At 34.7% G+C, this 72,089-nt stretch overlaps 4 protein-coding genes across 4 annotated transcripts in view; 2 read left to right on the top strand and 2 right to left on the bottom strand.

Annotated features, from left to right (window-relative positions):
* The window catches only part of LOC126779997 (cytoplasmic polyadenylation element-binding protein 2), a 79,941-nt gene extending 54,395 nt beyond the window's left edge, over nucleotides 1-25,546 (top strand). Inside the window, exons 3-10 of the mRNA XM_050504234.1 lie at nucleotides 10,717-10,836; nucleotides 11,500-11,628; nucleotides 13,891-14,003; nucleotides 14,667-14,877; nucleotides 15,631-15,716; nucleotides 16,714-16,815; nucleotides 17,612-17,716; nucleotides 18,379-25,546. Of these exons, the coding sequence (XP_050360191.1) occupies nucleotides 10,717-10,836; nucleotides 11,500-11,628; nucleotides 13,891-14,003; nucleotides 14,667-14,877; nucleotides 15,631-15,716; nucleotides 16,714-16,815; nucleotides 17,612-17,716; nucleotides 18,379-18,495 (983 nt within the window). The 3' untranslated portion in view covers nucleotides 18,496-25,546. The remainder of the gene's footprint in view (nucleotides 1-10,716; nucleotides 10,837-11,499; nucleotides 11,629-13,890; nucleotides 14,004-14,666; nucleotides 14,878-15,630; nucleotides 15,717-16,713; nucleotides 16,816-17,611; nucleotides 17,717-18,378) is intronic.
* A 9,780-nt stretch (nucleotides 25,547-35,326) lies between these two features.
* Nucleotides 35,327-37,797, bottom strand: LOC126780131 (PR domain zinc finger protein 5-like). Its single transcript, XM_050504400.1, has one exon. It carries the CDS (start codon nucleotides 37,597-37,599, stop codon nucleotides 37,057-37,059), a length of 543 nt encoding a protein of 180 aa, XP_050360357.1. The 5' UTR covers nucleotides 37,600-37,797; the 3' UTR covers nucleotides 35,327-37,056.
* Nucleotides 37,798-38,515: 718 nt separating this feature from the next.
* On the top strand, nucleotides 38,516-41,591 carry LOC126779835 (juvenile hormone esterase-like). The gene is made up of 3 exons (XM_050503956.1): nucleotides 38,516-38,695; nucleotides 39,422-40,713; nucleotides 41,429-41,591. The coding sequence occupies exons 1-3, from the start codon at nucleotides 38,522-38,524 to the stop codon at nucleotides 41,589-41,591; spliced, it is 1,629 nt and encodes a 542-aa protein (XP_050359913.1). The 5' UTR covers nucleotides 38,516-38,521.
* A 2,223-nt stretch (nucleotides 41,592-43,814) lies between these two features.
* LOC126779834 (transmembrane protein 26) lies at nucleotides 43,815-71,453 on the bottom strand. The gene is made up of 10 exons (XM_050503955.1): nucleotides 71,251-71,453; nucleotides 58,897-59,011; nucleotides 58,095-58,254; nucleotides 57,180-57,339; nucleotides 54,652-54,681; nucleotides 54,303-54,453; nucleotides 53,448-53,581; nucleotides 53,183-53,290; nucleotides 46,535-46,627; nucleotides 43,815-45,136 (listed from the first exon to the last, which is right to left on the bottom strand). The coding sequence occupies exons 1-10, from the start codon at nucleotides 71,451-71,453 to the stop codon at nucleotides 45,055-45,057; spliced, it is 1,236 nt and encodes a 411-aa protein (XP_050359912.1). The 3' UTR covers nucleotides 43,815-45,054.
* Between the last annotated feature and the right edge of the window lie 636 nt (nucleotides 71,454-72,089).

The raw sequence follows: 72,089 nt of genomic DNA, 5'->3' as shown, positions 1-72,089 counted from the left end.
TATCGATAAGCTTACTAATTGTATAATTATATTATTATTTATTAATATTATTATTATTATTATTATTCTATAATACACAAGCTTAGCACACAAGCGTTCCTTTACATTATTTTAAAATTAAGCCACAGAGGTATTTTGAACGCTTTCTGGGATCCCGTTGTAGAACCGTAAACATTGCCCCACAAAAGAGTTGCTGGCTGTATGGAGTCGAGTAACAGGAGTAATTAGTTTGTGTTTGTTCCCTCTTAGTATAATCCCCATTTCGAGTTATGTATAACCATGGCGGTCTAGATAAAATGTTTATACATATACTAACTATACTGGTGGTAAAGCGTTTGCAAGCTCGTCTGGGTAGGTACCACCCACTCATCAGATATTCTACCGCAAAACAACAGTACTTGATATTGTTGTGTTCCGGTTTGAAGGGTGAGTGAGCCAGTGTAATTACAGGCACAAGGGACATAAAATCTTAGTTCCCAAGGTTGGTGGCACATTGGCTATGTAAGCGATGGTTGACATTTCTTACAATGCCAATGTCTAAGGGCGTTGCTGACCACTTACCATCAGGTGGCCCAGATTCTCGTCCAGCTTTCTATTCCATAAAAAATGCTGTAAGCGCCGAGGTACTCACGAGAATTGTGTAAATATGTGAGCTCGTTTAACGTGGTTTCCGAGGCACGGGAGCGTAAATACCAACTTCCAGACTCTGGCTGCTGAGAATCTTCGATAGAAAAACTCAATAACTTGATATTGGCCCGACTTGGGATTCAAAACCAGGACCTCGGGATGGGCATAGTATCTTACCTCTACCCCAACGAGGCAGTCAAAAAAAATCAAATTCACGATAAACTTACGTGCTTCAACACTCTTTGATATAAATACATGATTTCGCTAAGATTCGTAGGTCGTGAAGACGTCTATATTGCTTTTGCGTTACGATATTAGGGTTTAGCCTTGAAAAAAAAAATATAAAATAGAATAGAAGCTGCTAAAGATATTTGAAATGGGATTAATTCGCAAATTTCTTGAATCTCTTGCGTTATTTCAACCGAGATTGCCTAGTGGTTAGAACGCGTAAATCTTAAACGATGATCGTGCGTTCAAACCCGGGCAAGCACCACTGAATTTCCATGAGCTTAATTTGTGTTTATAATGCATCTCGTTCTTGACGGTGAAGGAAAAAATTGTGATTAAGCCTGCATGTATCTAATTTCCACTACCAATACTAAAAAAACTGAACTGTTGTCTTTGCTCATATAGAGTATCTAAACTCATGAGTGTTTATCTCAATGCCTAGATACTGCACTATGGTTAACGCAAGCGGGTCTATAGAGGAAGTGCCTCGTTATAGTTGACCTACCGTCAGCTACGTTGTAAAGACTATATAGTAACAGTAGAATTGAAGTATATTCAACATGGAAAATACTATCGGCATTACTCCATCTTGACTTGAATTAAATTCTTAATTTATTTTTTTACACTCGGACTATGGTAGGCGGACACAATGCCAGCCGATTGTTATTTATATTTTCATATATAATATAATTAAAAATATATATAAAATATATATTACATACTTTTACATAACAAACCCAGACTTAGGGACTCGAAAGCAACCCCTAAGCGAAGAAGTCACTGCCAAATGCTAATAAATAAGGACGAAGAATTTTTTTTTAAATCCCTGAAAAAAACTATTTAACGTATATACATAAAATATATAATAAATTATGCAGCAAGCTTCGAAGAAGGGTTTAGTATATAATATAATTACATCAGCAGATGCGCTTCGCAGTTACATCCGCTTTAAATTAGGACTATTGACGTCACAAGCGTGTATTTCATGTTCTTGTTATTTATATATATATCAAAATTGTTTCAGTATTCTAGCCGTAAAAGCGTGTATATATTAAGTAAAATTTTTCACTTTTTTGATACAAATAGTTGAATTATTGTTTGTTGAGTACCACAGATTATATCAATGAAATTGACGTCAACGTGTCCTAATGATAATGATTTCCGAACTGAACATTATATTTTTTAAAATATTGTCGTTTGATTTTTTATCTACATATCAATAAATATTGCCGTGTTACTTTTTTAATGTTTTATAGTTATGGAACTGAATTATAATTATAATTAATATTAAAAAATTATAATAAAACCAAAATTGATTATATTTTGAAAGTACATTATTCAATCTCACTATTTCGTATATTAGATTATTTGACAGCGTACATTTTAAATAAATTAGAAGACAGCAGATAAATTAAAAAATAAATATTCTTATTTTTACACATACTTATTAATATTTAAAAATGTACCAAATTCTTTTTTACTTTTTTAATCAATACAAGTATAAAATATACTATCACGTTTCACAGTTTTATGCCTAAAAAGTAAGCTTAGTAAAACTTACTATAATTTACACGAAACAATTATTTAAAAAAAAGAGATTATAATCTGTATCGTTATTTAGAACGATTAAAATCCCATCACGCGTTGATGACTACCCCGTCGTTGAAAGACAGAACTAACAAATGTAAAAAAAAAAACTTTAAAAGTCATAAATAAATCTTTCCGTGTGTTTTTAAATAGATGACAATCGTTATTTTCGTAAACTGCTGTTTTGCTTTCTGCTAGTTTCAGACGCGTTCCGTTGACAATATTAAAATGTTTCAAATCCTTCATTTTTAATTTAAAAAAATATAATTGTATAATAATAAAAGGAATTATATTTATCTAATACAGAAAAAGCAATTCTATTTTATTTTTAAAATATTTCGTTATTAAAAATAACGTTAAATAATATTAAAAATAATGAAACATTTTCATCGTTAAGGGCTGGTTGTGTTTAATTTTCGAAAAAAATAAAAATAAATTATAAATCGAATGCGCTAGTCATTTTTTTCACTCGCGGTGTCCGTGAAGCGTAGAGCGCTCGCGTGTGACGATAAAATAGAATTACTTTAAAGTTACGAAAATTTGTGTATTGTTTTACTAAAATGTCTGTGCACACGATACCCTTGATAACACCCTTCATCAGAGGCCCGAAGTATCCGTACAGAAAGAGTGAGTATGCACATTACTATTTTAAAAACCATTTAAAAAAGTCATTAAAAATAAATTTTAATTTTCATTGTTCGCTTCAATTGCAAAATAAAAATGAATATTTTTTTCTATAAATGTCAAGAATGATACACGGTTACTAGGAGGACATGACTTTAAAGGAACGCATTAGTTAAAAAGGATTGACTGTTATATATATGTTATTTAGTAGTATAGTGACTTTTCAATTTTTATTTCTGGGACGCAAATTGAAGAACGATCTATAGATCTGTTATGTAGTGTAGAGGTGATGTGTGGTAATGCGTAAAATTTTCTACCGGAATGTATGACAAAATCGGTTTGATAAATTGCCGGTCTAGCGCTATAACTGCAAGAGAAATTATGATTTGTGTTTATTTATTAGGATTTTTGAAGGCGAATGTCTTTTTCTCTCTCGTTTACGTGGTGGTAGGGCTTTGTGCAAGCCCGTCTGGGTAGGTACCACCCACTCATCAGTCACTCATCTATTTTACCTCTAAAGGCTTGAAGGGTGAGTAAGCCAGTGTAACTACAGGAACAAGGGACGTATCATCTTCCTTTCCAAGGTTGGTGGCGCATTGGCGATGTAAGCGATGGTTAGCATTTCTTACAGTGCCAATGTCTATCGTTGGTGACTATTTACCATTCCGTATCAAATCTGAATTCCGCGGTGCTTGCCCGCGATCGAACCCGCAATCATCGCTTAATATTCACGCGTTCTAGCCACCGGGCCGGCACAGCTTTAAAACTATATTAGTAAATTGTAATTAAAAACTTTTACTTCTCGATTTTTGACCTAATTATATGATTAAATCTCGCATTTAGTGAGGTATGCCTTTTGAAACATTTTTAACTGAAATTTAACTAACTGAACGAGCAATACTCAAATCTTTACAGTATTTAAGTTTTAATATTGAACGTACATTTTACGATTTTGAAATATAAATATTTTTTTTGCAAGCGTTTCGTTACTTGGAAAGTTATGGCGTACGAAAATGTTTGTAACATTTTTAATAAAGTGAATATGATATTATACTAATATAAGAAATATTTTCTTTGAAGACATAAATACGCAAATCGAAATGGTAACTGGTGGCATGTAGAGTGGTGACTAGAATGCTAGCAGAATTAGGCGATAATCGGCAGTGCTTGTAGTAAGAACTCGAACATCACTCACTCGTGAAACGTTGATATCCGACTTTTGGTGATATACACATTCTGACAGTTACACGATCTCTGTTATATTTGAGAAAAGTTTTTATTAAAGTAATTTTATAGAAGTCGTTTTGTCTATTTTGAATTTGCATTTTTGACGGTTAAAGACATTTATTTTCTCAAAAGATTTACTAATAGATCACTTGCAGAGAAAATCACAGAACAATAAGAATAAAAAAAAAACAAAATTAAAATCGAATAGGCGTACACAGTAAAACAATGAATGTGAATGAATCCAAGCAAGTACGAGTAGTTTTTATATTTTTCAATCACTTAAAACATGATTTCTTATCCCTTGAGTGAGCCAGTGGGATTACAAGCATAATTACAGTTTAGTTTCCAAGTTCGATAGCGTATTGACGATGTAAGGAATGTTTGATCTAATCTAAGATTAAAAAAAAAAACATTTAAAAAATTTCAATTCAATATAAATGGTAAGCTTTATTTGAGAAAGTATATAAGTATAAGTTTTAAATTTATGCATATATTTAAAGTATGTTATGTAGAGAATGTTTTTTATTTTTTTATTTTAAAGTTTTACATTTAACAATCAAAGGACGAGGGTCGTTGAACCACGTCGAGTTGGTCGTGACGAGTGTGCCCTGTCAATGAAAATAAACGAAAAAATGTTGTCTTTATTATTTGAATTGAAATGAAGTATTCAAATGGCCAAGTGGTTAATATTAACTGATGATCACGGGTTCAAACCCGGGCAAGCACCGCTGAATTTTCATGTATTGTATATGAGTAATTTAATCATGAAAACATCGCGAGGAAAGCCGCATGTGTTTAATTAGGTCCTTAGTCCAGCAGTGGGACAATTTAAAGGCTTTTACCATTTCAACACATGTATGTTTGTAATGAATCATGTTCTTGTTTAATTTGAATTGACTCGCTTGCTTATGAGGTCTAGATTCCGAGGTCCTGGGTTCAATTTAAGGGGTCAATAAAATGTAGGACTTAGAAGCCGGCAATGCACTTGCAAGGCCTCGGGTGTTAACGTTTAAAAAGAATGTTAACTTTTTTTTCCAAATTTAGTTTACATTCACGTGCTCTCCGAGGCCGAGCCTTCCAGCGTGCGTCCGGGCTCTTTCCGTACGATAAATTGTTGCCGTTCTGTTTGATTTGAGAGACGAGATATATAGAGAGTTTATATTATATACTTGCGCTCTATATGAAGTTGTCAAGTCTCTCTTTAAAGTGGGTGCCGTGACCAATCAGTTAACGAGTTATTGGCTAAACTTTGAACTTTGAGTGTTTTTGAGAGAGTACTTGGTACTGCTGTCTTGCGGTAGAATATCTGACGAGTGGGTGGTACCTACCCAGACGAGCTTGCACAAAGCTCTACCACCAGTATATAAATATATAGGTTAAATTTACTAAAGAAACTTAATTGGTACATATATGTGCAAATCTAAATATATATATATATATATATAATGGTTACAGTAATTATTTAGTTACATAATGATATTTACGTTGTCGTCATGTATAGTTTTATTACTGGTGCGTTTTCATTTTATCGAAGGATTTAATCGTTGAAGTATCGCCTGCCTGAAGAAATATTTAACGACATTTTTGTTTTGTATTATGAGGGCATCTGCTCTGTTGCACTTGAAACTGTAGTGTGATTACAAAAATGATTTATTTCCTTATTAAGGTATTTTTCTTGCTTGTGTCTTAGCTCTCGGTACTCGGTAGGGGGCTAACGGAGAGTTCGAGCGTCAGGTGACGTAAGCGTAACATTTCGAGCGTCAGGTGACGTCAGCGTAAGATTATTGTGAGTGCGTTAATGTGTGCGCGAGATCGGTACGCGAGCTCACGTGTTTACACGACAATCTCGTGAGTACCACGGCACTCGTTTTTTTTTTCTTTACACATATTATATGAAGCCTCCTTTTAAGTACATGAAGCCTGTATTAGTCTTCCATTAGGGAGATTATCGTCATTGTTCAATTCGTACTAATTGTATTCGATTTAGTTTTAGACATTTTAAAGATTTTTTTATTAAGAATTATCTGTAGACTGAGTTTATTATTGTCTGGGTTAACATTTTATTTAAACCGTGCCTCGGAAAGCACGTCAAGCCGTCTGGTCACTATCCGGTCGGATTTCTCGTCATATCGAATTATGAAAGTGCATCTGTGTTTACGCGCACATTTGTGCACTATAAGGCACAATATATATATATTAATAAAGCTTACGTAACAACGCCAGACAGCGTCAGCGGTCAATATATATCTCGGCAGAAGCGATGCGTTCACAACAATAGTCGATAAGCAAGGCTCGCGTTTATTGTGTTTTTATTTATTTTTATTGTGTCCACATTTATTCGTGGTAGGCGCAAGCGATCCCGTGGCGCTCCTCGTTAAGACGGAAAGGGTACCGCTGGTTTTTTAGTGGGTATTTCGATGTTCGGGGCGCACTCGACACCTCGAACACGGGCGAGCCCCACATACCACCCCCCCCCCCACTGTTCCCGTGGGGAAAACGCGTAATGCGTTTTTCCAGCGTAAAAAAAAGACACGACAGTTACGCTGCGGTGGTTAGAAATAACTAGAGATTTGTTCGGAAGTGTTTGAATGCCTAAGACGTTAATAAACCAACGTCAGCGTTTTAAGAGACCGCAACAGTATATTTCTGTATAGCATTCGTGACGCGGCGTACGTGATGTGATGCTGTAAGCAGATTGCGTTAGATACCATAGGCTTTAGGATCTTGGCCGCGATTCTGTTTTCATTCGAAGATTGCTGAGGCTAGTGGGCCTCTTGATGAAAGGACTTTGCCAAGTTTTTGCATTCGCTGTTTACAGTTACGGTTTTGAACGTGTTGCGTAAAGCCGTGACCAGAATCTGTCGGGGAAGGATGATTCTCGTAACAGCCTGTAATTGTCTCACTGCTGGGCTACGGCCTCTCCTCTCTTTTTGAGGGGAAGCTGTTGTAAGTTGAATTATCTCATTTAAGCGTCTACTCACTGGGCCATATATCTTTTTTGTATAAATGAAAGCTTAATTTTAATATATTTAAATAAACATTTTTTCAATCGAGTTGGTCTCGAACTAAACAAATATTCGTCACGATCGGGCATCGAACCCCGTGCACGGTAACCGCATCGCGAATTCATTGCTGAAATAATAAAGCTAGCGTTTTAAAATAAATACACGTTTCATGTATAATAATTTTGTGTTTCTCCCGTGAACTCGTCTAACCTCTGACTTGGGGGTTCGTTAGACTCAAAACAAGATCTGAATCGAGATTATACAACTTGGAACTTAGATGGTAGTTTTTATTTAAGAATCGACCAATATAGTTATATGTATTACATAAATAAACGTTTTATCAATAGTGTTTATAATTAGTGTTTCCCAACTTTTTTGGTCATGCCCCACCTTAACATTTCTTAAATTTTTATGCCCTCCATACATAAAATTGTTTTATTCCCTTAAGAAATATAAATGATAAGTTTTAGAAAGAAATCACTATGAAATTGTTAGCTAAACATCGTAAGTTTCAAAACATATAATGGAAAAATGAAATTCAAATTTTTCTAAATTCATTTAGTGCGATCCTTGCGCTTGATGCATGCTGCACAGAGATATTATATTAGGTTCCAATTTGCTTAGCTTTAATCTCAAGTCTCCACGTTGTGTTATATCAAGTCGATTTCTTCTCTTTATCAGTATAAGGGTTAAGTCGTGTCGAGTCCATTTTTAAATTGCCCCCTTAAATAAAAAAAATGCTCCCCTGTGAGGCGTGGGCCCCACGTTGGGAAACATTGATCTAGATTAATATTCTAACCGTGCGAATCCGGGCCGGGTAGCTAGTTATGTATATACATATATGGATTTATAAATATTATAAGAATTATCTAATTCGGTATGAGCGTATGCGTTTGTGGGAGCGTCTCATTTGGGATATCTTTGTTGGTTGGCTCACTTCCAAGGCGCGGATGTCGTTGACTTTTGGCTTCCACGATAATTGTTACAAACACGACCTCTTAACACGAATTTTGGTAATAATTCGTGAAAATTGTACGTAATCGTTTCATGTACCATCGACGAAGTAACGGCCAAAAAATCGAAATGTTATCTATTCGAGTCGGCTCATAAAAGCTCTTTTAAATTGTCATGTTTGATTTTACAGTATTGAATTTTTTTAAATATAGAATAGGAAGGCGGAGCATATGGGCCACCTGATGGTAAGTGGTCAGCAACGCCCTTAGACATTGGCATTGTAAGAAATGTCAACCATCGCTTACATAGCCAATGTGCCACCAACCTTGGGAACTAAGATTTTATGTCCCTTGTGCCTGTAATTACACTGGCTCACTCACCCTTCAAACCGGAACACAACAATACCAAGTACTGCTGTTTTGCGGTAGAATATCTGATGAGTGGGTGGTTCCTACCCAGGCGAGCTTGCACAAACCTCTATCACCAGTATGAATTAATTGTAAAACTATCACCGTTCAGAATGTAGATTCTGAACGGTGATTAGATTGAGCCGGTTGGCGTGGTTGGTAGAACACTTGCCTTTCACGCCGAAGGTTGTGGGTTCGATTCCCACCCAGGACAGACATTTGTGTGCATGAACATGTCTGTTTGTCCTGAGTCTGGGTGTAATTATCTATATAAAGTATGTATTTACAAAAAGAAAAGTAGTATATGTAGTATATCAGTTGTCTGGTTTCCATAGCACAAGCTTTATACAAGCTTAATTTGGAATCAGATGGCCGTGTGTGAAAAATGTCCCAGGATATTATTATTATTATTATTATTAATGTAGATTCTATTACGAAGTACCGGCAAGATACTTAATGGTTACTGTTTTACAATTTACATAGTATTTTAAGTAAATACAATTAAATTTATTATTTATCTTTAATTATTATTTTTTAATGGTGGTCGGTAGGGCTTTGTAACTATAACTTGTCTATAGAGATGCATCTTAGGGTTGGTAGCGCATTGGTGATGTATGGAATGTTTAATATTTTTAACAGCGCTAATGTCTATGGGCGGTGGTGACCATTTCCCACCTCGCTCACTCACACACACACATACTCGCCAGCCTATAATTTATATATTAGTGATTTACTGAGTAATAAGCATTAATCGTTAATGTTTTCTAATAAATATTTCAATTCATTAATAAGCGAAGTGGAAAATTATAGATATTTTTGAATTAAAAAAAACATATATAAAACATTAATATTCTAATTGTACAGCACAAGGATAATAAATTTTACAATTTCAACGACATAAAAATATCTAATAAGAGGCACAATATGGCGGCGGTATCGTCTCTTCCAGACAACCAGTATTGGCTTGAAACGGAGTCAATGAAAAATCAAATATGGTGCACTATATACCAATTTGATAACATTTTACATAAAGTAAAGTAACAGCCTGTGAATGTCCCACTGCTGGGCTAAAGCATATTTGTCTTTTTTGGTGGAATACACATGTAGCAGAATTTCAGTGAAATAAGAAACATGCAGGTGTCCTTAAGATGTTTTCCTACACCGTCAAACACAAGGAATTATAAACACAAACTAAGCACATGAAAGTTTCAATTCTTAACCGATGATAGTGGGTTCAAACCCGGGTTTCACGCGTTCTAACCACTAGGCCATCTCGGCTCATTTACATATTATATAATTAATACAAAGAACATGAAATTCACTCTTGTCACGTCAATAGTCTAAATATAAAGCGGGATGTAACTGCGAAGTGTAGCGACTTATATACTAATATTATATATAAAAACCTTCTCCAGAAGACGCTGCGTCTTTTGATATAACTATTATGTATATCGTTTTAGTAAGTTTTTTCAGTTTGGTGTTAAAAAAATAATTCAACAATACTATAATTATACTAAGATAGTATTTCGATTTGGAAGTTATTTTAATTAAGTTTTAAAAAAGTTTAAGTGATTTTATTAATATACACATGTGGACTTAGTGTCTGTCTATATATATATATATATATATATATATATATATATATATATATATATATATATATACATTGTAATTTGTTAATGGCTTTAACTATTCAACAATGCGATGTCTTATTCTCTCGTATGTCAAATCAATGATGACAGAAAGAGAGAATCAGTGTCCAACTTTGAAAGTTCTCACGAGAATGGGCTTGAATCAAATATTTTGTAATTTAATACATTTTGTTTAATATCAGCTGTTAGTATATTTGGGTTATATCCATTTAATTTAAAGCCTTCCTTTACCAAATGAGTTCCTTACAACCAAATGAGCTGATTGAGATTTTTTGCAAACACTTTTGGTGTGGTGACAATACTCTGAAATTTTATAAACTAAAACTTTATCCGTTTTAGTAAATGCATAAAATAAAAGCTCTGTGTTTTTTAAATGATTATTTATATTGGTTTCTGTCTTTTCAGTCAAGTCTCCTTTCTTCCCCGGAGTGGAAGAAGGTGGTGTTGCGAGCGGGGCTGGCGCTGGATCGCCCTCGGGACCCGCAGACCAGACTCAGGACGTGGTGTCGAGGCTTAGTGCTGCAGGTTAGGTTTACATTTAATGTCGTCCTTAGGGACCTTCAAAACTAGCTTCTAGTTTAATGCATCATGTGTGTTCTCCAGATGGATTTCAGAGACTGCCTACAGAACTAGATATACATAAGGCCCTCCAGACATCTATCTCAAGAGAGATTAGACAACTGCGCAGAAGATATTATAGTGCACAAGTGTGTGCGTAAAGACAGGCACTCTCTATTCCCTAACTCTCATAATCCTATAAGACGGCAATCCGACACGACCGGAAAGAATTCAGGCGCAGGACTTACAGGCTTTCCGAGGCACGGGAGTTTACACACCTCCAACTTCCAGACTCCCGGCTGCTCTTGATTAAGATTTTTCGACAGAAAAACCCAATAACTTTATATTGGTCCGACCTGGGATTGAACTCGGGACAGTCATAGATATATTATAGTGCATAAATATGTGCGGCAAACACACATTCACATTTTATCACTGTCGTAATCCGTTGGGATGGCAATCCGACAAAATGAAATTTAAAGTAAATACTGAAAAGTCGAAAATAACTTAATTTACTTCCATTTTAAAATGTTGGCTCTTGATAGCGTTTCTGTTCAGCGTGTCTCAACGTCTACGACGTCGTGAATATATTTGTATATTGTAAAGTAAATGGTAAACGATTAATTTCAGGATTATCAATGTGCGTCAGCGCGCTCGGTTCGCCGGCGCGTTCGTCGCCGGTGTCTGCTGGATCTGAGCACGGGGAGAGGTTTAGCCGGAAGGTGTTCGTCGGTGGACTGCCGCCTGACATTGACGAGGGTGAGACTGAGAGCTATAATTCGACTAAATTTTGCATTCACGTTTATGAGCCGTGGTGGTTAGGAGTGGTTAGGAGGCGTGAAACTTGTGTCTATAATTCATCTCGTGCTCGATGAAGGAAAACGTCGTGAAGAAACCTGCCCGTGTTTTATTGACAGTTTGTCATATGTGTATCCATCGAGCCGCTTTGCAGTAACGTGGTTAAGAACCTTCTCGTCAAAAGGACAGGAGTCGTTAGCCCAGCTGTGAGACAAAATGAGTGGTAGCGCTTGGCGATTCAAAAGTAATTGTAAAAGTAAATTTGAATAAAAAATATTTTGATTTTATGATTTTGATTCACAGGCTTTGTTGGTTTTTAACCAACTAACCTAACTAGTCGTTTATAAAGTTAAACAATGAGTACGAGATATTATATTCCATTAAGTTTAAATGAAGCGTTTTATTCACGAACCTCTGGCCAGCCTTTGGATACGATTCTAGGTCGAATAACAATACCTAATCTAGACTCGCAGATATATTACCGCGCACAATGAGGCGCGCCCCAGTTACGCTCCGAGCGAGCTTTGATTGTCTCTAGGAATTGTTTTAACCGACTCTGTGTTATAATATCGTTTTATATTATCTGTGGACGTTATATAATATAATATGTATTATATAATGTGCTCGTTGCTAAGGATGTTTGTGCGTAAGAATCTTTATAATTAGATTGATATTTTGCTGCACTTCGTCGAAAGAATTGTTACTTAAATCTTATCATTTGGTGGTATACAGATATTCTACCGCCAAACAGGCAATACTTGCTATTGTTGTGTTCCGGTTTAAAGGGTGAGTGAGCCAGTGTAATTGCAGGCACAAGTGACATTTTAGTTCCCAAGGTTGGTGGCGCATTGGCGATGTAAGGCGTGGTTATGTGAGGTGCCAACCTGTTTTTATAAAAATACATCAGGAGGCTTCGATTAACGAATAGTAGGGTAATTTTATGAAGACGAAATATACTAGCGTTTCAATAATAAAATTGGTTACGTGATACGTTATTGGACGTGAACGATCCGTAAACAAAACGAATAGTTACCGGGATTATGTTTGTCATAATAAAAATACTTGTCATAATAAAAGTACAAAGCTTGTGCTATGGAAACCAGACAACTGATATACTGCATATACTACTTTTCTTTTGTAAATACACACTTATATAGATAATTACACCCAGACTCAGGACAAACAGACATGTTCATGCACATAAATGTCTGTCCTGGGTGGGAATCGAACCCATAACCTTCGACGTGAAAAGGCAAGGATCTACCAACCACGCCAACCGGCTCATCAAAAAAAATATGTGAATGGCTACCAAATTTACTTTGGCTTCTATGTATACCTACATGCATAGTTATATCTGTTTGTTGAGAATTTTTAACACTTTCCATCCATGTAATGTTATTTTTGTAAGGAAAATGTCTCGTTAGGTAAACTTCTAAGGAACGCCCTTAACGCCTTAAGCGTGTAACTCTTGATATCATGACGAAGCAAAGTGATATGCGAAATTGACTATAATAATTATAGCTTTCAAAGGATACACGTGTCAAAATAGCGTATCACCGTGATGTGGTTTTTTGAATATATGACTTGAATAGACTTGCTCTTTAGTGCAAGCCAGACAATTATGGAGATGTCTTCCAGACCGATTGCCAACTGTGCAGGACATATAGTGCACAAGTGTGTGCGCAAACACAGGTGTACTCTTATAATCCGATTGGACGGCAACCCGACCGTCAAGAGTCCAGGAACAGGATCAACGGCTTTACGTGCTTTCCGAGGCATAAGATACAGAGTTCCGACATCCAGGTTCCGGGCTGCTACTGAGTATTATTGGACGGAAAAACTCTTGCCTAACCTGGTGTATTTGAACCCAAGAACTCGGGATCTGCGTTCTCATAGCCAGACCGACGAGGCAATAGTTTTTATAACACAGTACTAAATATACTCTAAAAATAAAATTGCATAAATCGTGACGTTGAAATGTTAAGTGTATTTGAATAAATTGAATGTAAACTAATACTTTGTGACGCCTCATTAACAGAGAAACAGCGCGTCGCACCGCCGGTCTCGGTGCGCTGCACCAGATAGCAGTAAATATCATACATACATATACTCGTATTGTAGAAGATCGCTGAGGCTGTGTTTCTCTGCCGTTGCGTCAGATAAACGTCCCCCTGAGCCGTTTCGATTTTATTGTCGTTTTCACTGTGGTTGTGTTCTTTCCAGATGAAATCACGTCATCGTTTCGACGATTCGGGCCGCTGGTCGTGGACTGGCCCCATAAAGCCGAGAGCAAGAGCTATTTTCCGCCCAAGGGATACGCGTTTCTGCTGTTCCAAGTAAGTAGCGATTGTTTTACTGTCTCGCCAGAATGAACTTTAAAGGCCTATTTGAATTACACGTAAAATATTTTAATTATTAGGTAGCAGCGGTTGGTTGTATAAAATAGAAATAGTATTGATAAGTCCAAAGTAGTAAATATCAAAGATTCGACGGATTTTGATGAAATAAAGACTAGAAATTAGTAAGAGAAGACTTTTTTTTCTCGTCGTCTTTGTCGGCTTTTTAATATTTTTGTTTGCGTATCTTTCCCATATTACGTGTCATTGGCGATATTATCTGTGCCCTGTTAGTGCTATTCTGTAAAAACTAAACTCACTTCATTACTCGCCCGTGAAATGTTGACAACCGACTTATGGTGATATACATTCATGCGTGTTCTAGAAATGTTATGATTATTACGATTAATGTCGCATATCACTCTGACGTTTCACGACCGTTTGCGGGTGTGTTTCGAGTTTACAGGATTAATATTTTTGGAATTATTATATTGATAATTGTTTTGTATTGAATATATTTTATTTGCGTCAATACTTTTTGGGGAGTACGGTTTAGTTACTTGGTAGAGAATGTGTTATTTCAGGTACAATAGTTCGTAATTAGTCTGCGTTTACTATAATAATAGCAGCCGCGACTTAAGAAATTCCCTATTTAAATTTCAGGATGAGAGTTCGGTAGCGGCTCTCATGGAGGCCTGCATCACTGATGACGATAAACTGTACCTCTGCGTGTCGTCGCCGACGATCAGGGATAAGCCGGTACAGATCAGGCCCTGGAGGCTGGCCGACGCGGATTTCGTACTGGACGCGAGCATGCCATTGGATCCGAGGAAGACGGTGTTCGTTGGTGGTGTTCCTCGTCCGTTGAAGGCCGGTGAGTTTGTTCTTTGATCTTATCGTTTTCCCTTTATCTTATAACTTACTAGCTAGTGGCTACCTGCCCCGGTACGGGTAGAATAAGGTTCTAAATAAAACGCTAATATCGTAATACTATACTGGTTACCGAGGTAAGTTGTGAGCTTTTGAATGCCTCGTTGGTCTAGTGGCTTGATATATGGCCGCAGACTCGGAGGTCCTGGGTTCAACCGTTGAAAATCAGTTCGATAGTTTTTGAGTTTCCAAACAGACGGACAGACGCGGCGTAACACTGTTTTAAAATAAACGGTGCTATAAATTGAATTTTATAATTATGCACAAAAGGGTACTAAGTTTATTTTATTCAAGAGAGCTTATTATATATCTATTGTAATGATTTTCATAATTCCTTTGAATATTTTTAAGAAATCATGATATAGACACGGAATGGCTGCGACTTTTGTTATTTCGTAAGCGCCATAAATAATTTGACAGGCTGGTTGGCGTGGTTGGTGGATACTTGCCTTTCACGCCGAAGGTTGAGGATTCGATTTCCCAGGACACACATTTTTGTGCCCGAATATGTCTGTTTGTCCTGAGTCTGGGTGTAATTATCTATACAAGTATGTATTCACAAAAGAAAAGTAGTATATGTAGTATATCAGTTGTCTGGTTTCCATAGCACAAGCTCTGCTTAGTTTGGGATCAGATTGCCGTGTGTGAAAAATGTCCCAGGATATTATTATTATTATTTTAATTTTTTCTCTTTCAGTGGAGCTCGCTATGATAATGGACCGGCTGTACGGGGGCGTCTGCTACGCTGGCATCGATACTGACCCCGAGCTGAAGTATCCAAAGGTGACATTGAAACATATATTTTTTGGGCTGTATGTGTAATTAAGGATGGCAATAATTTTCTTTAACGTTATAAATGATTTAAATAACAATAAATACTGTATGAATACCTCAGTAAAACAATCCTTCGCATTTACTTTTACAATTCTATTACATTTTTATTTGCAATTCTTCCAATCACCCCGGCAACCATCGAACGCGACGATTTTCCCGTCATTTGTTTCTTTTTTTATATATATCGCGTAGTTTTTTTTCGCTCAATAATTTCCAACCAGTGTTAATTTAGCTAAAAATATTACCATTATATACTAAAAATCTCAAAATAATTATTAAAAATCAGTAGAACCTTACAGTATCTATATACATTCATCGAATACACGAGTAATTAGTCTTGTCTTGCTGAGAGTTCGTAGTCTCAATATTAATAATTTATTGTGACAAAACGTTGCCTTACGAATAAAATTTTTAATGGTGGAAGGCCTTTGTGCAAGCACGTCTGGGTAAGTACCACCCACTCATCAGATATTCTAGCGCAAAACAGCAGTATTTGTTATAGTTGTGTTCCGGTTTGAGGGGTGAGTGAGCCAGTGTAATTACAGGCAAAACGGACGTAACATCTTACAACTATGCCAATGTCTATGGGCGTTGGTGACCACTTACCATCAGGTGGCCCATACGCTCGTCCGCCTTGCTATAAAATAAAAAAAATACAATTTTTATATTACTAAGTAAAAAAAAAACTGCTTAGATAGCTTTGCGCTAGGCTAATTATAAATGAATGCACAAAAAAAAACTTTTATTTGACTTCCATACTAGGTGATAAAACTGTATCTTGGAAGTCCAAAATATTATATTGTTTTAGCAAAGTGGAGATAACTAAATATTATTTATATAATATACAGCTCACTGATATCCAGATCGAGGACCAGGCCTCGTCCGAATCGCTGGACATTTTGTCGTAAAAACGCCATCGATAACGGATGTTTGCCATCGTTTCCAGGGCGCCGGTCGAGTCGCGTTCTCCAATCAGCAGTCGTACATCGCGGCGATCTCTGCTCGCTTCGTCCAGCTGCAGCACGGAGACATTGACAAGCGAGTCGAGGTGAGGATTCTGATGTCACTCGTTGGATATATCACAGTGATCATGTGTGTGTGTGTGTGTGTGCAAACACAGGTGCACAGTAAGTACAGTACAGTAACAGCCTATGAATGTCCCACTGCTGGGCTAAGGCCTCCTCTCCCTTTTTGAGGAGAAGGTATGGAGCTTATTCCACCACGCTGCTCCAATGCGGGTTGGTGGAATACACATGTGATGAAAATTCATTAGTGCTTGCCCGGGTTTGAACACACGCTCATCGTTTAAGATTCACGCGTTCTTACCACTGGGCCATTTCGGCTATACGGGGTGCACAGTGCAACTAAAGTCTCTCTCATCATAATCCGAAGTTTTACAGCGTGTTTGTCGAGACACGGACGTGTAAAATTGCTAACTTTTATAATTTTTTTAATAGAAAGCTGGTGGTAGAGCTTTGTGCAAGCTCGTCTGTTTAGGTACCACCTACTCAGATATTCCACCGCAAAACAGCAGTACTTGGTATCATTGTGTTACGGTTTGAAGGGTGAGTGAGCCAGTGTAACTGCAGGCACAAGGGACATACATACGTCTTCGTTCCTACATGGAATCTTTAATATTTCTTACATAGCCAATGTCTATGAGCGACGATGACCGCTTAACATTAAGTGGTTTTTTTTATTCTGTCCTATATAAAAAATATATATCAGCTTGAAATGTTGAATTTGAAGAAACGACGTCATTCAATGCGTATGTATGTATGTGTGTATGATAGTAGAGATTGTATTCGTAACGCTAAGCTGTACTCCCCCCCCCTCCCCCGCAGGTGAAGCCGTACGTGCTGGACGACCAGATGTGCGACGAGTGCGCGGGCGCGCGCTGCGGGTCGAAGTTCGCGCCCTTCTTCTGCGCCAACGTCACCTGTCTGCAGGTAACGAGGGCGCTCCAGCCGCCGGCGGCAAGCGGGCTCTGTGCCAGTGGCTCTGGATATATGAAAAAGATTGTAAAGAGAGCGAAAGCTACTATCTACTAATGGTAGAAGAGATTCAGCGAGGCCGCGGTCGAGACAACTTGAAATCACTGTTTTTTTTTTCTGTTAATTAGCAGAATTTGTCGGATAAGGCTCGTACCAAACGGCCCAAGATTGCTACTAAATAAATATATTTATTGATTGATTTCTATAAAGTGGTGTGTTTGTTAGAAATATCATAAATGAGATCGATCAGTAACGCCATCTATTACCAACTGTCCGTAACTTTTTTTTTTTAATCGTTGCACGCTAAATTAAATGAAACAAGGCTCAAAAACTAAGACTAATTCAGTTTGAGAGAATCACTATCAAATTAATATGTTTTAACTGCCGAAAAACTCGAAGATTTACTAACTCGCTAAGCTGTAACTTTCTAATGAGTCATTACTTTACTAGAATCGGTTAGTACGTCATTGACAAATGAATTATAAATTATATTAAAACTATTATGTGGAGCCTAGTCTTTTTGCTTTGCTGTTATAAATTAAAAAAAAAAGTATAATTATCTTAAAAAAAATTATTATTATATTTTTTTATTAATGTACACATTGTTTGCATTCCAGTATTACTGCGAGCACTGCTGGGCCACCATACACTCCAGGCCGGGTCGTGAGTTTCACAAGCCGCTGGTCAAGGAGGGAGCCGACCGCCCGCGGGCCGTGCCCTTCCGCTGGTGTTAGCTCGCGAGATAGAGGGGAGACGGTCGGGGAGATGATGGGTAGTGCCAGGGGAGTATGGGGAAAAGATTTGGGGGAGAGCAAGAAAGGGTTGGAAGAATGGAGTGTCTCCATGTTTATCGTTATTGATGATGTTACGAATTAAGCAATATTGGGAATTAAATAGGGAACTAGTTTCAATTGAATAGAAAATAGTGGGTAGCAATTGTTGGTGAGTAGGAAATTATACATCACAGCTTATGTTTAGGAGGGGAAGCGGCGAGCACTTAGTGGAATGGATTGGTTGGGAGAGAGATTGGATTGGATAACCCCTGGCACAAAATATGTAACTTAATAGAAAAAATACACCGTCTCCCCCTAAGAGTTGAATTGAATTTTTGAGGAAAATTTGATTCGAAACTAGCAACACTGGCTTTGGATGCGAGAATTGGAGAAAAAATGTTAGCGTTTCTCCTCGAAACGTAGAATACAATACTTGGTGCGTTTATATTCACGGTACGACGTTTTGTGACATTTTTTTTTTAAATCGGTATTTTGACAGTTCACTTTCTAGAATAATAAAAAACCACGGCTTTTAGTACCTGCGTGAAAATGTTACGAAATGCCTGTACCGCTGTATCGCCTCCGGATATGACGTAATGATATCGATTGTTGTAAAATTAAAAAAAATAATAAAAATAATAATAATAATAACAGGCAACATTATCCAATTAATGTTAAGCGAAATATATAGAATTCAAGTACAATTCGCTTGTTGGATTTCTTGTTGGACACGTTGAAATTTGTAACTGTGTTGCCATTTTTTGTAAAACTACCAAAATGGTATGTTTCGTGTGATGAGAAATTTAATAAGGACTTCGATTTAAGTAAAATGTGTATTCAAAAAAAAAAAAAACTTAGCTAGTTGTCAGTTTGTCGTTTGTGGATAAGCTCTGTAACGTCTTGGTGGCGCATCTCGACAAAATTGTCGGACCTCTGTCGCGGGGTTTTGTCGCGGGTGTGTACGCTCATTTATCGTAAGATATTAACGTAAGACATAAGTGGATTCACATTTTTTTCGAAAAAAAAAAAAGATAATTGTACCTGTGTAGCTAGAGTGAATTTCCCGTTTTTCCCGTTATTTTTGTTTTATTATATTTAACTTGGATATTGTTGCGGTATTTGATTGATTTATCAAATCGTTTATTGAATATTGATTTAGAGTCATGGATCGTTCGATTATTGATTTTGTTTTCGAACGATTATAATATAAAGATCGAAAGATTATGGAATCGTTCGAATCGTGTTTGCGAGTTTGAAGAGGATTTTGTTATAGCTTTGTTGCTGATTAATTTGAAAATGGTTTTGTTCCTGAACTAGACGACTTACTACCCGGGAGGCGGTATAGACTGGGTTTTTAGTACAAAGTTTAAAACGAAAAAAAAAACAAAACAAAACGTTACCGTTCTTGGCTGTAGGCTCCATGCGAGTTGACTCTTTATATTTTTTTAGTATTAAAATATATAATATATATATAAATATATATATATATATATATATATTTTGGATCCGCCGGGGTAGTGCAATAGTTGTTAGAATAGTAGTTACCTATTAAGATTATATAATAACCAAGAGTCTAGTGTAAATATTATTGATGAAACGCCATCAAAGGAAACGTCTCGAAACGCGGCGTGTCGATAATGCGTGCGTTTATCAACGAAAAGCAACGTGTGGGGGTAATTTGTAATTTTTACGATCGATTTTTACTAAAGCCCCCATTGCGTCGATGGTGGATCGATTTTTGAAATTGGAATGTTTATGATTGATATACGGTGACGTCAGCGATGAAGCTTGGGTATGTACTTAATTCCCCTTCGGATACAGACGTCGTATCCCGACCGACCACGGACTCTGAGACTGTAGTTAAAAGACTAGCGCGAATTTTTTGATGAGTTTATTAAATGATTTTTGTAGACGGTTTTTTCGTGTCGTGTATTTTTCGGTGGATGTTGAGGCGAAGTGCCTTCGTGCGGCGCATGGTTGAACGTGTAACCGACCCCTCCCGTGATCGATTTGATTGCTCGATTATATAATTTCGATCGTATTTGTATATGTATCCGACCGATCTTTGACTCGGTTTATTTTTGATTGGTTATCGTTTTTTGTGACCCCGATTGATCGATGTATATTTTTTAAACCGCTTTGACGTTTGCGTGTTGAAGCGAACGGTCTTAACTTGTAATTAAGTAGACAAATTGTAATTAATAGAGCATTTTAGTGGAAATTATTTGCCATAGACGAGCGTCGCGACACTACCGGTTCACGTGTTATGATTACTATGAAATTCAACCGTATAACACTATTACGTAGACAAATTAATATTATATATATATATATTATTATTATATTTTTTCTTAGAATTAGATATATTTGAAAAAAATCGTGATTTCGGTCTAGTGTCGTGATGCGATTTCAAAGTTTAAAAATGCACACACGTGCGATAGCTCTAGTGTAATGATAAATAAATAAAAAATAGTTTCAGATTAGCGTATCGCGGTTTCCTCTTTAAATATATACTTAGAAGAATTAGGTGATTTTTGATACACGCTCTGTACGCCCCCGAGATGTTTCTTCTCGCTCACTCTCTCTCTATCTCTATCTATCTCTCTCACGGCACTCGAAATCCGCTAGCCCTCTCATGCTTGTATACTTTACACATTATTGCCGTTCCGGTTGCATTTTGTCAAATTTCTGTTAGATTTCGTTTGGTGACAACATTATTTTTTTTTGTCGTTTCGGTTCGTCGTCGGCTCGATGTGTGTGCATTTTCGATTGTTTGGCGATTCTTTTGTATGTGATTGCTCAATATTTTTTAATGAAAAGTATAGTGTTGTTTAAACGTGTGCCCCCTAGCCCCCCCCCTCCTTAGTGAAGATTGGTACGGAAGCGTGGTTGTTGTGTGGTCGCACTGTCCCATTTTGTATTTTTGTATTTTTATAAAAAACGACTATTAATGTGGAAATTCGGAAGTGTTTTTTACTTTACGCGCAACGTAGATAGTTAACCGGGCGGCCGTTGTGACCTCTGCACGGGGCTGGCATAGGACCTGGTTGCTAAAATAATTGGTGTTAGAAAAAATAAACCCGTCGGTTTTGTGTTGTTTGGGATATGTGGTCTGTTGCGAATGGTTAGTTTTTGCACTATACCTTAAAGCTTGTCGAAAATGGCGGCAATGGCCGTCATCTTAGGGCCTTTCTACATTGTGATGCCAGCGACGAAATGATGCAGTGCTTGCACTATGTGGCCGTTATTATGGCGTTTGCATGTTTTGATCGCTAGACTAAAGTTGTGGCGTCTGAATGTAGCTTAGATCGTGTGTGTAGGGAAGGTTTTAGAACGATTTGATGGTTCGGATTTGAAGTTTCCGACTTCTACCAACCTTTTCGATTGAACTTATTGTTGATGCTTTTTGCTTGATTATAATTTTATTTTATTTTTTTGTTTGCGGACCGACCCGCGCTCGTTTTGATTGTCGTTTAATTTTTACACCCGGATTTGCCTAGTTTTAGTTTGGAGTATATTTAGTTTGAAGCCGCGGGTCGTTTTGAGTTTTAAAAGGGTTTTCAGTTCGTTAGTTTTTGGGTTGTTTAATTTGATTTCTTGTTTATGGTCGATTCGGCCGTTTGTTCTTGTTGTGACGTTGTCTGTTTTTCTATTGATAGTAGCTATTTGAATGCTAATTTTTTCGTTTTTAGATAGTAATTTTATTGCATATCACATGAGGTTCACCGTACGGGGGGCATCGAGGTGTTTTTGTCTTACATTTTTGACACTATTTTGAGATCTTAGCTAACTTTGTATAATTGTTGTTGTTGACAAGTCGAGGTTTCGTAATAGCCCCCTCTCCCCCTCCCGTCGTCGCGCTCCCCGTGTGATGTATCGCTGACTCGTGCGCACGGCGGGTGCGGTCGACAATGTCCCTTGATGATCGAAGTGATGTTTTTATGCCGTCGGTAACGGACCGTGGTTAGTAATTTTTTTTTGTCATTTTACGCCCGAGGACGCGGCGTACTATGTAAATTTCGTCGTAATATTAGATATTTTAGTGAAATTATAAAACAATATCGTGTGATAGATGAATTACAGTAGAGCAATTCATTATTACCTTATCTAGTTGATTAATATTATAATAAACAGATTTAGTACCTCTCCCTTCGCGTTACAGAACGACGATATATATCTCGTGCACGTGACGTGACGTGTCGTGACGTGTCGTATCGTGTCGTGTCGTATCGTATCGTGTCGTGTCTGCCGTTTGCGTCTCGATCTATTTTTTTGTTTTTGTATTTTAGTGACGGTTCTCTATAAAGATGTTTATTACATTACAGGCCGGGATGGTGCATAAAATGATATTTTTTTAATAAATTTTTATAAATAAAAAACCGACTCCTTAAACGTGAACCATAGACAAATTTTATGATAATTTTTCAGCCTAATTTTTAATTAAATATTCATAAATGTTATATTTAAAATTTTAGTGGAATTTATATTAAAATGTGTACGGTGACGTCACGGTTTTACACGATTCTATGGAATCATTAAATCTTGACTAGTATAATGTAACGTTGGACCCAGACCTGCGTCCATCCCAGTGAGTTTGGGAATTGACTTGCGCTGTATCGCCTGGAAGGTCTTCGAAGGTCCTCGTGGTCGACAATATTACTCGATAAAACGCATTGCGTGTTGCGTAACATCGCGGCGTCACTGTAATTAGATTTGAAAGTGCTTTGTACCGGGAGTCGGCTCACTATAATTTCAAATTAGACTTATATATTTTTATAGACCGTTATTTCTATTGTTATATACCTACAATCAATTTTGTTGATGATGTCACGCTGTGAGTGGCTTTTCGTATCCATTAGTGAAAATGAACTTGTTTTCTTAAAGAAAAATTTATGACGCTATGCCACGGTCACACCTCCGGTCTCGTGTCCGGGAGATGTGACCGTTGCGTAATGTGTTGCACGAAAAGTCACAGTTGAAGCTTAGATAAATAATTTTAAAATGTATTATCTTATCAGTCTAGTTGATAAATTGTTTTGCTACTTTTAATGAAATTTGTTCCGGAAATCACTCGGTTCTTTCAACTTTTTTTCATGTTTAGTTTGCAATACGAAGTGAAAGAACGGATTGGTTTTCTCGGCGTCATTCTCCACGTATTTGTATGAAGTTGTTTTTTTTTCGTCTTGATATTTTTTACGCGAGATGATTTGAGCTTTTTTGTAAATGAACGCCCCGTTTGTTTGACATGCGATTTGATTTTAGACTATTGTGAAAACATTAAAATGAATTTGAAACTTTTTTCCTGAGTTTTCATCTCGTAGTTTGCTTTGTGGGATAGTGCAATCGACTGTTTGTCTACACGCGTCACTGGACTCGTTTCATTTTAGTTTAATGGCTAAATATTAAATAAATTCCATTGCGTTTCTAATAATTATTTTCTTACTTTATTGGTTCTATTTCTATTCTTCATTTATTTACACTGACCGTGTTCAGGTTGTTAAATATGTATTAATACTTTTTACTGTGAGATTATCAACGTTACAAGCAACGCTTTTGTAGCAATGGGTACGTTTCTTGTGAAAACGTTTTCTCAACTGTCATTTAAAGGTCACACAATTTTAGCTTTTACGCTACAGCTGTGTGAGATGAAATACTGGCTTTTAATTAAATAATGCTGTCTCTTTCTTTCGAATGTCAAATCAATAATGACAGAGAGAGAGAAATCATTTACTAAACAGCTACGTTTTTAGGGCGGATTGTTTTTTTTTCAATTGACCCGAGCCGAGTCACGTGATGGAATTTATTGAAAATTTAGTTTAATCATTAAATTAATTTGTTATAAAATATGTTGTCACTGACGTTTTAAGTACATTCTTTGCTATTTATATGTATTTTTTTTTTCTTTGACCAAAGAAGAATTTACCAAAAAGACAGCAGGGTCGGTCCCTGCCATTCCTAAATCCGGTGAAAATCGCTCGTAGATGTAGATAACCCGCTTGTTTGAATGTATTTTTGAAGTATACCTATTTATTTCTTTTTTTACCATATTTTTTTTTTGTATAATTTTTATAATATCGATTAATTATCGCATAGTTTAGTGTTGTTATTTAGCCTTAATATTTTTTTCAGTATTTCATAGTTTTAATAAAGTATTTTTAAAACGCTACTAGTATAAGCTTCTGCCGATAAAATTGCACATTGGCTGTTAAATGGTGCGTTTCCACCGAAATCGGTGGCAATTTCTGTGTTCGCAAGGCGATTCTCGAAAGCGTTACCAATGATTGTCGGTTACACGCTGTAACTACTTTTCTGAACAACGCAAGATAATTCCAGAAACTCGTTACAAGCGTTGCCAACACAAATGTTGCGATTATTTCGAATGTGGGGACGCAGCTTAAGGAACATATTATTATGTATTGTAATATAATAGTGAAAATTGTAAAAATAAACGAGTTTTTGTCAATAAATTTAAAGAAATGTAGATTTGGAATTTCTATTGGAGCTTTACATCATATTTATTGTATAATTTGAAAATTTCTATGTAAAGTGAGAATGCAATACGGTTTTTTATATAATTATATTTATGTGGAATCTTTGATGATTGCAAGTAGCACTGTAGTTTGTTTTTTTTTTCTTAAGAGTGTATTTTTTTTGTTGTTGTTTGATTAAATAGTATTTTAGATATATGATTGACTGGATGGAGAGACTTTGAGTTATATGCCTTTGAGTGTTTTTTTTTTCATTTAACATTTAAAGTCTACACACAAAATTCAACTAAATAAACAGAAATTAAAATAATAATTATAAAATAAATAAACAATAACTGATAATTCAATTCCATTATAATGTAGTTTTTTTTTTAATCTGTTATTTGTCAACTCTAGGCAATCTAATCAATTTATCTCCATCGAGTCGTAGGTATTATTTAAAACTAAAACACTTGGATTTTTATATGAATTTTATTATTATAATATGGTATTTTACTAAATATTAGTCCAATATTAAATCTTTATATCTTTGTTTCATTTTAAAACCCAATTTATAAGTAATAATATTTATATATGGTATACTCACTATAAAAAAGAAAATAAGTTATTGCATTTTAAATTTAGAAGTATAATTTGTATCATAGTAGTAAAACTATATTGTTTAATAAATTAAAGAAAAATATTTATATATAAATATATATATATTCATAAAAAGAGGTAGTGACATGGTCTCCAATGCTGAATCCCTCTATTATATATATTATATATTGATTCAACTATACACTGTATGTAACATTACATAGTTCAAAAATAAGCTAAGAAAAATATAATATGCAGTAAAAAAGGTCTCATCGCTTACTAAAGATTCATAATTCACCACACAATTTTTGGGTTAGGACGCGTGGAAATTGAAATCTATTTATGCATAACAATACATAAACTCTGCACATATTATTATAAACAGAAAAGTAATAAATATTAGAATAATTTACATAAAAAATACAATATATTCAAAATGCAGATTTTTAATTTCTTAATACATTCTGCGTTTCCAACAAAATAGTTTTTATAAACAACAAAGGTACAAGGCACAAATGTGTAGTTGAAACATCCATGCTTTAGATTCAATATTAATATATTTTTTTAATTATTATTCTTGAAGTGAAAGACGATCGATGAATAAATATAGTTAGTTTTTTACAATAAATATTAACGATTTGTTTTCACGACTGGTATTACTTTTACTTATAAAAAACAATGATATTGAAGGAGTTATTTATGTTGACATTTCAAAAGAAAGCACGACCAAAGATTAAAGAATTTTATATGTGACATTGGCAGAATAATGTATGCTTACTACGCTGGCGTAGGTACACGACACAAATGAAAAAAAATAATTATGAGTTACACTCAATGTACTATGTCCATTTGATTACTTAAAGTAAATTTTAAAACGCGAACTAAAAAATAAGTGCATTATAATACCGTAAACGTATCGTTTAAAAAACAAAGGTTAATTGTCATGAGTCTTAAATATATTCACATTCTACATTGCTTATATTATTCTCCGCAAATATGTAAATCTAAAATAGGTTGTCATTTTATTAGTGTATTATTATCACTATAAGAAGACAATGAGATAAAACCATCGCCAACTTATTACTTTGTGGGTTTTGTACATAAAAAATAATGATTTCATAATCACAATAAATACAAATAAAATAAACTTATTATGATTATTCTTCTAACATAGAACTTGCGTAGCCCCATATTTATATTATGTATAAATAAACAGTGTTCCTATTAAATAAACTATTAAATAAATAAACTAACTTTCCATTCAAAAAAATTTCAATGATGCATGGATCAAAATTTATCTCGATTAATATTAATAATATTATTGCACTTAAAATTTATAGCATTTCTTTAATAAAAAAAATTATTGAAAGGCATGAAAAATATTATAGGTAAGGCATGATTTTATTAAATTTAGAAGATTTTTTAAATTGTATTGTGGCAGCACCGTGTAAAAAAATGCTAACAGCTAACATAACATTGACAATTCGATATTTCGAAGCAATTTCGAAAATGTATATTTGTATTGGTTGCGAATATTTATTATAAAGTAATTTTACATTACATAAGAAGGTATAACAAAAATCATTAATTAAAATAATATTTAAATCTAATTTAATGAAAGAAAAGCTCAAATCTAATGACATTTATGTAAACGCTACACCCTATCGATCTGAAATCAAATGTTTTTCGATGTTAAGTGATGTTTTTTTAACAATTGTTTAAAGTATATATAAATTTTTATCTCCAACATGGTTGATAATTCACTATTAGTGCCTGTGGCTTCCGTGGAACACTATTCTGATGAGTCCCTATCACAACCCTTGATAAAGCGGAAGAAAAAAAAAATCAACCTCGTATATTGTGCACTGTGTCATGTAAACTTATACGACGCAACTGAATACGAACAGCATAACGCCGATATACACGGGCTGAAGAAATATCCTTGTATTTATTGCGAGTCCAGCTTCCGGCGTCAAGACCACTTGAAGAGGCATATCAATAGCTTACATTCTACTGGCACGAAATGTCTTAAGTGTCCGATTTGTGATGAGGATTTCACGAGACGGGATAACTTGTTTAAACATGTGAAGCGAAAACATTCAGATGAAAAATGTTTTCAATGCACAGAATGTACGTATCAATGCGAGTCGATCGAGGAACTACAATCTCATGACAGCGCTCATCTGTTACAAGAAACTCATATATGTTCATATTGTAAGAAGCCATTCAAGCGACGGGACCACATGCTCCGTCATATCAAAACTTTGCATCTCAATCAATATACCGTCTGTCCGGTATGCAGTCAACAGTTCAAACGTAAGGACCATGTTGTGAGACACTGTCGTGAAAAACACAGGATCGAATTTCAAAATGGGAAAATTGTCAAATTGCAAGATAACACAACAGACTAAAAAAGTTAATTTATTTGGCAGGAATCTATTTTATTATAATCTGTACAATAACAGCTAATTTACATTCATCCAGACATCATCATCTGATCACTACTTTATCATGTCTGTGGTCATAATTAAAAAATAAAAAACACACGGATAAACTTTATTTTAATTTATTTATAAAACCTGGAATCTCAACTCCGCCTAAAGACATTGGCCTTCTAAGACTAGAGTTCCTTAATAATCACTGCACATTACATTATATAGACATAAGTTTTTTATTTCAGTCTCAATTAGAGTTTAAGAAGTAAGAATTTTGGTATAAATATGGCTTTTGTGCACTATTTATGTTTTAGCTTTAATTATATTTTCTTGTGTGCGAGCGATATTATAATATTTATGTACCAACTATGAGATTTTATATCATCGATTCTATAACCATTTTAAAATTGATAAAATAATTGAAAATGATGAAAAACTGGTATATTAACTATGGAACAGTAAATATGATCATGGAAGATGTGATGGCACATTGGGTAAAACGAGTACATTGATGCTTGTTGTCCAGTTGTTGTCCACTGCAGATGTGTAATATCAATCAGCGATATACTTTAATAAGTATTCTATTTTATATTCTATTCTAGTTAATGCTAGAATAGAAGTGATGGGATATGCACCAACCTGTCTCCTCAAAACAAAGGATTTTTCCCAGCAGCCACTCACAAGCCATTACTTTATTTTATTTAATAAGATCACTATTATATTCGCTTATTTATTATTTACTAATTATTAAACTCGTGATAGAGAATATTGTTTTTGTGAATGAAATTGTAAAATATTAATCATGTGTGTATTATTTGACATGTTAATTTAAACAGTGCAATGCAAACTTATACTTTTGGCATCACTCTCTGCCACTTTAGTCACAATTGTCTTGGTTATTAAAAAAAAAAACACTTATTACATTAATTAAATCCTTACAAACTAGATCTTAACCGATGATCGTGGGTTCAAACCCGGGCAAGCACCACTGAATTTTCATGTGCTTAATTTGTGTTTATAGTTCATCTCGTGCTTGACGGTGAAGGAAAACATCGTGAGGAAACCTGCATGTGTCTAATTTCATTGAAATTCTGTCACATGTGTATTCTACCAACCCGCATTGGAGCAGCGTGGTAGAATAAGCTCCAAACCTTCTCCTCAAAAGGGAGAGGAGGCCTTAGCCCAGCTGTGGGACATTAACAGGCTGTTACTGTTACAAACTAGATAAATGTATGTGCATTGTATACCTATTAGATTGTACTCTCACTAAAACAAGTGTCTGCATTTATCAGAAACGGATTTTAAGAACAAAAATAAACAGTAATATTAAAAAAATGGATAAAAAGATCTTCGTCCGCACCACGTCTTGGATCATTTTTCCCTTTAATAAAAACGTAATTTTTAATCGATATTTATGCGCTACAATACAGAGTTTTATATACTTTATGGAAATAAGTATATTGGCTAGCTTTTGTACAAATTATAATTTAATTTAAAATATTGTATAGGTGTGTTAAGATAAGATGCAAGAGTATTTGAAACGTAAAAATGTATTGTTTAACTTATCTAAGCACCTTTGAAATTATTGTGGAATCGTAAATAAAATATTGCAATTTTGTCGTGTTTTATTATTATTCATCCAATAAAAAAGGTAATATTTTTATTTAAAAAAAAAGATGTTAACATCATACTTAGTTGATTAATTATAACGTTATTTCAAATCAGTCTGTTCTAATATAAAAAGGTGAAGAGTTTGTTTGTTTAATCCCGCTAATCTCAGGGAGTACTGGATCGATTTGAAAAATTCTTTTTGTGTCGGATAGCCCATTTATCGAAGAAGGCTTTAGGCTATATAACATTACGCTACGACCAATAAGACCTGAATGATGCTGTTTTTCTTATGGCCAATTGTATGTTTCCCTATCTAGATCTGGATGTGGCGAAAACTAATATCCCACGAAAATAAAACTAAAATTGTTGTATATATTGGAATATTATGTCTGCTCTTAGTGATTTATTTAAGTTATACGAATGTAACCGCGGGAACAGCTTATTTAAAATAAAACATCAAGTTTTGGAGAAGTCTATGGTCGGAGTTTCTCTGAAGGATCAAATCTCAAATGTGGCAATCCGCCTGAGAACCAAATTTATCGATATAGCCCAAAGGATTAGTAAGCTGAAGTGGCAGTGGGCTGGTCACATATGTCGGAGAATGCCTTAGCAAACGTAGAGTAAGACGCCCTCTAGCTAGGTGGAGTGACGATATACGCAGCCACCGGATGGAAATTGAGAGCTGAAGATCGAGCTCAGTTGCGCGCCATAAGTGCCTATGTCCAGCAGAGAACGAGAAAGATATGATGGCAATATTTTCAAGTGATAATTCGTGTAATGAGAACAAAAGGAAATATGCATAGGTCGGTTTAAATTCTTTCATATGGCGACTCGTAAATGTTTCATAAGGGATGTCTTAAGTAGTGCGACATATGCAGGTTATAATTAATATAGTTTTTAAGTATTCTTAAAAAAAAATCCATCAACGTCTGTTAATATAACATACATTTCTATAATTTCAACGATTATGATAAAAAATTAGCTACCTGGTAGGGGTAAATAAGGGGTTTTCACGGTAGCATGCGCAAGCGATCCCGTGGAGATCCTCGTTAAGACGGAAAGGGTACCCCGCTGGTTTTTTAGTGGGTATTCCGATTTGAAGTGAACTCGGCGCCTGGGACACTAGCGAGTCCCACATTGTTGGCGTTTTTCCAGCGTTCAAAAAAAATACAAAACGTTGATATTGAAGGACAAACATACAAAGTAAAGATATTTTATTTTTTTGGGTAACCTTCGCGGTTTATGCTTAACAACTCACCAACGCTTCATTACAATGAGACTGGCTTATCGTTAGATTATCTAGAAGAAGAACTATACAGATTAAATCTATATAACATTATAAATGCAAAAGTAGCAGTCTGTTGCGCTTTCACGGCTAAACTACTGAACCGATTTTGATGATATTTGGTTAATTTTTTATACCTAACACTTGGATCATCCCCCCTTAAAACGCGGGCGAAATAGTTGTAAATAAAACTCAAACACATTTAAAATCATTTTATTTTAAACTTTACAAATAAATTAAGTTAATTATATAACAGATAAAACTAAATTAATAATTAATTCACTTATAATCAATTAATTCAACAAACAGAAGAACAGCCGTTCATAATGACATTTACTTTTAACAGACATCCGCCATATTGTTATTCGTTTTGAATCTGTCAAAACAGCTTTGAGCTTGCTATTGCATGAAAGAGATAGCAATACATCTCTCAAAATAGTAGACTTCGTTTTTTTTTTAAGATATTCGATAAAGGCATACAGAGTTTTATTAATCAATAATGTCTTTTTTACTTAAATAAAGCTGTCTTCTTTATACGAATGTCAAATCCATTGTGAAAGAAATAGAGAAATAATTTAACTAAGCGTTTATAAAATAAGTCTGACAATTATTGTATTTAAGCGCATAAGTTACAGTTCAATCAACTTAGATACTCATAATATCTAAGTTGGCAAGACAACCCACTACCAACTACCGCTACATATGGTAACACCAAATCCTTTGCGCTTGTAATTACACTGGCTCACTCAAAACAATTATTACATTTAGAATACATTCGTGTATATTAAGAAAATAATATTAACATTCAAAATTTAAAACGAAAAGTTTAAAGAAGTTGAAAAAGCGAAACTTCTTTGACATTTCAATTTATTGTGAGATGTCTCATTTAATCATTTGCCCTCTCTTTCTTTTCGTGTTCACACATCTTTCATATCTGTTGCGAGATTATCAATGCGGTCGAAGAAGTTTCACTTCGGCGAAGTACAAATTACATAAGGCACACATTTCATCAGAGATGGAGAATATTCCAAACTGAGAACACTGTTGAAAGAAAGAGACGCACATACATCATCTCTCATATGTCTATCTTTTAATTGATCGAGAGAAACCTAAAGAAAAAAAATGCTTAAAACTAACAATAAGTACAAATACATGTTACGCTTAAGTTAATATTTAACACTAATTAAGTTGTAATGTAAATAAAATATGTCCAAACAAATTACATTTAAGTAACTTTAAAATTAATCGTCCGCCATATTGTTTTTTTGACGTCAGTCATGTTTCGCGTGAGACTACAGATATCAAAAAGATAAAAAATTTTTTGACAATTACCTATAACGTATAAAACAACAAAAAGGCGTCACACGAAGAACTTCGAGTTCAGTTTTAGTTAAATTCATTATTAGTTAAAAAGTCATATTTTAAATATTAAAAAAAAAAAACTTGGAAGGCAATAAATAAATACTTAGAATGAAATAAATGGATATTCATTATTATGTATCCACTGCGACGCGTCCAATCGAAAACACGTCCGCACTCCGCCGCGTCTCATAGCAAAATGATTAAGGCGACAAGTGCAATAACAGTCTGGGAATGACCCACTGCTAGGTTAAGGTCTCCTCTCCTTTCTTTTTTGAGGACAAGGTTTGCAGCTCCACCGAGTTGCTCCAATGCGGGTTGACGGAATACACATGTGGCAGAATTTCAGTGAAATTAGACACATGCAGGTTTCCTCACGATGTTTTGCTTCACCGTTAAGCACGAGATGAATTTTATTATAAACACAAATTAAGCACACGCAAAATCCAGTGGTGCTTGCCCGGGTTTGAACCCACGATCATCGGTTAAGATTCACGCGTTCTTACCACTGGGCCATCTCGGTGACAACGAAGACCACAATTATATTCAAGGATGACTTCATCATCTAAGACAGAGCTGTCCATACGACATTCGATTGCGGGCCAATACAAATCACTATATAGACTGGGATCACCGCAGAAACAGAAAGGCTACCGAACAAACACAGTTCGGGAATTCCCCGAATCATTCAGTAGCAGAAAACTATTGCCATAGAAAAAAATATTTTATTTTTAACATAATGACTTACGGCACTGAGTCCTAGTGTTTTTAACCGATCGTACGAATAAATAATTAAATATTTTTTTCGTCAATTAAGTATACCTACTAATGTGAAATGTAATTTACTAATTAATACATATTAATTAATTTTAAAATTTGCGTAATTGTTGTAGATTTGAAACATGTCGCGGGCCGCACGCGGTGATCAAACACGAAACACCGCTGAACACAAACGCGAACCGACATAATTACAATATTTAAACAATATACAAATCAATATAACGTGTGTTTTTTAACAATTCATTAGCGAGGTGCGAATTTATACGCGTCTCACACACAAGGGACTACTCCCAAGAGCGGCGAGACATGACGTCATAAGAGAGCGTCATGACGTTTGCCGTCACGGCACACGAATCCATCTTACTCCCGCGACAAATGTTTCAAAACAAAACATTTTTATTTATAAACCATTATGATGAATATATTCTATATAAAATTAATCATATTATTAAAATTAATTTTACGTTAAATTTAAACGAATTATATTAATTAAGTAATTAATAAAACATAATTTCTCGTTGGCGAGCCATTAATAGTTATTGCAGACGAAAATTATTTATTTCAGAATATTTCAGGTTTGCGTAGGTGGAAATTGACACAAAAAATAGTAAATGATTTTTGGCGAAAATGATCTGAGGAATATTTAGTAACTTTAAACCAAAGACACAAATGGGGCTCTCATATAAAAGAACCGGAGTTAAATAATATTGTTTTGATAAAAGATTAAAATTTACCTCCTTCAAAATGGATGTTGGGACGAGTTGTAGCGAAACATCCCGGTAAAGACGATATCACACGCGTGGTTATTGTCAAAACCAAATCTGGTTTAACTAAACGTGCCACAAATAAGTTTTTTATATTATCTAAGTCCAATTAAATTTAAAATTGAGTGTTTGTTTTAGAGTTTTATGTAGTTTTGAAAGAACATTAATATGTTCTTTGGGAGGCGGTATGTTTAGAATGTAACCTCTTTTTATGTTGATTTTTATTTAAATTTAGATTCGAGAATGTGACGGAAAAAAAAGTGTGTGTGTCAAAAAAAGGAATTAATATGAAACGTATTAAAAATTGAGAAAATAAAATAACGAGTTTGATTTGCAATAAATGTGATATGAGTTTTAATTTTTAATCACATCGCAACATATATATTATCCAGCCAGGTGGACCGACGACCTTAAAAAGGTGGCGCGCAACAAATGGATGCGGAAGGCGGAGGACAGGGGCGCACCTTGGGAGAGGCCTATGTTCAGCAGTGGACAACGATTGGCTGTTGATTGATTGATTGATTGAAGTAATTAAAATGTCTCATAAGCATCAATACTGTGAGAGAATTTATCTATTCGAAATAGATCATTTGAAAAAGTCTACAGTAACTCTTTCTGGACTAAACAAAGTCGTATCGTTATCATACAAACGCTCCGCAGCTCCCTAGCAAGATTTAGACTTGCTGTCATTTAAAATCCAATACATAAGAATGAGATGGCAATGTTTTTTTTTTGTGTTATCGACATGCACATATTTAATATTCTAATAATTATCATTTAATTACTAAGAGCATTGTTGATATCTAACAGACCAATTTCAGAGTGGCCATTATCCATTATGTGTTTGCTTTATAGCACAGCACAGCCACGCTATTCCACTCTCATATTCCGATTGGAAAGCAATTCGACACAACCGTGTAAAAACCTACATACTTATTCGGACTAAGACAAAATCTATTGGATAACTCGGAATTTTAACTCAAATCTTGATTGCAAACTTAATAAATAAGCCATTTTTAATTAAATTAATAAATAAGCCAATTCAGATAGATATTATTTATATATAAAAATTTCAATGCTCATCATGTACCAGATGTTCATAAACAAGTAAGTGTCACGGACCGTGTAAGTTGCTAATCTTGCTAAGAACTGAACTTGCTCTCATGTACCAGGAGATCATAAAAAGGTTTCATATAACACAGATGAGTGTTACACCAAGTTTAGTTAAAAAGCAAGTTTCCCCAAGTACTGATGTATAAATTATGAAGAAATTATACTATTCTTTTTATCTTTTCAAATGTTATATATTGTCACTTTATTCCGTACAATTCTATAAGTTAATAAAATTGATACATAAAAGACAAAACATAAAGAAAACTTCGCTTGAGAAAAAGAATTTGTAGTATTGACAAAAAAAATAAAATATATAATATATATATATATATATTTATTATATATATATATATAAATTCATCATAATTTTTTTTTCTCAAGCCAAGTTTCCTTTTGGTTTTGTCTTTTATGTATCAAGTACTAGGCAAACAGACTGCGGAAGATGCGAATCTTGGTTAAATGAATCTCATGTACCAGGAGACCATGAAAAGGTTTCATATAACGCAGATGACACCAAGCTTAGTTAAAAAACGAATTTCACAAGTACCAACTGCGGAAGAAAACAATCTTGGTTAATAAGTAAATCTCATGTACCAGGAGATCATAAAAAGGCAGATGACACTAAACTTAGTTATAGATCTAGTTTCATAAGTACAAGCAGATCATACACAATATTAATTAGTATTCGAATGACAACAATCTTAATGTTGAAGAGGATGCCTCATGTACCAGGAGATCATAAGTAAACCAACATATTAAGGAGGACACAAGTCTTAGTCATCATTGGAAGTAAAATCTCAAATTACTTATCACACATTGCAACTAAAATACATTAATCGAAAAGTAGGTTTATATAACGAGTTTGCAATTATCCTTCGCTATTTAAACACAGGACAATGGACAATTAACTCCTAAGTTTGTTTTTCCTATTAATAATTTTATAGAAAAAGTATATTATTCGACGTTTGTGATTTAATCAAATAAATTATTGTTAATTTGAGAATATTTTACATCGCACAAAGTTTAAAATTAATTTCTTCGGGTATTTGATATGTATATATGTTTTGAATGTAAGTGCTCTATATATAAAACGCTAAAGAAAACAGTTATCAGCCAGTTTCATTACATTCCTGATACCCTGGTACCATAACATTAGCTACAGTGTACATTTATAACTCAGGATAGAATGGGAGCTTACTTATTTATTAATTTCATCTCATGAACAATAAATATAAAATATGATTAACAAGAATATGAAAAACACACTTGTCAAGTGTATATGTAGCACGGCTACTTTTATAATAATGTTATATATTAAAAAACACATTCTTAGAAATGCACTGTGCATGGTCCGGGATAAATTTTATAATTAGTACCTTTGTTCAGTTAGGTATTACAAAAATAAATTCTCATTGCACATATAAATAGATAGATTATATCGATTTTGGTTTTTATTGGTGATTGGTAAAACTTTTGTCAGCTGTCTACACTAACTAAGTTTACAGTATAAGGGCATAATTTAAAAATATCTTTATAACCGAGTAATTAATACTTCAAACAAAGAGATATTGTGGTTTTTATGAGTTTTAAACGGCATTTACAAAAAGTTATGAACTATGGGATATAAATAGTGTATCATTATTAGAATTATAGTTCATTTCAAGATTATATCATATTTAGGATCTAGAAATCGTAACAGGAAAGTTGATCAGCTCAAAAAATTATACTAAATTGTAGATAGTCCGTAAGTGTTATGTTTAAATATATTTTATGTTACTGTCAATGATTTTTATACCATTTTGGTTATTGTTTGTTTCCTAAGGTCCTGAGGATTCATGGTTTGCAAAAATGTAAGTACCCAATCATGGTTCATGATATTTTAGGAGGTCAGAAACACAATATCATAACATTGGTCTAATTATTAATTTCAGTTTTGGGATAAATGTTTTTTTTTTTAATTTCTATTTAGTGCACAAAGGCTCTTTCCTTCCTGTCATAATGGTATTATGAATAAAAAATAAATACAATCAAATACCCTTATTTGATAAATTATAAATAAAACATTACATTCTAATTATAAATAGAAAAAAAAAAATTTACAATAATAATCATAATTTTTTATGTATACGGTTTAAGTGTGTCAGAAGAGACTGCTTTGCTTTGAACTTAAGAGAGCAGTGATCGCACTCGAATGTAGCGTTTTTATGTGTGTGCTTATTATTTATATGTTTCAATAGATCATCCTTACTTGTATACTTCTTTTGACACTTCAAACACGAATTCTCCGCTAGTATCTGCTTCAATTTCATGTGTCGACGTAAACAATAGCGCGATTTGAACGTTATAGCGCATGATTCACACTTCGATTTACTTTTCCGTTGATGCTGGGTCTGACAGTGGAGATCCAAGTTGCTCTTCCTGTTAAAGACGATCTGACAATCGTTACACTCGAAGGTGGCCTCTCGCTGCTGAGCCTGGTGGTTGGATGTCATGTGGCGACAGAAATGACTGTTCTGTGTGAATCTTAAACGACAATATTGACAGCTGTATATGTAGCTCCTATCGTCCTGTTTTTGAGTTTCCTCCTTTTTTCTATTAGCTGGTCTCGTTATACGAATCCTTGGACCAGTTCGGACCGGTTTTTTATTCATCACTGAGCCGTTTTACACTTTTGATGTTGATATTAATTCGCTTTTGCGTTCGTGTTTATTGTTGCTGATAGTAAACACGTAGGCAGGTATAGATCCAGTTATAAAATTAAATCTATGTTATTAGTATTGTTGTTTCAATTTTCGAATATCGATTATTATTAAATACAATAGCCGTTATTATACCTTATCAAAATATAAAACAACTTAGAGAAATTATTTGAGAAACGTCAAAAAATTTAAGTTTGGCAAAGTTCGTTCAGAAATAGTCTACTTTCACTTTTGTTTAAATTTTTCTAAGTTTTTATTAATTACATATGTAAATAAATATAACAATAATAACAATTGTATAACGTTATTACTATGCGTTATAAACTCTTATTTCGTAAGTTGTATTTGTGTAATTTTTCATATTTTTTGTTTCCTAGTGTACGAAGGAGTATTCATTACAATAAAATAATATTTATTAATTAAAATACATGTATTTTCACTTATTGCATAACGCTTAAAATAAATAAAAATTTACAATAATTAAACAATATAATAAAACTATCGAACTTCTGAAATTATGCAAATTTTGAAAAACGTACCAAAAAATTACGAAATTATTTAATTACAGGTCGAATGTATCACCAATAGTTGACTAATATATTGCATAAAACAATTACTTAATATTCTTTTGTTTAAAATTAATCAAAGATCTTTAGCCATCAGATAAGGTGTACATCACGTACTTTCTTTACATAATAGTTTTAAAAGGAATCCATGATGATAAAAAATAAGTATAAGCTTTAAAGCCATTAAAATAAGGTTGAATATCAAATTGCATTTATTTTATCGTCCGTAATTGAAAACTTTGTTAATATTCATTATAAAAGCGTTCTTAATTTTTAATAAATTCATATTTTTAAGTTGAACTCAAGGGATGGGTACACTAAGTACATTCATTACTCTTGCCGCCATTGTTGGCGTAACGTTTTCGTTAGAAAATACAAAAATTGTAAATACAAAACAAGGAAAAGTTGAAGGATATTTAACAAATAATGGATTCCATTACGAATATCTTGGTATTAGATATGGTGTCCCTAATAAATTTCGAGTAAGTAGAATATTTTTATCATCTCGTTTTGTTTAGTTCATTATATTTGATGCCTGGGTTAAATGGGTTCGAGCCTAAATATAAAAATCGGTTATAGTAATTATTTATAATCGAATGAAATAAATCAATAAATGTGGAGTAAAACAAATTAAAATATACATATTCGTTAATATAATAAAAAGTATTTCTTTTTATTATAATAATATATATTAACGAGAAGCTGGAGAGCTGTTGGGCGCAGAAAAAAGTCTTGGCTGTGGAACATCCGTGAATGGACGGGAATCGCGAGTGCTGCCGAACTCTTTCGCCTCGCGAAGAACAAGAAGGAGTATTTAAAGCTGCCTGCCAACCTTCGCTAGTCGGAGTGGCACTCGAAGAAGAAGATATATTAACGAAGTATAGGAGCGCAAGAGCGCCATGCTATTTGCGGTCACGGCATACGAGTCGGTGTTACCCTCGAGACGCGACAATAATATCGTATATTAAGTCAAAAATTCTAGGTGACAGGTCTCCAAAATTTAGCAGATTCTATTTAGTATTGAAATAGGACAAGGGTTTTTTTTATGTATATTCGATTAAATGTAATTAAAAGTTAATTAAATATATTCTAATTAGATTTTGGATAACTAGAGCAGCTACATAACAAAAAAGACAATAGTCTCATTATTTGTATATAGATTAATATTCTTGTAATTGTAATGTACGTATATTTTTTATTATTTTCAGGCCCCTTCTCCTCCACCGAAATTCTCGGGTATATACAAGGCGAATAACCCCAACGTGATATGTCCCCAATTTCCAACACATGATCCCTTAACAGCCCCTAGTGATACTGAAGATTGTCTCGTTCTGAACATCTACGCTCCATCATTCCTCAACACAACCTTCCCGGTCATGGTGTTCCTCCACGGTGGAGACTTTGGAGTCGGGTCTGGTTCTGCCGCATTTTATGGTGCTGATTACTTAGTCAGTCACAGTGTGATCGTTGTCACCTTGAACTACAGGTTAAATGCATATGGATTTCTTAATCTGGACCTACCAGAAGCTCCCGGAAATGCTGGGTTGAAGGACATAAGAGCGGCTTTGAGATGGATCAAGGAAAATATTGCCAATTTTAATGGGGACCCTGACAATGTGACAGTTTTCGGACAAGGTAGTGGAGGCTTAGCCGCTATATACCTCACATTGACGGATACCACCAAGGGACTGTTCCATAGAATAATATCGGAGAGTGGCACCCCCTTCGCACCTCAGTCCTTCGACGCCCAACCGTTGGCAACCGCGAGACAAGTTGCAAAATCTTTAGGGGTTAAAACTAAAAATCCCAAGGAACTCTTGAAGATATACACTGAAACGCCAGTCATGGAAGTCGAAGAAGCGATTGGGAAGCAAATGAACGCTAAATCAGTATTCCTACCAACTATAGAGACAATATTTGATGACGAGGAGGCATTCTTGACTGATACGCCATACAATATCCTATCAACTGGCAAGAAGCATAAATGTTTCAATCCCGTGCCGATAATAATTGGCATAAACACGGTTGAAGGATTGACAAGTACATTGGATTACTACACGATCACCAGCCAAATGGACAGGATAAAGAACGAGGACTATTCAGCGTTGGACCAGAGAAGCTTAATAATACCACTTAAAGAGAAAGAGGAATTCCGAAACATCATTAAGGATACATTTTTTGCGAATGCAACGTCAGACGAAGCGTTCGTGGGAGGTATTATAAACTTGAACACTGATTTCTCATACGTCGGACCGATTTCTTTATTCTCCGAATTATACGCGAACAGTTCTGGCATGCCAGTATATCAATATATATTCAGTTATATCGGCAATAGAAATATTGGTAGGTTGCTAACGAATAGCAGCTTGGCAGCGACTGCGAATAGGGATGAACTGTTCTACATCTTCGAGCTGGAACGGATGCCGTTACCGATGGACGAAAACGACGCGAGAATCGTCACATTTATGACAATGATGTGGACGAACTTTGCGAAGTTTGGGTAAGAGAAACATACATATCTCTATTTATATATATATTTATCTTTCAGTTTGGAAGCTTAAGCCGAGATGGCCTAGTGGTTAGCACGCGTGAATCTTAATCGATGATCGTGAGTTCAAACCCGGGCAAGTACCACTGAATTTACCATTGAATTTTCGTGTGCTTAATTTGTGTTTATATTTCATCTCGTGCTTGAAGATGAAGGAAAACATCGTGAAGAAACCTGCATGTGTCTAATTTCATTGAAATTCTGCCACATATGTATTCTACCAACCCGCATTGGAGCAGCGTGGTGGAATAAGCTCCAAACCTTCTCCTCAAAAGGGAGAGGTGGCCTTAGCCCAGCAGTGGAACATTAACAGGCTGATACTGTACTGTTGGAAGCTGTTACGTTTATGATATCTCTAATTAGATAACCTATATACACATCTCTGTAGCTCAATTAAACGCTGATTTCTCTCTTTCTGTCATTATTGATGTGACATTCGAAAGAATAAGACACAGTCAAAATTTATACGTGAAGCCCAACGCCTTTGTCAGACGGGGCGGGACGGTAACGTGACGCTGCCATGACGGCAGTGCGTTGTATTGTATGAGTATTGATATCAGTAGTCACATGGCGTATGTGACGTTTTCTAAGTTAACTAACTGATTACGTTTAATTGTCCCTGACCATTAGTTTGAGTTCATGCCATAAACTTTTTTTTTATCCACAGTTCACCAACACCGGATCCCAGCAATGGCGAGTGGTTACCATACCACCATTTGGCAATCAATTTAGAACCTCAATATGTCGCGCCGTTAACACCGGAGCGCGCGTACTTTTGGCGCCATTTCTATTACAAATATGGCGCTGATGTGCCTAAAGATAAAAAATGATATTTGAAATTATTGTTTAGTTTTTAATAATTTATTGTTACAATAAGTTTTAAATTCTGATTTATTTATACCTTTAAATTATACTTAATAAAAATGATACAATAATTTTTATCTATTTTTTATTCTTTCAAATATTTAATCTTCTCGTGAATATTTTTTTAATCTCGTTTTCATGCGTTTTTTAAATAATCATTATAAGTTTCTTTTGTATTTAACAATATTATTAGACAAGCGAGTGTCTTCTATGAGACAGCAATTGACTGTTTCATTCAAATAATTTATTCGAGGCTGTATTTTGTAATACCTTTAGCAAGATGATTTGTTTTTAAATAAGTTTATTATAAATAAGTTCTTATTCAGGTAATGGTAATGTTCTTTATGTTGTTTAATCTGTATTATAAAAAATCATTCGTCACAAAAATAGCCACTAACAATTATTTATTTTCTTAAAAAAAATTAGGATCGAAGGAAATTCAATTAAAGAAAGAACGCTAAACGATTTTTATTAAATATCTATCTTATTTATAAAACACGTAATATATTATTTTAACAATTAATATTTCGTTATAATAACATTTTTAATTGGGTACATAAAAAAATAAAAAAGTGTAGACATAGTGAATATTTAACATTTAAAATACTAATCTTTAATACTAAAATTCACATTAAATTACACAACAATGTATTCAATAAAACCTTTTTATATTTTCGATCATGAATCCAGACTACATATCTATACACGTTATTATAACAAGCACACACAAATGTATAAGGGCACTCCTTCCATGTGGACTTTCACGCTATTTGGTTACAGATAATAAATGAAGATTACTTTATTACTAACAAATAATGACATATAATTTATAAATTACATTCAAGTTTGGAACGCGTTCGTATGTTTTTTTTTCTCAAATTTTCGATATATTAAACACGAAGACAATTATTTATAATGGAATGAATTAATTATTATCCTTTTAAACATAAAGTAACATATATGCTAGTACTAAATAATTGCTCTGCTATATTACGCACTACAAACAGTTCTCGATTAATATATCTTTTTATAATACAACACTATTTATTACACTTGTTTACTTATATCCACATTAATATTACTTTTAAAAATACAACATTTGACAGGAATTCATAATTAATAACATAGATTATTCAGAATCTCGACCAGTTCGTCGTCAATTCAATATCAAAATAGTTTATTTGTCCTGTAATTTGGAATAATATATATTATTAATGTAGATGCGGTCGGCGTGTGGTCAATACTATTTATAAATAAAAGAAACCATCCAGCTCGGCAGCCATTTTTTATGCCTCCATATTAACAAGTCTTTTTACCGCCCTTTTTAAGACCATATTGCCAACTTAAAAATATTAAAAAGACAGTTACCACTTAACAGAAAAATATCACGTCATACTAATTTATAAATTATAACAAAATCAACGAAATATGAGAAAACAAAAACATAAATTAAATTTATATTATTAATATGAAATTTTTATCAATCCCCTTAATCCCTTTTTGCAGGTAGCTTAGATAGATCTATACACGAAAATATCTCTAGAAACCGTAGTAGAGCTTCTATATAGAAAACTTCGTTTGTACAAAACATCGAAATATATAAAATTGACATACGTGTTTGATATGTCACGAAATCGTTTCGATTGATTTGTGTAAGGCTGTTGCGTTGTCAATGTAATGAGACAATTTTTCTAAGCCTACGATCTTACTTAATAATATTCTACACTATATTCATATAAAGTATATTTTAAATAATAATTTACTTATTAACATCGAGCCGAGTTTCGTACGATTAAAATATGGGGTTCACATATGTCGTAACACATTTAACTCTATTGATATATGCGGCACACGACGTCAGTATCCGAAATCGTCAACATTTAGAGTCTAATTTCTGTCAATTTTCACAAAAATACCTAATGAATTAAACAGGTAAACCTTTATCATGAATTACTCCGTCCATTGGTGAAAATCGTATTAAAATACGTTCGCTAGTTTTTGAGTTTATCGCGTACAGACAGACAGACGCGTCGGGTTTGTTTGTTTATTAATATTTAGTGATTACTAACATTAGGCAGTAGCGTAGTTGTCTAAATTACAACATATATTTAAATACTAATTAATATATAATTAAAGTTATTCTATAATATGTTTTTAAAACCATTAAGTTTTTTAACATCAATATATAATAATATCCTGGGACATTATTCACACACGGCCATCTGATCCCAAGCTAAGCAGAGCTCGTACTATGGAAACCAGACAACTGATATACTACATATACTACTTTTCTTTTGTAAAAACATATTTATGTAGATAATTACACCCAGACTCAGGACAAGCAGACATGTTCATGCACACAAATGTCTGTCCTTGGTGGGAATCGAACCCACGACCTTCGGTGTGAAAGGCAAATATCTACCAAACAAGCCAACCGGCTCGTCATATATAATGTATGTACGAGTAGAGTCACTATTATGAATAATATGCTTTTTAATTACGGCTTTAATTATAAACGTTGTATAGCGGCTGATTAGCTGAACAATGCTGTCTTCTTCTTTCAAATGTCAAATCAATATTGACGGAAAGAGCGAAATACGAATAAATATCTATTCGAATTGACTCAATTACTCTCCAACTTTTTAACTTTTCTACATGTATTCGGATCGGAACCGGAAATGATGGTAAAAATTATCGTAATGTCAAAACTTCATTGTTAACTTTTGTTGCAATAGTTACGTTACGATTCGATTGCGATAAAGTGACAATTTGTTAGTAGAATTGATCCCCAGTAGCTAATCAACGTTATAAAGACCGAGAAAATTAGTAATCTATGGCATCTTAATGAATGGCAATTAATGAAGGCTAAGTGTGAAGGTTTTATTAGTTACCCTTACAGTAAATAATATGTTTTAAAAGGTATAGAAGACTGGAAATTAATAAAAATACAAAAACGTCAAAATTCTAAAGAGGCCATTTTGAAATTCTTCATCTGACATTCTTTACCATTCAATTATAAATCCAAATATATCAGGAATTAGTTTTTTTTTATCATATTCTTACAGTAAAAATACATTATTTCATTAACATCGAAAGCACATTATATATATGATATTTTAAAAAACAATTGTCAATTGCAAACGTCGTCATCCATTTTTTTAATAGCAACACTAAATTCAATGACTGCGACGTTTCGCCTTGACAAATAAGTTGTTAACCTTTGACAAATTCAAATATCGAATACGTCAAAAGTAACCAGTATGGTTCGCCAATAATTAATTAAAACCCACGATTGTTTTATGAATGCGTTCAACTTGAAGTGTCCGAACTGTCACTTGTGTCTCGTTTTTTTTTCTTTTTATCCCTTTGCCGATTCTTGTCTCGATGCTTAGGGCTCCGCTTCGGACTCTCGCGGCGGACCCGATGATGTCAAATGCCGGAGTCGTCGGTTGTGTGATGAATGTTGTTTAAAGATTCCTCTGAGGTCTCCGATTTCTGTTTTCTTTTTGGTCTGTAAGATGTTAAAAAATATATTAAAATATAATTATAGTGGTTTCCGCCCACGCATGAGTGGAAAAGAGTGAATATTTATGAAACTTTGACAAAGTGTAGGTATGCAAAATTTTATGACAATCGGTTAAGTAATTAAGATGTAGAAGCGTAACTAACAAACAAACTCACCGTTGCATTTATAATATTTACTAGTCCCCACTTTACGACCAAAAAAAAAAAGCCGACGCGTGAATCTTAACCGATGATCGTGGGTTCAAGCCCGAGGAAGCACCACTGAATTTTCATGTGCTAAATTTGTGTTTATAATTCATCTCGTGCTTTACGGTGAAGGAAAACATCGTGAGAAAACCTGCGTGTGTCTAATTTCACTGAAATTATGTCACATGTGTATTCCACCAACCCGCACTGGAGCAGCGTGGTGGAATAAGCTCCAAACTTTCTCCTCAAAAAAAGAGAGAGGAGGCCTTTAGCCCAGCAGTGGGACATTCACAGGCTGTTACTTTACTTTTTTTACTTTAAGGTACGAAAAGGACAATTCAAATTGGTTAATTATGCGATATAAATCCTTCACAGTTTACGTGATATTTCACACGGACAGATAACAATTACGCGCGTAAAAAGAATAGCATAAACAAAAGAAGCCCATGACAGATCTATTACTGTTCATTAAAATTGCTTGAAATTAATTATGCGTTCATCAATTATTATTTTTAAATTCAATTAACCGTATTATTTAAAAATACATTTTGAAGAATACTTTTTATATACGAAGGTACTTCGTCTTACTTCTATACCCTATTCCAATCGGAGTAGGAATAAAGGTAAACAAACCGTAAATTTACAAATTGCATGCGATTTTCTAATTGTTATGCTGTATTACGCACTATAAACAGTTCTTGATTAAATTACCTTTATTACAACACAACACTATTCCACTTAACTAGTTATAATCACGTTAATTTAACTTTCGAAATTCCGATTACAACTTTGCGGACATTGAAAACGCCATTTTTTCGTGAATCCATAGGGAACATTATAGATTATTCACGATATCGACCAATGATTTCGCGTCAATTGATATCGGTAACCAATGATATCGGTTTCTAATTCGTTGGGGGCTATTCCTGTTGTGGTTGGAATAGGTTATATACTATTTGAAATATGTCAAATTTAGAAAAATGAGTAAATTGTCTATGACCTCATCCCAATATTCTTGATAAGTGCTACATGTATGTGTCTATGTCAGTTAACTAAGTGACAATAATTATTAACACGTAAATAGTGTATAGTTAAATAAACAGAGACAATAGATATACATACATAACCGCGACCAAGGAAGTTTTACTTAAAACCCAACTCGCAGATGTGACAGACGAATAATACATTAGATACTTACTTTTTCTTTTCATTTTCAACGGCAACTTGTTCCTTAAAGAATTTCGACAATTCTAATTCTTTGATTTCATCTGTATTCGTAAGAATGATGGCTCTGAAATTTTAAAACAATAATTATTATGTTGTGAAACATCTATTGACGCGGGAGTAAGATTCGTGTGCCGTGACGGCAAACGTCTTGACGCTTTCTTATGACGTCATGACTCTCCGCCACTCTCTTTCCTTGTGTGTGTATGTACTATATACTTAGTTGCTATATTATATTAATGGATCTTTAATAATAATAATAATGTCCTCCAGACCGATTTCGGCCACGGCGGCCAATCTCAAGAGAGATTAGCCAACTGCGCAGGAGATATTATAGAGCACAAGTGTGTGCGTAAAGACAGGCACTCTCTATTCCCTAACTCTCATAATCCGATGGGACGGCAATCTGACACGACCGGAAAGAGTTCAGGCGCAGGGCAAACGGCTTTATGTGCTTTCCGAGGCACGGGAGTATACACACTTCCAACTTCCAAACCCCGGGCTACCACTGGGAATTTTCTGAGAGGAAAACTTTTTATTGGCCCGACCTGGGAATTGAACCCAGGACTTCCGGGTCAGCAGCCTCATATCTAGAAACTAGACCAACGAGGCGGTTAAGATGAACCTTTATAATACATATTGGTTTTATTTAAATATATATTGTTTTAATAACCGTCATGTTAAATTTTTCACATTAATGAAACATTAACAGCATTATTTAATTAAAATTTATTTAATTTTAATTAATTTAGCAAAGAGTTTTGTTATAATTAATATATTAAATACTATAGCTTAATTAAAAGGATTACTTGGAAATTTAAAACATTAGCAAAGCAAACGATGTTGAGACCTAAACGATGTGTGCAGAACAGCGAACCATTACACAAATTACAGTATAAACAGCTTAATTGAAACTCCATTCAACGTAATATATATACAGTTAGGAGATTCCTTGATCTATATAACAGCGTTGTTAAAAAAATAGAAACGCGCGCTAATTAAAAACCGCCATTTTGTTGGTGGACAGAAAGTTAAAGTAATTAATTCATTATTGGCGCGACTTGTGATTTTTTGAATGTGGTCAATTGTTTTATTTTGGATATTTAAGAAGAATTATTGTTCTATTTAAAAAAAAAACTTATTCGATGATTTTACAAAATCAGTTTTCACTTCTGGATGCCAAATGCATTATTCCAATCGAAGAAGCCGTATTTATAAAGAAACCTTAGATTGAAATATTTCATGCGATTCGCTAACAGCTCTACGAACAGTTATCTATTAATATGTCTTTATTTATAAAACAACACTATTGTATTTTTATTTTACTACCAAAGTTTCGAGAACAACTTCGCCCATATTTAATTCATGATAAATACCACAGATTATTCAAAATCTCAACCAATTATTCAAAATTTCACTATCTTGTGAAAACTTGGTGCGGTTTTCGTACCGACACGGTTTGATATTGTTATATTCTGGTTTGAAAAGTAACAGTGACATATAGTGGAAATAATACATTGAGTAGCATTTATGATTATGGTTTTTTTTTTTTAAAATCCTGGGACATTCACACACGGCCATCTGACCCAAACTAAGCAGAGCTCGTACTATGAAAACCAGACAACTGATATACTACGTATACTATTTTTCTTCTGTAAATACATACTTATATAGATAATTACAGCGAGACTCAGGACAAACGGACATGTTCATGCACACAAATATCTGTCCTGGAATCGAACCCACAACCTTCGGCGTGAAAGGCAAGTATATACAAATCACGCTAACCGGCCAGTCAAATTTTATAATTATTTTAGTCTTTATATATAGAGAATGAGAATTGCTTGTCTTTGCTTTTAATTTTTTTTTTAATTTATGTTATATCTAAGATTTGACAGCCATTATATAAATGTCATTAAGCATCACGTATGAACGTGATGCTGTCATTTTCTTTTAAACGTCAAATCTATAATGACAGAAAGAGAGAAGTGCTTTACACAAGAGCTCATTAACGTTTATAATTAGTAAGAACGTTAATATTTAATTTAAAGAGTGATTTTTTTTTAATTTAATACTAGTTTTCGCTCGAAGTCGTCGTTCCTTAGGATTCAAGCTTGTTTCATGCCAAATTTCATCAAAATCGGTTCAGTGATTTAGCCGTTATAGCGTAACGAACAGAGTTACTTTCACATTTATAATATTAGTTTAGATTGTTTTAAATACCTGTAATTGTGTAACACTCTGCACTTATCTGTGTGTCTTACGATTTGTTTTAAATAAATAAATAAAATAAAAGTGGGTGTTCACGGGCAACGATACGTCGTTTATAATAATATTATTTACAAATTGCCTACAATACAAGCGGGCGAGCCGAGTCACCTTGACACGGGGAACCCCAAATATCTATTTCTAGTGATGGGATAGTGTTTATATAAACAATGCAAACGATAAAATGCTTACTATTCATATATATTTACCTAATGGATTTAAATAAAAAGTTTATATCGTAATACATATAAATCTTTACTTTGATTTACGCGGCGTGTCAAACTCCATCGTCATGTTTTTTTTTTTATAGAATAGGAAGGCGGAGGAGCATATGAGCCTGATTGTAAGTGGTCGCCAATGCCCTTAGACATTGGCATTGTAAGAAATGTCAACCATCTTACATAGCCAATGCGCCACCAACCTTGTGAACTAAGATTTTATGTCCCTTGTGCCTGTAATTACATTGACTCACTCACCCTTCAAACCGGAACACAACAATATCGAGTACTGCTGTTTTGCGGTAGAATATCTGATTGGGTGGTACCTACCCAGACGAACTTGCACAAAGCTCTACCACAAGTAAAATTTTTCTGATAATTTCAACAATCATCGTCATATTTCAGCCAATTTTCACTATCTTTTTTATGATTTATAGATCTAAACCTTTTTCCTAAATCACTCTGTCTATCGGTGAAAACCATATGAAAATCAGTTTAGTTGCTTTTGAGTTTAACGCGGACAGACAGACAGGCGTAGCGGTGATATTTGTTTTACAATATTTAGTGATTAAATTATGAATACCTATATATACCAGAGCCGAGATGGCCCAGTGGTAAGAACGCGTGAATCTTAACTAATGATCGTGGGTTCAAACCCGGGCAAGCACCACTGTATTTTCATGTGCTTAATTTGTGATTATAATTCATCTCGTGCTTTACGGTGAAGGAAAACATCGTGAGGAAACCTGCATGTGTCTAATTTCACTGAAATTCTGCCACATGTGTATACCACCAACCCGCATTGGAGCAGCGTGGTGGAATAAGCTCCAAACCTTCTCCTCAAAAAGAGGAGAGGAGGCCTTTAGCCCAGCAGTGGGACATTCACAGGCTGTTACGGTATATATACCAGTTTATGTGTCACTCATTACAGACATCTTTCATTTACTGGCTTAGCTATCATAAGGCGAAGCGGTGCAATCCACGTCCACTTCCAAGGTGGGTGGCAACATATGAAATAGATTATATTCCCATATTTATATAGCAATACCAAATATTTGACGAGCCGGTTGGCGTGGTTGGTAGATACTTGCCTTTCACGCCGAAGGTTGTGGGTTCGATTCCCAGGCCAGACATTTGTGTGCACGAACATGTCTCTTTGTCCTGAGTCTGAGTGTAATTATCTATATAAGTATGTATTTAGTATATCAGTTGTCTGGTTTCCATAGCACAAGCTTTGTACAAGCTTAATTTGGGATCAGATGGCCGTGTGTGAAAAATGTCTCAGGAAAAATATATATACTGAAAGTAACTCTTACTGTCGTTACGCCTTCATGTATATATATACCACTGAACTGAATTTGATGGAACTTGAAATGAAGTAAGCTTGAATCCCAAGGAAGGAAGGCTTTCTTACCAAACATCTAACCCCCTTTCCCTAACACGTGGACGAAATCGCGAACTTTAACTTGTATATACTTTTGAGTAACAACTTTCGTTCCTATTCATCAAAAAAAATGGCATCTAACATTTGGGGACATATGTAACAATCAACGCCATACGGGTGCGTTCATCTGCCTAGTTATACTATTTTCAATAAAAAAACCGCTTCTAATAGCCATTTACTTGATGAGAAGGCATTGTGATGCCCGTCTGGGTAGAAACCACCCACCCACATTTATCACATATTCTACCGCTAAAATTCAATACTTAGTTCTGTTGTTTTCCGGTTTGAAGCGTGTGAGAATGTAACTAAAGGCACAAGGGACATAACACCTTAGTTCCCAAGGTTGGTGGCGCATTAACTATATAGGGGATGATTGATATTTCTTACAGTGCTAATGTCTATGGTCGGTGACTTACCATCAGGTTACATGAGCCAGTTTGCTATTATAATAATAAAAACTATATTAATCGCTTACATTAAATTGTATCGATATATCGACACTCGCTCAACCCTAGCAAAGGGCGCGCCAAACGACTTTAACAGCTTAGAATGACCTGAGTTATAGCCACGGTTACATAGACTATACGGTAATAGCCCGAAATTGCGATAGTCAGAAACAAAAGAGATTCGCGCAATCTTTTCAAAATCAGAATATATGTACTTTGTTTAAGTAAGTTCTTAAAAGTACTCGATTATTATTCCGAATATATATTATATAAACAAAAACCGGTAAAAAACTTAATAGTTACTTAATAGTTAAATAGTAAAACAACCCTTATGATTATATACAGATATAAAATCAAAGCATAGCCTCTTATTCACTAAAATCCTAAATTATTAGATAAAATTGTTATACGACATAAATAAATACAAAAAAAAAAAATATTATATGTCATTTTTAGGAATATGTCAAATCTTTAAAAATTTTAATTATCTGTGGTAGTAGAATATAAATACGGTGTAAAATATCTTTGATTAATAATAACAGATAATAATAAGGAACTTTATTAATCAAAAAAATATGACGTAATAAAGGTAAAGACCATAAAAAAAGTTGAACAATATGATTTTGACAATTTGGTGAAAAGGTCGTAGCGTTTCAGTCTACGCCTTGTATACCAACACAAAGGTTTCATTTTGTTATTATTAAATTGATTCATTGAGTATTGACAGTCAGTCGCAAGGTAGTTATGCAACCAGTACCACGAAGAACATTTACAATAAAAACCTAAAACTGCATCAGTGCATTTTGTCGTTGGATTACTGGAAAACCTAACTAAGCAAATAAATTCATGGGAAAAACATTTGTTAGTTTAGACGGTGGGAAACATGTATTTCAATAATCAATTAAACGGAGCATCCAAATTTGTTCAGACGTTTTAATTCACTCCTTAGTTATTTTATATTTTTTTAGAAATACAATTTGGCTCTTCGAATAGGTATATGTTAGTTAATTGACAGGCCGGTTGGCGTAGGTTGGTAGATGACTTGCCTTTCACGCTGAAGATTCGCACTCAGGACAGACATATGTGTGCATGAACACGTCTGTTTGTTCTGAGTCTGGGTGTAATTATCTATATAAGTATGTATTTACAAAAGAAAAGTATACGCAGTATATCAGTTGTCTGGTTTCCATACAAGCAAATATAAACAAAGATAAAATACCTTTTGTACTTAATGTTTAATAGTTTAAATATTTTTTATCAAAACGTAAGATGTGTAAGGACTAAAACTAAATATATTTATTGTGCTTTACTTAATACGGAATTTGATATGATAGTATTTACAGGAACGTGGCTAAATAGACACATAAATAATAATGAATTTATAGATGACAGGTATAACGTATACAAACGGGACAGAGAAACAACTGAAACAACAAAGGTGGATGGTGGGGGGGGGGGGGGGGTTTATTGGCAATATCAAAAAAACTTAAAAGTTATAGGGTTAGTGAACCCTCCCAAAAAATCCCACGAGTGCGTGGGAAACGAAGTATGAGGATCTTTGGGTAAACGTAATTATAGAAAATAACGTTGTATCAATTTGTGCACTCTATTTACCTTCTCCTTTAAAATCGGAAATATTTGATGTTTTTATACAAAATATAGAAAAAATAATTCTATAACAAAAAAAAAACATTAATGTATGGTGACTTTAATATACCATCTATACAGTGAGTTTCTAGTGAAAACAATTCAAAAAAATTATATGTACATAACACAAACTCATCAACTAACGCAGTTGTCCAGGATTTTATGGATTTAACCGGCCTATCACAAATAAACAAAGCTAATAACGTTTACGGAAAAGTTTTAGACCTAGTTTTTACTAATATTATTAAGATCAATGTCCAAGATACCACACATGTTTGCTCTATTGATAAATATCATCCTCTACTGGAAATTAATTTTGAGGCAGATGGTTCATCGGAAACTCTATTTTTACCTAGGGATATAGTTAAATATACATACATACACACATGAAAATGTGAAATTACATTATGAGTTAGGATATAATTGCGATGTATAGTGTTAATAAGTCATAATTTGGAATTGTTATTTTCTGGGACAGACATGTAAAAACATTGTACATTGTGTTGGCTTCCTATAAAAAAAAGGCAACCGGCAACAATATTACAATATTTATATATTTAATATCCACTAACGTATTCAGTTATTGAAACCGTACTCACCGGATCCGACCGGTTTCAACTCGATCCTGTCTCCTGGGATCGCTTATCACCGATATCGAAGTTTCACCAGTTTCGTGCCGCCTTTTGTTCTTCTTCGCTTTTTTATTTCTGAAACGAAATGTCATTAAAGAGTGTGCACACAGGTTCAAATCGCGTTTTTAGTAATAATTTCTCATTATATCTTTAAATAAACGTCAATATAAAATGTATAAACTCCTCATGTACATATATTATGTGGGACTTTTATAGGTTAAAGGTCACTTACCTATGTTTTTTGTCTCTTTCTGTCCTATCGTTAGATTTATGTTTGTGTTTCTTTCTATATACGGAACCGCTGTTCACTTCATCGACTCTCTCTAAGTGTAATACATAGAGGCGATATATCTGGAGTAATATTACCTGGAGATATATAAAAGTATATAATATAAAAAGCATTATATATAATTTTCAATAACATAACCTTACTTTACTTAATTAGTATAACAGGCAGCAGGATTTGTTTACAAATTTTCAATATAACATAGAAACAGCCAGGAGGCGATCGTTTCGTTCCCAAAGTCTGCTATCACCCATGAACTTACTCATTGCATAACCTTTAGCACACGAGCGTTCCGTTACATTATTTAAATTCATATAGGTAAGCAGACTAAAAATATAGGGCTCCAAGTATTACCTATATTTCATTGTATCATCAATGCGTCCTTGTAACTAAGATATTATATCCTGTACTGGCTCATCGTCAGACCCCATCAAACTTACATGATAAGACTTTTTTTATTATAGTATACCTGATGATAAGTGGTTACCAACGCCCATAGACATTGGCATTGTTGGAAATTTTAATCGCTTACATCGCCAATGCGCCACCAACCTTGAGAGCTAAGATGTTATGTCCCTTGTCCCTGTAATTACACTGGCTCACTCATCCTTCAAATCGGAAAACAACAATACCAAGTACTTCTGTTTTGCGGTAGAATATCTGACGAGTGGGTGGTACCTGCCCAGACGGAAGCACAAAGCCCACCAGTAAAAAATAAACTATACAAAGTATTGCTTTTCGCCGCTTGAGTGTGTGATGAGTGGTCATACTTAACACCAAGTATGATCGACATATACTCACCAATGTATTCTTGCAAGTGAAGAAAATATTCATGTAATTGATAATCTTATAGTGAGCGATGATTAGGAGTCGAAAAGCTAAAAATGGCGCGTCCTGCAACGCTATATTCATGATTATAGCACACACTTCGATGGAGCAACAGCACGCGGTGCTTGTATTCCTATATATAATAAAACATATATATATATATAATTATTTTTTAATTATAGTAACAGCCTGGTAATGTCCCACTGCTGAGCTAAGGCCTCTTCTCAATTTTGAGGAGAAGGTTTGGAGCTTATTCCACCAGGCTGCTCCAATGCGGGTTGGTAGAATACACATGTGGCATAATTTCAATGAAATTAGACACATGCAGGTTTCCTCACGATGATGTTTTCCTTCACCATTAAGCACGAGATGAAAATTCAGTGGTGCTTACCCAGGTTTGAACCCACGATCATCGGTTATTATTCACGCGTTCTAGCCACTAGACACTAACCACTTTTTTATTTTTCACTAGATATTTTTTGTCTCTTTTGCACGTCATATTTACATTTAATTTGTTAACTGGTAATTCTGAATAAATAAAATTATAAGGAACCGAGATGACTCAGAATATTTGAATCTTAAATTAGGATTGTACGTTCGTCTCGCACAAATCCGCTTGACTAATAAAAGAGCTGTTACGTTTGTATCTTTATGTCTAACAGTCTGTGTGAATCCCACTGCTGGACTGTCTCTCCTTTATATAGGGAGGAGAATATAATAAAATAAAAGCAATGAATAAATAAGTTCAAAACTTACACTTAAAAAGGTTTATTTAACTTAAGTAGTTCGTTTGTTTTTTTATAAAATAGGCGGCTGGGAAAATAGGCTACCTAATGGCGAATGGTCATCACTCTCAATGTGCCATCGACCTTGGGGACTTTTTTTTACTACTACGATGTTATGTCCCTTGTGCCTGTAGTTAAACTTTTTCATTCAGCCTTCATACCGAAACGCTACTGAGTATTATTGCGGCAGAATATATGGTGAGTTCTACCATCAAATTGTATATTTACAAGCTATTACTTTTTTTACCTTATTTTGTCGTCACAGAACAATGCGAAAAATCAAAATATCAACGTGGACTCACGCAAATATTTATTCTTCAATGTGTTAGCAGTTGAGGATTCTTTAATAAATAATTTAAAAAATTGAACTCTCCCTTATAACCTCTAGTGATTGTTCCAATCTCCTCAAAGCATCGAGGAGTCCTCGATAAATAACTCATCACGTACAACGTGAAACGGGATTACTTAATATTATTATTATTATAATGTTAAAATTAATCGTGTTATATATTACATGAAGCGAATCACGTTATGTACAATTATATATAATATACATTAAAGGCAACAAGCGTGGCTATTATATGATTGTGAATAGTTATTTGAGATCCGTGACAGTAAGATATATGTATACATAAGTTTATATATAATATATAAAGTAATATATGAGAATTAGAAGCCGATATTGTACTCAATAAATCTAGCTGAAATATTAGAAATATGTCTATATATACAACCTCTTCCATAATTAGTTCCTTTGGCTTTGTTAACTTTTGTTTGTTGTTGACCAAAATACTTGTTCAGTAAAATAAATCTTCAGAGAAAATTTAATGCCACAAATGTAGAGGAATGGAGAAATATTTGCACACATACGCACACACAGGCATTATTAGACTTCTATTTATGATCATACAAAGAACCGGTAAAAAATATAAAGGCTGGTACATCACTTTGTAAAACAAAAAATACACCTTTGTGTTGGCATGGCGGCCATTTGGAACCGTCGGAAAGGTATAGCATGGTGATTTTTGCGCATCGCTACTCGATGTTGCTTGGCTGTGCAAAAATTAGCCAGTTACAATTTTTTTTTTTTTAAATTAATGTGTTCTAATCGGTATGGCGGGCTGTAAGTCACACCGGAGAAGTATACCATTATGCTGGTAGGCTATTTCTTATTTCATCGACTATCGGAAAATACAAGAATTTGTGGAACAAATCGTTTAACACTCGTAATTTATCGGACACGTTCGATTAACACCAACACGATCGGGCCGCCGATGCCAGCGCAATGACCATTATTTTCCTTTTATTATTTTCCTGTTTTCTTATTTTTTCCTTATTTTCCTGGAATCTCCCGGTCTATTAGAAGTAACGTGCTTGTTAAGTGGAGTTTGTTCACATGATTAAAAATTACCATTAATATATATAATATTAGTTACCTATAATTAAAAAAATATATAAATGTATTTGTTAATTTTTTTATCCGCTGACGGTACTTGGTGACAAACGTAAAACATCACCAAGTTGATTTAGCTCTGTTAAAGGGTTATATGAATACGTTTTTGTCAAGGATCTTTATTAATATACAACTCAAATGTACAATGTTTAATTGTATATAATGAGTATGTATATATAAAGAGTATGTGTATATAATGATTATGTATGTTTGAAATCTGTTGGAGAGGAGACACTGTTTCGTTTGCAAGAAGACGACAAGAAAATCGATAACTAATTTCATTTAAGAGAACTAAATTTTAATATAATCTGTTATTTACATATTGAGAATCAATAAGAAGTAATTAATTAAAAAGAAATATATATTAAAGAATTATAATTTAATATTTTTCAATCTTAAATAAATTTAATTATTGATACAAATATGATTATTTTGACATTTCATAAATAAACCTCTCTAGGCTGTGTGAAATGTTTTCGCTACCTAGACGCGAATTAAAAAAAAAGAAACGTCAAATTGACATTTCTATATTGTCTCCAGTCCACCCGCGTGCAGTGTGCGTGTGCGTGTAGCATGCGTGCTCCACATACGTACATGTCAGACCTATTGGCTGTCCCGCGTGTCTTCCGCGACTTCGTCGCTGTCAGGACGACTGTGAACTGCACGAGGGACCACGACCAGATCGCTAATGTCAACAACACGAGGACCTTCTCCGTGGCAACTTTTTCATCTTTGAAAGAATCGAAGAACTCGATTATATCGGCCGCTGTACCTAAAATGAAATAACTTTTTTAATTTATATGGTATATATCAAATATATAATACAATTATTAATGCGAACAAAAATTGTCTATAAGCCACTGAACCGATTTTGATAACATTTGGTAAGAAGCTTGCACCCTAAGGATGGGTATAGGCTACTTTTTTACCGATTACCCGACCCTCTCCCTCTGATACGGGTGAAATCGCGAGCGATTAAGTACTATCAAAACATGTGTATGTAAGACCTGTCTGTATATGTACAGTACAGTACAGTAACAGCCTGTTAATGTCCCACTGCTGGGCTAAGGTCTCCTCTCCCTTTTGAGGAGGAGGTTTGGAGCTTATTCCAACACGCTGCTCCAATGCGGGTTAGTAGAATACACATGTGGCAGAATTTCAATGAAATTAGACACATGCAGATTTCCTCACGATGTTTTCCTTCACCGTCAAGCACGAGATGAATTATAAAAACAAATTAAGCACATGGAAATTCAGTGGTGCTTGCCCGGGCTTGAACCCACGATCGTCGATTAAGATTCAGCGTTCTTACCACTGGGCCATCTCGGCTCCATCATCGCCATACTTCAGTCAATTTACACAAAACCATAATGAAATATACTCCTGAACCTTCCTCATGAATCATTCCATTGGTGAAAACCGTATTAAAATCCGTTCACTAGTTTTTGAGTTAATCGCGTTCAAACATACAGACACGGAGGGAAAATATTTTTTCTAATATGTATAATATGTAAAAGCTATTCTTACCAATGTATACCAGAAGTAATTGACTTAGCTGGTCCCTGGTCAGATCACCCTTGGGTAACAGCCATCTCCCCACGATGAGGGTCAGCATCAGGAACTGTTCAATCAGGGTCACCCACATATCTGTTGGGATCTTGGTCGCTCCAGGAATTGGAATCTCTGTCTAGAATTTTAAACTAAATTAATCAAATGGTCACATTTTCCCTCTCTTTCTTTTTCTTCTTTCAAAAAAAAAGGTCAGGCGATTTTGTCACCAAGCTGCTCCAAAGTGTAGGGTGGATATCACGCGACGCGAGATTTCCGTTGGATGTATTGTTTGACCAAAAAAAAAAAACGAATTAAGTAAAGTAAAATCGAACGCTCATTCGAGAAATCATGATTCGTTAAAAACACTCGTTTCTATCTACTAAGCCAACAAGATAAATATCGAAAAAGAAACTACTGACATATCTCCAGTAGTACTTGGTGTTAATGATTGGTACCACTCGTTTATATATTCTACCGCCAAATAACAATACTTAATATTATCGTGTTCTGGTTTGAAGGATGATGAAGCCACTGTAACTACAGACAAATGGGACACCACCCCCGTGCGTCAAAAGGCGCCATCAAAATTTTATTTGTTGGCAGTTGTTTTTCAAATTTGATTTATGGCGCCCTTTGCCACCTGACTCTCGCTCTACCCCAGCGCTGAATACAAGATGAGTGGGTAACCCAACAAAAAGAAAAAAAAGTGAAAAGTGGTCTTGACAAAGCCCTGCCACCAAAGTGAATTAGTACGAAACGATCGACATTAATTTCTTACCTCTATATAAGTGATATTTGTCTTCTTCTGTAAACGGAGATCGACCTTGTGTAATTCTATCAACCATATCGCCGGCACAACCAAACCGAGATATATAAACACTGATGGGCAAAACCTAGAACAAAACGTTTTTTTTTAAAACATGAAAAATTTAAATTTGAACAAGGTATAAATGTATTCAGCTTAATATTTATAAGGATTTTTTTAAATTTATATATCACTGTCGCAATTAATAGGCGTATATAAATCATAATAAATAACGCACACACATACACATGCGTGTTCAAATCACGTTGATAAACAAATGTCAAACTCGGATACGTCTTTTAATAAAATCAAAATTTTAAATTAAATATAAAACTACGTAATTTCGGAATGGTAGTTCAACCGAGAAGAACCGGCAAGAAACACAGTAGTTACCTTTCTAAGAATTATATTATAATAATATTTATGTTAATTAAATACGATTAAATTATTTATCTTGCATAGAATTCATTAATCAACGAATACTAACTCCATCTTTTTGTATTATCTGTTTAATTTTTTATGGAGTAATACGCCGTATTTACTTATGATTTTTAATGTATTTTAAATATCAATCAAGCCATTGTTAAAAATACTATAATAAACCAAGAAATTAATGTATATAAAATACAAAATTATACAGATAAAAAAGCCTCGTGCCCACATTCGTATTCGCAGTATTATTAAGAATGTTGTATTTAATTAATATACGTAATCAAAATTATTGACATAAAAAGCAGCATTCACAAAATAAACAACAAAAAATTACAACAATAAGTAGGCACTGTGATACAATATTACAGGCATTTACAACAATAATTATTTTAGCATTTTACATTTAACAACGTATTAACAAAACCAAAATATACCTTAATCGATGTTATTGCGAGCACTGTTAAATCGTCGTTTTATAAGATTCAATTAAATCCCACTACCATACAGAACAGTACAGCAACAGCCTGTGAATGTCCCACTGCTGGGCTAAGGCCTCCTCTCCCTTTTGAGGAGAAGGTTTGGAGCTTATTCCACAACGCTGCTCCAATGCGAGTTAGTTGAATACACATGTAGCAGAATTTCAGTGAAATTTGACACATCAGGTTTCCTCACGATGTTTTCCATCATCGTCAAGCACGAGATGAATTATAAACAAAAATTAAGCACATGAAAATTCAGTGGTGCTTGCCCGGGTTCTAGCCTACGAATATCGATTGAGATTCACGCCTTCTAACCACTGGGCCATCTCGGCTCCACTACTATAATTTTAGCATATTTTTTCTTCAATTTTAAACCAAAGTACCACAGTTTCAGTATATTTTTTGTTTATATGGAAAGTAACATAACATCAGTTAATTATCTCATTGCTAAGCTAAAGCCTTCATCCTTTTGAGGATAAGGCTTGGAGCTGATAGGGATTTTCATCCGACAAATCAAAATCAATATATTCCAATCGGAGTATGAATAAAGGTAAGCAAACCGTAGATTTACAAATTATGTATTACGCACTATAAAGGCGTGTTCTCAACCTAAAGCCAGGCAATTATTGTACCAGGGCCATTAAATTATATATGGATCAAAATTATCGTACATAATGATTATAATACATTAAAAAAACACAATAATATGTTTCTTTATAGTTTAAATCAGTTGTAAACTAAAAAAAATACAAATAAAAAATATTGGTATATATATGAACAATATTTAATGTATTTTGTTATATATTAATGTCCTCTAGAACGATTTCGGCCACGGCGGCCAATCTCAAGAGTGATTAGCCAATTACGCAGGAAATATCCGACGCGACCGAAAAGAGTTCAGACGCAGGACCAAAGGCTTTATGTGCTTTCCGAGGCACGGGAGTGTACACACTTCCAACTTCCAGACTCCGGGTTGCTACTGAGAATTTTGGCCCGACCTGGGAATTGAACCCAGGACCTCCGGGTCTGCGACCTTACATCAAGCCACTAGACCAACGAGACAGTCGACGACAACGAGATTGTTATATATTATATAACTGGCGCCACTGCTGTGGCGCATTTACGAGCAGCTCCGTAATTAAAAAATGTTTTCATGGTTAAAAGTGCAAAAAAGTCAAATCAGTAGTTGTTGAATATCATCTAGACTAATTAGTAATTGGGAAATCGTATTATTTATAAAAAAAGGAAATAACAATTAACTCAAAAGACATTAACATTTCGTACTTTGCGTTAGAAAAAAAAGACAAGTTGGTTTTTAATTAAGTCAATATTACATCATCAGCTAAATTAAATCAATATTGACAGTGTTAATAATTGTGTTTTTAGTAAGGCTTACTTCGTATACAATCTAATCTGAACAAAATAGTGAGACTTTTTTGTGTGGCGGGTGTTTTGCTATAAACATTTCACTATCTACCGATCATTAATAATACAAAAGGATTGAGTACAAAGAGACCATAAAATTCGTGTTAGGAACTTAATAAGGGCTTGGTCCGGTCGTTGATCGTGTGATTCAAGTCAGTTTATAAAGGACGACACGAGTTCGATTCTCAGTCTCTGCTTAATACTTATTAACATTAGAAATTTTGTAACAAAGATTTACTTACGAAAATGTACAATACTCCCTTAAATAATATTTGCGCTGGATGCAAAACGACATTACCAAAAAAAAGAATTTCTTACTAGCATTGATTGCAAAGCGAAATATGATATTGAATGCGGTAATGTATCTCTGAGACCACCAAATGGATTTACATAAAAAAAATAACTGGAAAGTGCCCTGAATGTTTAAATAATTTACTGGTGGTAGGGCTTTGTGCAAGCCCGTCTGGGTAGGTACCACCCACTCATCAGATATTCTACCGCAAAACAGCAATACTTGATATTGTTGTGTTCCGGTTTGAAGGGTGAGTGAGCCAGTGTAATTACAGGCACAAGGGACATAAAATCTTAGTTCCCAAGGTTGGTGGCGCATTGGCTATAAGCGATGGTTGACATTTCTTACAATGCCAATGTCTAAGGGCGTTTGGTGACCACTTACCATCAGGTGGCCCATATGCTCGTCCACCTTCCTATTCTATAAAAAAAAAAAAAAATATAAGCAACCAAAAATAGGAAACATACATACACCTGTTAGGTCAGTCACCGCTCTAGAAGATTGTAACAAATCTTCCACGGACATTATGGAAGTATCTTATGTTACGAAACGTAAAAAGCTGAGTCAATCACCACAATGTACCAATACTCAATATAAAGTCGATAATATAGACCTCACAGAATGTAAACTTCGTAACATTATACAGCAAGAGTTAGCTTCAACATTACAGAACTTAGGAAACACGCAGCTAAATACTATTAATGATCAAATAAGAGGTTTTTGTGAATCACTAAACTTTATTAATGCGCAGTAGGAGCAAATGAAAGCAAAACTTGAGGAAAAATCAAACATTGTTGACCAACTAAAACGTGAAAATTATAATCTTAAATCCTCTGTAAAAGACCTAACCTCTAGATTAAATACTGTAGAAGTGCATATGAGGGAGTGCAATGTTGAGATAAATGGTATTCCTGAGCATAGAAATAAAAAATTATCAAATGTAATTGTTCAATTAAGTAATGTTGGTGTAAAACCTTTGACGGAAGACGACATAAAACATGTTGAGTAATTTAACCGAAACACTGAGAAACCGCGATCCGTCATCGTCAAGCTACAAAGTGCAAGTCATACGAGAGAGAGAGACAGACGAGACGCGATGTTAGCGGCTGTTGCTCAATTCAATAAAAAAAAATTCTAAAGAAAAACTAAATTCACATCATCTCGGAATTGGAGGGACATGTAAACCCATATATGCTTCAGAACATTTATCGCCATCAAATAAAGCACTTCACGCAGCCACACGCATTAGAGCCAAGGAAATGAAATACCGCTTTACTTGGGTCAGAAATGGAAGAATCTTTGTACGTAAGGATGAATTCAGCCAGGCAAAACAAATCAAGAATGAAAATTGTCTGAAGCTTATAAACTGACGTCATTATTCTACGAGTGTTATGGGTGTTAAGTTAACAAAATGTTAGATATATACTATCAAAACGTAAGAGGCTTAAGAACAAAAACGAACAATATCCTGAAAAATATCCTAAATTCTAACCTTCTTTTCTTTTCTAATCCTTTTTTTATTCTTATTGTTCTGTAATTTTCCTGTAAGTGATTTGAATGTAAATCTTTTGAGATAATAAATGTCTTTAAACGTAACTATAAAGTTCTAGTTTTTACTGAAACATGGTTGAACTTCACAATCTCGAGTAACGAGCCGTTTGATTCGCGCTATATAGTATACAGGAAGGATCGATTTTGTTCGGAACTCTCAAAAAAAGACGGAAGAGGCGTATTAATTACAATATCTAAAGATATTTTTTCTTGCCGAGTATGTCATTGGAAGACTGACAATGAAATGATGTTTGTTATATTAGACATAACCAGTGATTCGGTTAAAAAAGTCGGTCTTTGTGTTGTATACATACCATCACCGGTAAAAGTAGAAAATGCTAAAAATTTTTTTGAAAATATAGATGTTACTAATCAAATTGATGATGTAATAGTAATAGGCGATTTTAATATAGACTATTGAATGGAATGCAGGTGATGATTGTACGTATATGATTCCATCAAATTATCATAACCGTAACAGCCTGTGAATGTCCCACTGCTGGGCTAAGGCCTCTTCTCCTCTTTTTGAGGAGAAGGTTTGGAGCTTATTCCATCACGCTGCTCCAATGCGGGTTGGTAGAATTCACATGTGGCAGAATTTTAGTGAAATTAGACACATGCAGGTTTCCTCACGATGTTTTCCTTCACCGTAAAGCACGAGATGAATTATAATCACAAATTAAGCACATGAAAATTCAGTGGTGCTTGCCCGGGTTTGAACCCATAATCATCGGTTAAGATTCACGCATTCTTACCACTGGGCCATCTCGGCTTATTAAAATTATCATAACGCTCTCGGTTACTCGATAATTGATTTCATGTCTGCTTACGACTTGCACCAGTACAACAATATTAAGAACTGTGATGACAGAGTCTTAGACTTGGTAATTACGAATATGGTTAATGTAACGTTGACTAAGCCATTTGACTTGTTAAGTAGACTAGATCAGTATCATCCTAATCTGTTAATAAGTGTCTCGTACCCTCATATATCATACATCCGACCCAAAATCTGTATAGGATACAATTTTTATAAGGCTGATTATGCAGAGATTGGTAACGAATTAAAAAATATTGATCGGTACTATAAATTTTCCAATTGTAATAATGTTAATGAGATATGATATGATAGAGATACTTACAGCACTCTGTATGAAATAATAGAGCGATTAGTACCTAAGCGAAAATTACGGAATTCTAAGTATCCTAAATGGTTCAAACACAACTTTCCTAAGTTACTCAAGGAGAAAGAGAAACTCCATACCAAATATCGTAAATATGGTAACCCTTTTTTTTTAACGCTGGAAAAACGCATTACGCGTTTCCCCTACGGGAACAGTGGGGGGTATGTGGGACTCGCCGGTGTCCAAGGCGCCGAGTGCGCCCCGAACATCGGGATACCCACTAAAAAACCAGCGGTACCCTTTCCGTCTTAACGAGGAGCGCCACGGGATCGCTTTCGCATGCTACCGTGGTGATCTGACGGCTGGCCCACCTATGCGGGCCTCACACTCCGTCAGGGTGTGATGCGCCGTGTCGAATGGCGGACCACACTCGTGGCAGGAGGGTGACACCTCCCGCCGCGCTATCTCGTGCAGATACTTACCGAAACAGCCATGTCCGGTAAGCACCTGCGTCAGCCTGAACGAGAGCGTGCCTCGTTTCCTTTTGACCCAGCAACTCAAGGGACGTACCGCCTCCACTGTCACCAGGCCCGCCGTGGGGGACCCCAGGTCCTCCTCCCATCGGGTGATCAGGGCCTGCTGGGCTAGAGCCCTGATCCGCCCGACCTCCGCCGACCCTGGACGGTCGCCACGTTCCCTCGCCTCGGCCCGGAAGCGGTACACCTCCGCGAGCACCTCCGCCTGGAGTTCCCAGGGCGGGTCGCCCGCGAGGAGAGTCGCCGCTGTCCAGGACACCGTACGATATCCCCTGATCGCCCTCATCGCTATGACCTTCTGCGGCTTCCGCAGGAGAGCCCGGTTTTGTGCGGTGAGTGCGTCCACCCATATCGGGGCACCGTACAGGGCCATCGACCTCACTATACCGGCATAGCGATCCCAGTCCTCCCACGTTGGGTAGGAAGGAAGGAAGCCAACGTTCCACAGAATTGGGCCGAAAATATGGTAACCCTAGGGATAAACTTGAATTTCAAATATTGCGTAGTCGCTGCCATGATTTATTTGATAGTTGTTATAATAACCACAAAAGAAACGTCGAATATAATATTCACAAGAATCCGACGTCCTTTTGGAGTTACTATAAAAGCAAACGTAACGTAAATTTTTTGCCTACATCTATGTCGTTGGGTGGCATTAGCACTAGTTCAGGAGTAGAAATAGTCAACCTTTTCGCAAGCCACTTTTCTTCTGTTTATCCTAATGAATGTACACACACGATAACCCCAAATAATGTACAATTACTTCACACATATATAACTCACATTACAAAATTGCAACACTTACTAAAATAACATTTAATGTAGCAGAGGTTTTAAGAAAAAATAAAACCTTAAAAAGGTGCGGGTCCAGACGGAATTCCACCTATTTTCATAAAAAGATGCGGCTCTGCTCTAGCTTTTCCATTGACGTTAATTTTTAATAATTCTATAAAAAACGGTATTTTTCCCGAGGAATGGAAAAAAGCTCGAATAGTACCAGTTTATAAAAAAGGAGACCGATCGGACATTAAGAACTACCGTCTAATCTCCATCCTCTCCGGTCTTTCTAAGCTGTTTGAGAGCCTTGTGTATCCCTTGCTTAATAAACATTTTAACAACATCATCACACATTCGCAACACGGTTTTAGAGACGGGTTATCAGTTCAAACTAATCTAACACTTTTTACTTCAGACTTGGCATTAGCGATGGACAGGGGGGACCAGATAGATGCTATATATACTGATTTCAGCAACGCATTTGACAAAGTAAATCATCAAATACTTCTTAAAAAATTACATCAGTATGGCCTGGGAACTGCTCTACGTAGATTGCTTCTGTCATATTTTACACAAAGATCTTTTATAGTTGCCGTAACTGAGTTTGAATCTCAGATATATTTTGCTAAAAGTGGGGTTCCACAGGGCTCACATTTGGGTCCACTCTTGTTTCTTGTTTTTATAAACGATATAACTGAGAATATAAAGTATTGTAAGTGTTCATTGTTTGCTTACGATCTCAAAATATACAAAACAGTAAAATCCAACTCAGACATAGATTTAATACAATACGACCTCAACAATATTATTGCATGGTGTCATCTCAACAATATGACTCTTAATGTAGGCAAATGTTTTCATATAAAATTTACTCGTAAGAAAAAACCGCTGCTTTCTAGTTACTCAATTGAAAATAAAATATTACAAGAGTTATCGCAAATTAAAGACTTAGAAGTCACTATTGACGGGCGTCTAACTTTTGTAACTCATGTTGATAATATAGTTGTTAAAGCTGCTCAAAATCTTGGTTTCATCAAGCGGAACACTCAAGGCTTTTCAGGGAAAACTAAATTACTCTTGTACAATTCATTAGTACGTAGCTGTCTTGAATCCATTTTATAGCGTACACTCTCAGCGTATTGAGAGTATTCAACGAGCCTTCACGAAACATCTTGCTTTTCATGAAAAGAATTTTTCGCACAGACAGTTATACAAAGAACGTTTGGCAAAATTTAATATTAAAATTCTAATTCAATACATTCTATATCTGCGAGAACAGATTATACAAATATCTATAAAACTTAACTTTGCATGTACTATTTTTAATCTTTTTGTAAAAGACAAACAAAATAAATAAGAAACAAAAAATACGCAATATATACGCGAAATATTGTAATGATCAAATTCAAAAAGACAGTAACTGCCAACACTCCGCATCAAAGCAAGATATCGGTATTGGTCGCTGATCGACAGACAGTATCAACCAATGAAAAGAACGCTCCATGAAGCGGCTGCAATTTTCCAAAGAAATAAATGAGCGAATAGATGGCGCTGACAGTGTAATTATCAAATTTTGCATCATAGTGGAATTATCGTACAATCCACGTACAATAGAAGTGTACCATCTTACATCGTACGTAGTTATGAAATTATCGTACTTGTACGATAATCATCGTACGGTTGCGAACCCAGCTACAAACAGTTCTTGATTAATTTACCTTTATTTTAATACAACACTATTCCACTTAACTATATATATAAATAATCATATTAATTTAACTTTCGAAGTTCCGATTACAACTTCGCGGACATTTAAAACGCCATTTCTCGCGAACCCATAGTGAATATCATAGATTATTCAAGATCTCGACCAATGATCGAATCAAATCAATCGGTGTCAAAGTTGTTTATTTTGGTTTACTCCTCTTGTGCTTGAGAAAGGGTATACTTTATTCAACATAGAAGCATTACACTTCCTTATTGATAGTTATATTAGAAACTACCACCGGTTCGGAAAGAATCACCTAGCCGTAAGAAGAACCGGCGAAAGAAACTCAGCGGGCTTTTTTATATCAAGTTGTGTTTAAAAATAATGAGCCACGATGGCCCAGTGGTAAGAACGCGTGAATCTTAACCGATGATCGCGGGTTCAAGACCGGGCAAGCACTAAATTTTCATGTGCTTAATTTGTGATTATAATTCATCTCGTGCTTTTCGGTGAAGGAAAACATCGCGAGAAAACCTGCATATGTCTAATTTCACTGAAATTCTGCCACATGTGTATTCCACCAACCCGCATTTGAGCAGCGTGGTGGAATAAGCTCCACACCTTCTCCTCAAAAAGAGGAGAGGAAGCCTTTAGCCCAGCAGTGGGACATTCACAGGCTGTTACGGTACGGTACGGTTGAGAAATAGCCATGCGGCGATCGTTTCATTCCCAAGTTGTGCTATCATCCATAAATTCAATAATTGTGTAAACCCCTAGCACACAAGCGTTCCTTTACTGATATTTTGAATTGAACAACTAAGGCATTTTGAATGCTTTCTGGGATAAAATATGCAGGTTTCCTAACAATGGTTTCCTTTACGAGCAGAGAAATTATAAAGCGTCAATAGCACAATGGTTAATGTGCCACTTAGCGATGTAACACAAGCTTTACGCTCAATTTGTGGATAATTTTAGGGATATGTTAAAACTATAAAAAGTACTAATTTGTCTATGGTCTTATCATAAAAAATGTTACGTATGAGGGTCAATTTAGACGTAAATGGTGTATTGTAATTAATCTCGTGCATGACGTTAAAGGAAAACATCGTGAGGAAACCTGCATGTGTCGAATTTCACTGAAATTCTGCCACATGTGTATTCTACCAAACCGCATTGGGACAGCGTTGTGGAATAAGCTCCAAACCTTCTCCTCAAAAAGTGAGAAGAGGCCTTAGCCCGGCAGTGCGACATTCATAGGCTGTCGCAAGGTATAAAGTTGAATAAAAAATACTAAAGTTACAATAATTTAGTACATATAACAAAAAAAAAATACTTCCTTTGGTTTGAGTTTTCGTTTCAGTATAACCTATATTGTTTATTTAAACATTATCTTATATAACATTACTTAGGAACTGCTTAAAATAATATAAAACTATTTTGTAATAGTTACTCCGTGTAGTTTTATTTAACCCCTACACCCTGTCAAGGTACGTTTCAGTTGAGCGAGCTTTCACAAAAGCTACAAATGTCAACTCTATCCGACCTCCAACGTTTAGAGGTCATTAACACCTTGGATTTTATTACACAAATAAAGGGGATTAAATAAATATGTATAGTTAGGAGATTCCTTAATTCATAAAACAGCGTTGTAAAAAAAAAGGCGCGCTAATTTCGAACCGCCATTTTGTTTGTGAACAGAGAGGTAAGGCAATTAATTAATTATTAGCGCGACTTGTGATTTGTAATGTGTACAATTGTGATATTTGGATTTTTAAGAGTAATTGAGTGAGTTATTAACATCAATTTGTATGATTTGCTGTTCTATTTTTAAAAAGACCAATTCGATGTTTTTATGAAGTTTTCACTTCTGGATGCTATGTATATATATTAATAATTAATATATAATTAAATGAATATTTATTATGTCATTTATCTAAGTTAGATATGTTATTTATCTAAGTTAGATATATATATAGAGATAAATAAGCATGCTCCGCTGCTCTTCCATCAGTGTTTATATTGAAGATTAAAGCTTAGAAACTAGGTAGGCGAACGAGGAAAAGGGCTGCCTGATGATAAGCCACCGCCCGCATAGACATTAGCGATGAAAGCAATATTAACCGTTACATCGTCAGCGCCATCAACCTTGGGAACTAATATGTTATGTCCCTTGTGCCTGTAGCTACACTCGCCCTTCAAACCGGAACTCAACAACACTAAATATTTCTGTTTAGCGGTAGAATATATGATCACTTCATATGACACTGGCTTCCACATAACCCTAAAATAAATTATAAATAATTAACTAGCGGAAACTTTACACAGAACTGACCAATGAAACGTTCGCTAAAATATTGTTTTTTTAATACAATTGTTGTTAAAAAAATATAATCGCATTGTGTTTCTTTCGTCAGTTCTCTCAAAACTGAGGTGTTTCTTTCCGAAACGGTGGTAGATTTTTTGGGAATCGATGAGTAAGTGCAATGCTTTTATATATAGTATATTTTTTTTTATCACATGTAGACAAGCGTTTGACCGTTGACTTGCCTGATGACATTAACACGGTCTGGGGTGTACGCTTGCTAGAAGCATCCTGTTTACTCGGGCGAAGAATTGATTTGACCATTGTTGTTCCGGTTTCTAGGGTGAGTAAGCCAGTGTAACTACAGGCACAAGGGACATGACATCTTAGTTCACAAGGTTGGTGGCGCATTGGTGACATGAGGTATAGTAATACTTCTTACCATACGAATATATATGGGCGATGATAAACTTACTATTATATGACAATTTTGCCAGTCTGCCTACATATTTTAAATTAAAAAAATCACACACAATTGTCCTTAATTATTCTCGATTTCTTTCCATCGCTAATGTTCGGTTTGTAATGTCGGTGTTCGCTCTAATGGCACTTCCGGCTGTCATATCATGTATCCACACCCCTAATTAGGAATCATTCCTTAACTTGACTGGCTTTAAATAGAAAATCGTTTTGAATTTCAGCTTGTAATAAAATATTATATGTAATACGAATTATTATTATTAAGTTAGTTTTCGCCTGTGTCTTCGCTCGATATGGAAAATAGGGGAAGGATTTAGATAAAAAAGTAGGTATGTCCTTGCTTGGCTCAAACCCGCTCCTTAATAAATTTCATCAAAGCTTAACAGATATATATAGAATAATAAAAGAACGTGGAGTTAATATTTGTTGATTTCCAAGCAGGATATGTATAGTTAACTATATATTTTGACGAGCCGGTTGGCGTGGTTCGTAGATACTTGCCTTTCACGCCGAAGGTTGTGGGTTCGATTCCCACCCAGGACAGACATTTGTGTGCATGAACATGTCTGTTTGTCCTGAGTCTGGGTGTAATTATCTATAAAAGTATGTATTTACAAAAGAAAAGTAGTATATGTAGTATATCAGTTGTCTGGTTTCCATAGCACAAGCTTTGTACAAGCTTAATTTGGGATCAGATGGCCGTGTGTGAAAAAATGTACTAGGATATAAAAAAAAATATATATATATTTTATTTAAAAGGTGAAAATGAGTACCTAACTACTGAATTTCTTGCAGGTTCTTTTCGTTAGAATTCCTTTCATTCCGAACCGTAGTTTTACGTTTAACTTAGTACTGTAAAATGACAATTCAAAAATGCCCGTATGGGTTCACAACAATAAAGACTTATTTGGTTTAATGTACACGAATCTGAGTGTTATTGTAGAATTAACAACAAATTATTCAAAAACTGTAAACAGTAAAAATGCTGCTACAGCAAGTAGTGTTACTTTCTTTAACATAGTTGTAAAAAAATAGCAAATAAAATAATTACAATTACACGGACGCTCATATAGTCTGTGACGATTAATCATAAATATAACGTGCGTTCACGTGGCTAAAATATAAGTTCTCTACTTTAGAAACGTCTCTAACATTTCAATTAAATTCGATCTTCAATTATTTTCTTATTATTTAAAAATGTATAAATCAGTTCACACTCACCATTTCCACTCCTGGTTTTCCTTTATCGTCAATGTGAAGACACCTTCGAAAATTAAAAGTAAAATCGGCGAAGCTAAATACCAATACTCCAAGCTGTCTTTGAATACCGTAACTTGCCAGATCGCAATGATCCCGTGACACGCAAACACGAGCCGAGTGATGATAGCCTTAATGGTTGCGAGAACCTTCCCTATGTTGGCCATTGCGATTTATGATCACTTCATTGACTATGACGTCATTGCCTGAATAAGTTTATTATATATTTCAAATATTTTCTCCATTAACACAAAAATACATATGTTTTCAAAGAATATTTATGATTTATATTATTTATTTTAATTCAATTTAAAATAATAGCAAATTTGTTTTATACATTTTTGCTATTAATTAAATTAAGGCGCACCAAAATTACACCCTTACAATATATTAATACAATATTACATTTAAACGTCTTAGCTAAAAATATCATAAGGCACTTTATCACATTTGTTTTATAGTACTTGCAGTTTGTTATTAATTTGAGGATATATTTTGGTATTTCTATTGCACTTTATTTCAAACAATATAACGGGTTAACGCGAACCCAAACTTCCCAAAACGACTGTTTCTCCTGAAATGCAAGATTACAATATAAATTCGTTAAGCGTCGATTGAACGGAGGTTATATTAGTACATTTCTTCTTGAATAAGTGACGTTTTCAACAATAACCATACAAAGACCGCAATGTACAACATTTGAAAGAAAATGACAACTATTTCAGAATACTGTGCGCGCGCATCGGAATAGATTGGCCAATCGGAAAAATAGCTATAAAAGGGCTTGGGAATTTGCAAGGAAC

The sequence above is a fragment of the Nymphalis io genome, chromosome 30 (assembly GCF_905147045.1).
Source record: "Nymphalis io chromosome 30, ilAglIoxx1.1, whole genome shotgun sequence".
In the NCBI taxonomy this organism is placed as follows: Eukaryota; Metazoa; Arthropoda; class Insecta; order Lepidoptera; family Nymphalidae; genus Nymphalis; species Nymphalis io.
Note: the sequence above shows the minus strand (reverse complement) of the source record. Positions and strands in the feature narration are given on the sequence as shown.

Coding starts and splice junctions, on each gene's coding strand:
- LOC126780131 (XM_050504400.1), bottom strand. CDS start 37,599: ATGAATAAAAAACCGGTCCGAACTGGTCCAAGGATTCGTATAACGAGA.
- LOC126779835 (XM_050503956.1), top strand. CDS start 38,522: ATGGGTACACTAAGTACATTCATTACTCTTGCCGCCATTGTTGGCGTA. Junction 38,696..39,421: donor GTGTCCCTAATAAATTTCGA/GTAAGTAGAATA, acceptor TATTATTTTCAG/GCCCCTTCTCCTCCACCGAA. Junction 40,714..41,428: donor ACGAACTTTGCGAAGTTTGG/GTAAGAGAAACA, acceptor TTTTATCCACAG/TTCACCAACACCGGATCCCA.
- LOC126779834 (XM_050503955.1), bottom strand. CDS start 71,453: ATGGCCAACATAGGGAAGGTTCTCGCAACCATTAAGGCTATCATCACT. Junction 53,291..53,447: donor GAAAGAGACAAAAAACATAG/GTAAGTGACCTT, acceptor ATTTCGTTTCAG/AAATAAAAAAGCGAAGAAGA. Junction 46,628..53,182: donor GTTGAAACCGGTCGGATCCG/GTGAGTACGGTT, acceptor TTAAAATTTCAG/AGCCATCATTCTTACGAATA.